The sequence below is a fragment of the Cherax quadricarinatus genome, chromosome 75 (assembly GCF_038502225.1).
Source record: "Cherax quadricarinatus isolate ZL_2023a chromosome 75, ASM3850222v1, whole genome shotgun sequence".
NCBI classification, from domain to species: domain Eukaryota; kingdom Metazoa; phylum Arthropoda; class Malacostraca; order Decapoda; family Parastacidae; genus Cherax; species Cherax quadricarinatus.
The window spans coordinates 3,853,518-3,925,606 of record NC_091366.1 but is presented as its reverse complement, the minus strand read 5'-3'; the positions used below and the strand labels follow the sequence as shown (position 1 = coordinate 3,925,606).

Below are 72,089 nucleotides of genomic sequence, written 5' to 3'. Positions count from 1 at the left end.
ACCTAGCAGTAGGTGCGAAGAGCACCATAGTCGTGGAGATTCTGAAGCAGAAACAAGGAGCCTGGCGCTTATATAGTAACGTCAGATTCTGATTCAGAATCTCCACGACTACGGTGCTCTTCGCACCAACTCCAAGGTTGAGGGACTGATTACCTCATCTTCTGTACATAGTTCTACTGTCTTCAAGTTATGTCCTGGAATTTGTATTGATAAAGCCACTGGATGGCGAAACGTCTACAATAAAGATACCCAGATGTTGCACATGTGTCTTAATCTCATCTTGTCGGTATTATATACCATTCGTACACAACTTGTCAGACACTGCAACATCATGGAATCTTAATTCTGAGGACATGCACATAACCTTCACGACTACGACAACTACTACTACAACTAACCCATCTCTTTGGGAAGGATCTACTTCCACTGGGGAATCCCGCCTACCAGTGAATATGCCCTCGTCTGCTACACCTGACGTTACTATATAAGCTCCAGGCTCCTTGCTTCTGCTTCAGAATCTCCACGACTACGGTGCTCTTCGCACCTACTGCTAGGTTGAGGGACTGATTACCTCATCTTCTGTACATAGTTCTACTGTCTTCAAGTTATGTCCTGGAATTTGTATTGATAAAGCCACTGGAGGGCGAAACGTCTACAATAAAGATACCCAGATGTTGCACATGTGTCTTATTTTCATCTTGTCGGTATTATATACCATTCTTGCACAGCAATAGCCTGGTTGACCAGGCAAGCACCAGTCGAGCCTAACCCATGGCCGGGCTCAGAGATTAGATAAACTCTCGAAACTCTTCAAAGGTAAAGGTATACCCCTCTTGGTTCTTCCCACCTTGCAGCAAAAGTACCGTAGCGACTTGTGTGGTAAGTCTCCTACTGTGGGCCGCACCAAGGTTTATTTTTAAGCGAATGTTTTACAAATTCCTTTTCTGCTGAAGTTACATCGTGAGTTAAATGACTGTGTAAGAAACTGCAGCCCTGTTGGAGATATTAAAGTGCTGGGTAAGACATCTGTACATTGATAAATTAGACACATGTGCAACTCCTGGGTATCTTTATTGAGGAAACGTTTCGCTACACAGTGGCTTCATCAGTCCATACAAAGGAGAATCTTGAAGAACAGGAGGAGAATGAGGTAATCAGTCCCTCAACCTTGAGTCGATGTGGTCAGTCCATCAATCATTCTATTCAAGATTGATGGACTGACCACATCGACTCAAAGTTGAGGGACTGATTACCTCATTCTCCTCCTGTTCTTCAAGATTCTCCTTTGTATGGACTGATGAAGCCACTGTGTGGCGAAACGTTTCCTCAATAAAGATACCCAAGAGTTGCACATGTGTCTAATTTATCAACATGTCGGTTCTCTGAACCATTCATCTACAAAGAAACTTGAAGTACATTGCTGTGTATCTTGTGTCTAGTAAAAAAAAATCGAGATTGACTTTAACACCAGCTGATCACCTCATCTTCCACTGTCTTGTATGTAAGGTTCGGCAAGACTGAGGGATTCCTTACCTCATACTGCATATACTGCTTTCGTACACACCTACATTGATTTGAAAAAAAAAATGGCTGGCGAAACGTCTTCAAATAATGATAACCAGCTGTTAGACATCTCTAATTCATAAAAAAACCAAGACTGACCAGACTATTGCAAGTGTCAGTATACATGTGTTGTTGAGCCACAGGTGGTGGGCGTGGTAGCCAGGTGTGACGCCCATCTCCAACACTAACAAGATGGTAATCTTCCTCTTCCAGTACCAGGATGATAATCTTACAACTAGGATGTCTGATTCATTAAAAAAAGTTTCCCCACACAGTCTTAAGATAAAAGAAAAAGAGAGAGAGAGAGAGAGAGAGAGAGAGAGAGAGAGAGAGAGAGAGAGAGAGAGAGAGAGAGAGAGAGAGAGAGAGAGAGAATAAAAGAGTGAGAGACCAGTACACCCGCCCACTCATCACTCCTTCCTTCACATAACCGTCTCCCTTCTTCACATTGTTTCTCCTCTCCTCCCTCCCTCTCTAAATACTCAAAATTCCTCCCTAACACCATCCCTCTCTCTCCAGCCCCACTCTTCCCCTCCCTAATCCGAGTGAGGCTTCGTTTCCTGTAAGACACAAGGGGCCACCTATTTACACGATCCCATCCCTACATTTCCACCCGTCCTTCCCACGCCCCTTCCTGTCATACATAAACCCCTTTCCCCTTGGTCGCCATATACACGTACGGTGGCTGTCGTATACACCCCTCTCAGGCTGTAGTACATTAACATACCTGGAGAGTGGGTGTTCTAGGGGTCAACGCCCCCCGCGGTTCAGTCCTTGACAAAACCTCCTTGTAAACTTTATTAATGAAATACGGAGGTGGGAATGGCTGGTTTTGAGGAGGACATGTGTTGTATGGTTTTTTTTTTTAGTTTAATATGTTTATTATGCACCCCATACCCATCCTGTGTCAAAAGATTACAGAGGTACATAATTGGTCCAGGGACTGGACTCCAAAGTTTTGATAGCTGAGCAAGTTACAGAGGTAATGAACTCACAATTTACAAAGGTAATGAACTCACAATTTACAAAGGTAATGAACTCACAATTTACAAAGGTAATGAACTCCAGGTAAGTCTGGTCACAATCATGACAAGTTACAAAGGTATTTACAGATTACAGAGGTACGTAATGGGTCCAGGGACTGGGCCCCCAAAGTTTTGATAGCTGAACTAGGTACAAAGGTAATGAGCTCACAAGTTACAAAGGTAATGAATTCTGTAGAATGGTTACTTACGTTTATACTTTGGCTACAATCATGAACAAATTGTATGGGTCAGTAGGCCTGCTGATGTGTTGCTAAATTATGTCCTTATGAAACCACCTGACATTAAGATCAAATTTTGTTCGGATTATCCTGGGTGGCTAACCAGGAGGGTTAGCCACCCAGGATAACCCAAGAAAGTCAGAGTTATCTAGGGCACTCTCTTACTTTCATTGGGGTCCTTCAAGCTTGTCCCCCAGGATGCGACCCACACCAAGCGACTAACACCCAGGTACCAACTTCCTTGCTAGGTGAACGGAGACAGCAGGTGTAAGGAAACACGCCCAATATTTCCACCCGGCCGGGAACTGTACCACGGACACTCAAGTGTTAGGTGAAAGCTTTGCCTAACGTGCCCCAGGACATAAGTATAATTATCATGCATAGTTTAAATTACCAAGGACAACCCAAACAAGTAAAACTGACTTATTTTCATTGGGGTCTTTGTCGCATGTCCCATTTAGTGTTGTTGGACCTATGACGCTGGTGGGGTAAGAACTTATACTGGCGTGCGCTAGGTTAGGTAAAGTTGAAATAAAGTTGGTAGAATTACCGACAATATGTAAAGTAAAAGGACACAAGTGCAACTAATGTGACATTTTATTGTGGCAACGTTTCGCTCTCCAGGAGCTTTATCAAGCCATTACAATGCCTTGATAAAGCTCCTGGAGAGCGAAACGTTGCCACAATAAAATGTCACATTAGTTGCACTTGTGTCCTTTTACTTTAGGTAAAGTTCCTCAGGAAACAGGACAAGTGCTTCCTGACGCGGGTCTTAGTCAGATGATGACCCGCCCTTGGAGCCTTAGGTCATCTGACCGAGGTCTTCCGCGAGCTTACCGGCCCACCCCTTTAAAAATTAAGGTTTTAAGTTTATGTGGCGTGCGCTACGACACACTTGCCGTGGGTTCAAGCCCTGCTCGTGGTATGCTTTGTGCGCTACTACAGATGTGTTAGTAACTGATGGTGGCGTCTCCTAGAGCAGTCAGCCACTGGGAGGCCTGGTCGTGGACCGGTCCGCGGGGGTGTTGATCACCGGAATACCCTCCAGGTAGGTAGGTAGTGGCTTCAACACGAACTAGAACTCACAGGTAAGGACTCACAAGGGATGAGAGGATAAGTGGAGACAGAGGAAAAAAAAAATACAGAAAAACACAGCCGGGGGTAAACCAAGCAGCAAAGGCCCTTCAACACTATGGAAGGCCACGGCAACACGACCGTTGGTTTACTGCTGACACTCCAACGGCACGGGCTAACTTTTCTTGCTTGTCCTATCAACAAGCTGAATTATGTGATGAATGTTGTTAGGTAAGACACATATGTTGCATATGTGTCTTACCTAACAACCTGTCGGTATTTTATACCATTTTAATGTTCAATCTATGTGACGAATGGTTTGAAAAACCGACAAGTTGAAGATTGAGACACTTATGCAGCATATGGGAATCTTTATTCTCCTGGAGTCGATGTGTTCAGTCCATCAATCTTGTAGAATGCATTCTACAAGATTGATGGACTGAACACATCGACTCCAGGTTGAGGGACTGATTACCTCATTCTCCTCCTCTCCTTACGCCTTCCTCTTTGTATTGGACTGATGAAGCCACTGTGTGGCGAAACGTTTCCTGAATAAAGATTCCCATATGCTGCATAAGTGTCTCAATCTTCAAGCTGAATTATCATGCAAATTGCACAGCTCCTCCCACTTAACTCTCACGCCTCTGCCATCTTCTACGTTCACCTCAGCAATTTGATCATTAATATGCACCGATAATCTTCATTATTGCCACATCTTAACTATCATGATCTGTTATTAACTCCCACAAATGGAAAAATTATACATAAATACAATATAATGTGATCCTTTATTGACAACGTTTCGCCCACACAGTGGTCTTTATCGTCACAAACAGATCTACCTGGGTAAACAGATACAGGTGGAAATATAAACACAAATGCAGTATAATGTGATCCTTTATTGACTACGTTTCGCCCACACAGTGGGCTTTTTCAAGTCACAAACTTGATACAGATACAGGTGGGTTCGCCAGAACATCTTGGCCTGAAACCATACCACGGGTGGGGTTAGAACCCGCGATCAGAGAGTCTCAAAACTTGCATTTGTGGTCACAGTGATGCCTATGCTAACTTTCCTATGGTGTAGAAATATACCTAATTGAATGAATCTTACTGACGCTAGCTGGTCCAGTGGCTAAAGCCACAGGCCCTGATCCACCGGGAGGACTGGTCATGGACCGGGCCGCGGGGGCGTTGATCCCCGGAATACCCTCCAGGTGATAAATTAGACACATGTGCAACTCTTGGGTATCTTTATTGAGGAAACGTTTCGCCACACAGTGGCTTCATCAGTCCATACATAGGAGAAACTTGAAGAACAGGAGGAGAATGAGGTAATCAGTCCCTCAACCTTGAGTCGATGTGGTCAGTCCATCAATCTTGAATCAATCTTGAATCAAGATTGATGGACTGACCACATCGACTCAAGGTTGAGGGACTGATTATCTCATTCTCCTCCTGTTCTTCAAGATTCTCCTTTGTATGGACTGATGAAGCCACTGTGTGGCGAAACGTTTCCTCAATAAAGATACCCAAGAGTTGCACATGTGTCTAATTTATTATCAGTGACGGTAGGTGTAAGGAAACATGCCCAACGTTTCCACCGAACCGGGAACTGAACCACAGACCCTCAGTATCTGAGGCGAGAGCGTTGCCAAGCAAGCCACGGCACACCTACCTCGAGTCCGGCACCCAAATTCTCCTATAAAGCCACCCGGCCGAATAAACTGAAATATATCCCGAGGATCTCAATTCTTCTAGCAATTCCAAGAATGTTTGAGTACTCTGGCTTGAACATAATGCGATCATCTGAGCAAAGAGCACACACACACACACACACACACACACACACACACACACACACACACACACACACACACACACACACTCTTATATACAACAGGCCAAGTGTCTAACTGACATGTGCCTAGGACAAAATGGTAACTAACACACACACACACACACACACACACACTCACTCTTATATACAACAGGCCAAGTGTCTAATCGACGTGCATAGGACAAAATGGTAACTAACACACACACACACACACACACTTATATACAACAGGCCAAGTGTCTAACTGACATGTGCCTAGGACAAAATGGTAACACACACACACACACACACACTGATGGCTATGCACACTATACAAATACCATGGCGTCTGGTATCACCGTAACCCAATGTGAAACTACCGAGGAAGATAATCAGACAGGACAGACAAGAGGCTAAAGGATCACTTGAACAGATGAACGTGGCCAAGAAAACGATTACCCGAAATTAAACCTCACAAGTGGACAGTGATGAAAGCAGATAAAAGCGAAAGACCAAAATGCAGACTAAATCAGTGGGAAGAAATATTTCAGAACCTATAAAGATCTGGGACTAAAGACTGTACAAATTATATTACCTCCTGGATACCTGGAGGTTATTCCGGGGATCAACGCCCCCGCGGTCCGGTCCATGACCAGGCCTCCCGATGGATCAGGGCCTGATCAACTAGGCTGTTACTGCTGGCCGCACGCAGTCCAACGTACGAGCCACAGCCCGGCTGATCCAGCACTGACTTTAGGTATCTGTCCAGCTCTCTCTTGAAGGCAGTCAGGGGTTTATTGGCAATTCCCCTGTTGAACAGTCTTGGGCCCCGGACACTTATGGTGTTTTCTCTTAGTGTACCAATGGCGCCCCTACTTTTAATTGGGGGCATTTTGCATCGCCTGCCCAGTCTTTTACTTTCGTAGGGAGTGATTTCTGTGTGCATATTTGGGACCATTCCTTCCAGGATTTTCCAAGTGTAGATTATGATATATCTCTCCCTTCTGCGTTCCAACGAGTACAAGTCAAGTGCTTCCAAGCGTTCCCAGTAGTTAAGGTGCTTGACAGAACTTATACGTGCAGTAAAGGATCTCTGTACACTCTCTAGATCTGCGATTTCACCTGCTTTGAATGGAGATGTTAATGTACAGCAGTATTCCAGCCTAGAGAGAACAAGTGATTTGAAAAGGATCATCATTGGCTTGGCATCTCTCGTTTTGAACGTTCTCATTATCCATCCTATCATTTTCTTTGCACGTGCGATCGTGGCACTGTTGTGATCCTTGAAGTGAGATCCTCAGACATTACTACTCTTAGGTCCCTTACATTATTTTTCCGCTCTATTGTATGGCCAGAGTCTGTAGTATACTCTGTTCTAGTTATTATCTCCTCCAGTTTTCCATAACGGAGTAGTTGGAATTTGTCCTCATTGAACATCATATTGTTTACCGTTGCCCATTGGAAAACTGTTTAAATCTTCTTGGAGGTTGACCGCGTCCTCAGCAGATGGCAGCCTCATGCAGATCCTAGTATCATTCGCAAAGGATGATACGGTGCTGTGATGTATATCTCTGTCTATGTCTGATATGAAGATGAGGAATAAGATGGGGGCGAGTACTGTGCCTTGTGGAACAGAGCTTTTCACTATGGCAGCCTCCGATTTAACTCTGTTGACCACTACTCTTTGTATTCGATTTGTTAGGAAGTTGAAAATCCATCTCCCCACTTATTCCTTTAGCACGTATTTTATGGGCTATTACGCCATGATCGCATTTGTCAAATGCTTTTGCAAAGTCTGTGTATATTACATCTGCATTCTGATGTTCTTCCAGTGCATCTAAGGCCATATCATAGTGATCCAGTAGTTGTGAGAGGCAGGAGCGACCTGCCATGAACCCATGTTGCCCTGGATTGTGCAGATTTTAGGAATCCAGGTGATTTGCAATCCTGCTTCTTAGCACTCTTTCTAAGATTTTTATGATGTGGAATTTCACCCATGTCCAAGCTCCTCCTCCATAGTGTACTTAGGGCACACGAGAGGGGTTTCTTGCAATTCTTAATGAAAACAGAGTTCCACGAGTCTGGGCCCGGGGCTGAGTGCATGGGCATGTTGTCAATGGCTTTTTCGAAATCTATGGGAGTTAGGGTAATGTCGGAAATCTGGCATACATTTATGGAGTTTTGAGGCTCATTCATGAAGAAATCATTTGGGTCGTCGATCCTCAAACCGATTAGTGGTTCACTAAACACAGAGTCGTACTGGGATTTCAATATTTCACTAATTTCCTTGTTGTCATCTGTGTAAGTCCCATCCTGTCTGAGTAAGTCCCATCCTGTCTGAGTAAGTCCCATCCTGTCTGAGTAAGGGCCCGATACTAGATGTGGTATTTGCCTTGTTTTTGGCACATGAAAAGAAATATTTTGATTATTATAATCAAAAAGAAGCGCTAAGCCACAAGGGCTATACAGCAGAAGTATTTTGAATTTCTTTCAATTTCACTAATAGCTTTAAGCTCCTCCTGTCTCTCCTGGTTCCTGTAAGAGTCATTAAACTTAAGTTCGATAGTTTCCACTTCCCTGGTCAGCGCCTTCTTTCGTGTATCAGATATTCTAGCACTCCTGAGGAGCTCAGTGACTCTTCGTCGTCTTCTGTAGAGGGAGCATCTTTCTCTCTCCAGTTTACTCCTGCTCCTCTTCTTTCTTAGGGGAATATGCCTAGAACATGCTTCAGCTGCCAGGAAATTGATCCTTTCAAGGCACTGGCTTGGATCCATGTCATTTAAGATATCTTCCCAACATGTTTCGTTTAGGACATGGTTTACCTGGTCCCAATTGATGTTCTTGTTGTTGAAGTTGTATTTTGTGAAGACACCTTCACAGGTACATGCATTCTGCTGATCAGGACTCCTATGCATGTACGTCTGGACTTCGATTAGGTTGTGATCGGAATTAGTTGTTTTTGATATTCTTATGTCTCTTATCAGGTCCTCATTATTTGTGAAGATAAGGTCAAGTGTGTTTTCTAGTCTTGTTGACTCCACTATCTGCTGGCTTAAGGTGTGTTTATCGCAGAGACTTTGTAGCTCATGTGTGTGTGACCTTTCATCTGTGCTACCTCCGGGGATTGTTTCAGCTATAACATTATTCACTACATTCTTCCATTTTGCATGCCTTAGGTTGAAATCATCAAGCAGTAAGATGTTTGGGGATGGAGCTGGAAGGCTTTCCAGACAGTAATCAATTTTCAGTAGCTGTTCCTTGAACTGTTGGGAGGTTGCATCTGGTGGTTACACAACTGTACCACTGGTATTACTTCCAGTAAAAATATGAAGCCTCAGTTACATTACTGTGCCTTCCCTGCATCACCACCTAAATGTATATAGTTTGATCTCTCTCTGCCCACGACCTCACTTGTTACCGCACTTTTAAACTCTGCGGAGCCTGACCTCAGGGCGATGAGTTCGCCAAAAATTGCCTTACAAGGCGGGGGAGGTGTGTGGGGGCGTGTACTCGCCCAATTGTGGTTGCAGGGATCCAGACTCAGCTCCTGGCCCCGCCTCTTCACTGATCGCTATTAGGTCCTCTCTCCCTGCTCCATGAGCTTATCATACCTCGTCTTAAAGCCATGTATGGTTCCTGCCTCCACTACATCACTTGCCAGACTGTTCCACTTCCTGACTATTCTATGACTGAAGAAATACTTCCTAACATCCCTGTAACTCGTCTGAGTCTTCAACTTCCAATTGTGACCCCTTATTTCTGTGTCCCATCTCTGGAACATCCTGTCTCTGTCCACCTTGTCTATTCCACGTAGTATTTTGTATGTCGTTATCATGTCTCCTCTGACCCTCCTGTCCTCCAGTGTCGTCAGGCCGATTTCCCTCAACCTTTCTTCGTAGGACATTCCCCTGAGCTGTGTGTGTGTGTGTGTGTGTGTGTGTGTGTGTGTGTGTGTGTGTGTGTGTGTGTGTGTGTGTGTGTGTGTGTGTGTGTGTGTGTGTGTGTGCGCGCGCGCGCGCAGTACTAGATAAAAAAAATTCAAGACATAGTGCCCTTCTAACAACCTGTTGGCCTAAACCATCATTTATCCACCTGTTGGCCTAAACCATCATTTATCCACCTGTTGGCCTAAACCATCATTTATCCATCTGTTGGCCTAAACCATCATTTATCCACCTGTTGGCCTAAACCATCATTTATCCACCTGTTGGCCTAAACCATCATTTATCCACCTGTTGGCCTAAACCATCATTTATCCACCTGTTGGCCTAAACCATCATTTATCCACCTGTTGGCCTAAACCATCATTTATCCACCTGTTGGCCTAAACCATCATTTATCCACCTGTTGGCCTAAACCATCATTTATCCACCTGTTGGCCTAAACCATCATTTATCCACCTGTTGGCCTAAACCATCATTTATCCACCTGTTGGCCTAAACCATCATTTATCCACCTGTTGGCCTAAACCATCATTTATCCACCTGTTGGCCTAAACCATCATTTATCCAATCTAAAACCGACAAGACAAATCAGATAGTAACTTGAACATTAAATTAGCCACTTAACTAGCATATATAACAAAAATATAAGTAATTTATTGCATACGGCGTCTTTCATATACGATTTAAATTATATATTTGCAGTGTAGGTTTATATGATAATTGGCAACCGTGTAGCAGCGATGATACTTGAAGTAACGGTAACTGGAGAACGGTCAGTACCCGTTTAAATCTTAAAAACAGATGTACGGTACTGTTCCACATTGTTCCAAAACGAAGGATGACGTACTGAGATAAAATCGGTTTATACACGAGGGGGGGGGGTGTACAATTTGCTATGGCTCACGCTATGTCAACAAAGATGTTAGAATGCTACTGTGCAAGTGACAGAAAAAAAAGGCACAATACCGTGACTGGAACGATACACAACCCGCACATAGAAGAGAGGAGCTTACGACGACGTTTCGGTCCGACTTGGACCATTTACAAAGTCACACTAATGAAAAGGAGAGGAGGGGTATATATAGGCAGGAAGTGGTAGTAGTAGTAATAGTGGAGGTAGAAGGTAGTAGTTCTCTTTTCTATGTGCGGGTTATTTGATTACTCTGCAAGTCTTTGGATGGTAAAAGTCGCCCTTATCCACCCACCTCTTTTATGATACCTGGACCGACTGAGTTTATTACGTTATGTCGTGTTGAATTTCTAGGCATTTGCTTGTATCAGCCGTGTGGGTGACGCACAAGGTTTTTTTGTTTTAGTCACACTGTAATTCGTTGTTCTAGCACTGTTAATACCTCGTAATATTGCCCCACAAGGTAAATATTAAATATTCTTGCACTGAACCTGCTGTAATATTCCCCCTCTTTTATCAATTCCCATTCACCGTAATAACTTCTGCATATATTAACAGCCGGGCTGTGGCTCGTACGTTGGACTGCGTGCGGCCAGCAGTAACAGCCTAGTTGATCAGGCCCTGATCCATCGGGAGGCCTGGTCATGGACCGGGCCGCGGGGGCGTTGATCCCCGGAATAACCTCCAGGTAACCTCCAGGTATGTCAAGCCAGCAACCAGACGGCATGAACTTTGGGCAGCAGGACGCTGGTATGACCACTCAAGAGAGTATACACGTAACTATGTATATATTATATGAAAATATTTTTAATCCCTAGTTACAGCTAAGTACAATATAGATTACCTAGTGAGGTTTCTCCCCCCACACGCGCCACAGAAAGGGTCCATTAGCAGGGGGCGTTGATCCCCGGAATACCCTCCAGGTAGAAGTTCCAAAGTCTGGAATAATATTTCATTTTGTTTGTGTGTGGGAGGGGGAAGCGAACAGGTTACTGGACACTATTACAGATGGTCCGCTGTATGTGTACCCTACACGCCGCATTACAGCCGTAACACGAGGATGAGATGACACTAGTTTTGTGTGAGACACGAACAATACAGGGAACTGAGAGAGCAATCATACATGACAACAATATGAGGGATACTACACAATACAAACAACATACTGAAGCTACAAAATACAACCACCTGGTGACGGTTCCAAGGATCATCACCCCCGCAGCTCCTTCTTACACCAGGTTTCCTTTTATGAAAGCCCGGTTAGGCAGACATAAGCGCTTACGGCACGCAGACGCACAGCCCAGCTGATATGGAACAGTCTGCAGAAACTGGTAAAAGTTTCCTACTGAGAGTTTAGGGCCTGATGGTAATTCCCATTAGATTTTCGAGGAGTGTTGACCAGCTTAATTTTTTTGTATGCTTATCTATTTATCTCGCACCTACTTTTCATCGGGGTGTTTAGCAACATCTGTCCCTGCCGCTGTGGCCATGGGATACCAGTGTGGATGTGTAAACTAGTCCCTCCGCTATAATGTGTACTAGTGGTGTATATAAATACTTGTTGCTACAGGAATAGAGCTATGCTTGTGGTGTTTCGTGCAGTGCAGTTAGTGTGTACTGGTAGTGCTGGTAATGCGTCCCAATAGATAAATTTCCCAAGTCTCACCCTTCCCCCAGTAATCCAGGTAACCCTCACTTCCGATAATGTAAGCTACATCAACTTCTACCTGTGGTAGGTTGTACCACGCATATACAAACACTCATTGAATAATCACGTTTTGTTAGTTTAACGTACAAGTACCCTACTATAGCTTTGTCTATGATACGCTAGGCTGGCATTGTCTAAACGAGGGATTATCTTTATCCTCATGTGTGTTTTTTCTGTCTCGATGCCGTCTGTAATACAGGATCCAGAACTGCGCAACATAATCTAGACGGTCTTGCCAACTACAATTTAGCGTTGCAGTGTAACCTTGGGAAGTTATTGTACTTACTTGCATAACGCCAAGCAGTGTTACCTTTATCAAAAACTTAAATATTTATGAACAAGTATCTCCATCAAATGCCAGATCAACCAGGCTGCCATGGGTACGTGGGCCAACGGGCCGCTAGCAGCAACAAACTGGCTAACCAAGCAATCACTGGACAATAGCCCAGGCTGGGCTTGTCAACACTTAGATGATGATACACTGTCAGCGTCTGGACAATTACACTTACCAACACTTTGATAGTTAAGTTGATACAGTACTTTCAAGAAGTGGCGCTCCTTAAACATTCACACTTACTAACTCTTGCCAAGCAGTAACACCAGGTTCAGTTTACTGCACTTCTGACTCCTTGACACACCCTTGAAAGCCTGAACAATTTTTTGCAGTTGATCATCACTTTACCATCTGTTTAAGCAATCAAAGAGGCGACACTGGGCTACTACCCCCGAGCTCCGCCATTTAAGCGAATCTTGCAATACGAGCTTTTAAAACACAAACCACAATAAAAATGGGGCGATTTTTATGACACTGTTGGGATATGCAAATATATCAATCATCCTTACGTATCCATAATGCCTATATTCAAAACTAGTTTAATCCTAAAAACTACGTACAATTGTACAAGAAAATATAAATCCAGAACTACCACAGTGTACGACATAGTTATATGATCAACACTTATTGTTTATCATCAGTCTTTTCAAGATTGATGGATTGATTACATCAACTCCAGGGTGAGGGGACGGATTACCTCAAACTCCTGATCTTCGCCATTCTTCTTTGTATGGACTGATGAAGTCACTGTGTGGCGAAACGTTTCCTCAATAATGATACCCAAGTGTTGCACATGTGTCTAATTTATCAAGACAATATAAATCAAGAACTTCCACAGTGTAAGACATATGTTATATGATAAACTAAGATACTTTATTAAGTTATTACCAAGCTGGAAGATGTGCAGCTTTACCACACATTACCAAGCTGGAAGATGTGCAGCTTTACCACACATTACCAAGCTGGAAGATGTGCAGCTTTACCACACATTACCAAGCTGGAAGATGTGCACCTTCACAACACATTACCAAGCTGGAAGATGTGCAGCTTTACCACACATTACCAAGCAGGAAGATGTGCACCTTCACCACACATTACCAAGCTGGAAAATGTGCACCTTCACCACACATTACCAAGCTGGAAGATGTGCACCTTCACCACACATTACCAAGCTGGAAGATGTACACCTTCACCACACATTACCAAGCTGGAAGATGTGCACCTTCACCACACATTACCAAGCTGGAAGATGTGCACCTTCACCACACATTACCAAGCTGGAAGATGTGCACCTTCACCGCACATTACCAAGCTGGAAGATGTGCACCTCCACCGCACATTACCAAACTGGAAGATGTGCACCTCCACCACACATTACCAAGCTGGAAGATGTGCACCTCCACCACACATTACCAAGCTGGAAGATGTGCACCTCTACCACACATTACCAAGCTGGAAGATGTGCACCTCTACCACACATTACCAAGCTGGAAGATGTGCACCTTCACCACACATTACCAAGCTGGAAGATGTGCACCTTCACCACACATTACCAAGCTGGAAGATGTGCACCTCTACCACACATTACCAAGCTGTTAGATGTGCACCTTCACCACACATTACCAAGCTGGAAGATGTGCACCTCCACCACACATTACCAAGCTGGAAGATGTGCACCTCCACCACACATTACCAAGCTGGAAGATGCGCACCTCCACCACACATTACCAAGCTGGAAGATGTGCACCTCCACCACACATTACCAAGCTGGAAGATGTGCACCTCCACCACACATTACCAAGCTGGAAGATGTGCACCTCCACCACACATTACCAAGCTGGAAGATGTGCTCCTTCACCACACATTACCAAGCTGGAAGATGTGCACCTTCACCACACATTACCAAGCTGGAAGATGTGCACCTCTACCACACATTACCAAGCTGGAAGATGTGCACCTCTACCACACATTACCAAGCTGGAAGATGTGCACCTTCACCACACATTACCAAGCTGGAAGATGTGCACCTCTACCACACATTACCAAGCTGGAAGATGTGCACCTCCACCACACATTACCAAGCTGGAAGATGTGCACCTTCACCACACATTACCAAGCTGGAAGATGTGCACCTTCACCACACATTACCAAGCTGGAAGATGTGCACCTTCACCACACATTAACAAGCTGGAAGATGTGCACCTCCCCCACACATTACCAAGCTGGAAGATGTGCACCTCCACCACACATTACCAAGCTGGAAGATGTGCACCTTCACCACACATTACCAAGCTGGAAGATGTGCACCTCTCCCACACATTACCAAGCTGGAAGATGTGCACCTCTACCACACATTACCAAGCTGGAAGATGTGCACCTCTACCACACATTACCAAGCTGTTAGATGTGCACCTTCACCACACATTACCAAGCTGGAAGATGTGCACCTTCACCACACATTACCAAGCTGGAAGATGTGCACCTTCACCACACATTACCAAGCTGGAAGATGTGCACCTTCACCACACATTACCAAGCTGGAAGATGTGGACCTTCACCACACATTACCAAGCTGGAAGATGTGCACCTTCACCACACATTACCAAGCTGGAAGATGTGCACCTTCACCACACATTACCAAGCTGGAAGATGTGCACCTTCACCACACATTACCAAGCTGGAAGATGTGCACCTTCACCACACATTACCAAGCTGGAAGATGTGCACCTTCACCACACATTACCAAGCTGGAAGATGTGCACCTCTACCACACATTACCAAGCTGGAAGATGTGCACCTTCACCACACATTACCAAGCTGGAAGATGTGCACCTCCACCACACATTACCAAGCTGGAAGATGTGCACCTTCACCACACATTACCAAGCTGGAAGATGTGCACCTTCACCACACATTACCAAGCTGGAAGATGTGCACCTTCACCACACATTACCAAGCTGGAAGATGTGCACCTTCACCACATTACCAAGCTGGAAGATGTGCACCTTCACCACACATTACCAAGCTGGAAGATGTGCAGCTTCACCACACATTACCAAGCTGGAAGATGTGCAGCTTCACCACACATTACCAAGCTGGAAGACGTGCAGCTTCACCACACATTACCAAGCTGGAAGACGTCCAGCTTCACCACACATTACCAAGCTGTTAGACGTCCAGCTTCACCACACATTACCAAGCTGTTAGACGTCCAGCTTCACCACACATTACCAAGCTGTTAGACGTCCAGCTTCACCACACATTACCAAGCTGGAAGACGTCCAGCTTCACCACACATTACCAAGCTGTTAGACGTCCAGCTTCACCACACATTACCAAGCTGGAAGACGTCCAGCTTCACCACACATTACCAAGCTGGAAGATGTGCACCTTCACCACACATTACCAAGCTGGAAGATGTGCAGCTTCACCACACATTACCAAGCTGGAAGATGTGGAGCTTCACCACACATTACCAAGCTGGAAGATGTGCAGCTTCACCACATTACCAAGCTGGAAGACGTCCACCTCACCACACATTACCAAGCTGGAAGACGTCCAGCTTCACCACACATTACCAAGCTGGAAGACGTCCACCTCACCACACATTACCAAGCTGGAAGACGTCCAGCTTCACCACACATTACCAAGCTGGAAGACGTCCACCTTCACCAAACATTACCAAGCTAGAAGACGTCCAGCTTCACCACACTACAAGTGGGTGAGTCTTGAGTAAGCTGGAAGGTGACTCCATCATTATAAACAGGTTCTGAGACATACAATGGAGAGACCATAGTGGTCATTCAACGAAGCTTGTAGACCAATCTGACCTAAGCTTATACAATAAGCTTACATTTAAAGAGCATCTTACCTTATGTATCAGCCGGCTTTAGGAGACAGCATTGAGGTAATCCACTGGCACTGACTTGCTATGTAAATTACAGTAGAGAGGTGTAAAATATGTGGTCAGGGATGGCAACGACTGGTTGCCCACTTCACACTACTGGCATCATCAGTCCTGATTCAAACTTACGTTCAATCCCATTCCCAAACCCCTTGATTATAGTCACTCTGGTTAACCATCACCCGGGGAGCACTAGCGACATCCTACCTTGTGTTACATATTGATAATGGCAAGTCCTAGTGACATTGTCTATTTACAATAGTGACAAGAGCACTCGGCACCGACATATCCCTCCCCTTCGAAGTCTGGGCTCATACTGACCCCCCCAAACTTGTCTTTGGTCGTGGTGGTTGTTGCCAGCGCCAGACGCACGATGAGTTGCGAAACGGTTGTAATTCATACCCATTCAAATTTCTGTGGATACCATCATATATTTAGTATGCACTAGTGATGTCAGCCGTGTATGTTGAGTACGAAATAGATATGGCAGCTGTGAAGTAGGCAGAGAGGAATTACGTAATGGTGTGATGCTCCACGTGGGAGAGCAGCATCCATGACGTGGGCGACATCAGCTGCTCAGGCAGCCTCAACCCACCATAACATACCACCTTTACCTGTCTCATATACACGGTGTATACACCCTGACACGGTGTACACACCCTGATACACTGTATATATACTCAGACACACTTCTCGGTGTATGGAAGACAAGCCACGGAAGGGGGGTAATCAAATCTTCAGCTCAAGATCTTTCACACGTCTCCGTGCGTCGTCAGGAGCTATGCAATGTTAAAAGAGTAGCCAGCCAGTTCCTTCTGAGAGGAACTGGTTGCCATTACCACGCTACCTTTGAGAAACCTTCCTCTCATTCCATCTGTTGCTACTCTTGAAACATTACATAGCTCCTGATGACGCACGGAGACGTGTGAAAGATCCCCCCGTCCCTTGTCTTGCACTGTTAAGATTCTCTCTCCGATTGTATTGCATCTCTGTGCATACACCGAAAGGCATAATGTGTATATGCACCGAAGTATACATCTCGGTGTATATACACCAAGAGATGTACATTTCAGTGTATATACACCGGGCCGCGGGGGCGTTGATCCCCGGAATAACCTCCAGGTAACCTCCAGGTATACACATTGATGTTTTTAATCGCATTTTGTGTATTAAAGTGTCCTTGACTTGTGGTGCACAGGTGACGTACTGCATTAATGACCCCCGTGTGGAAGATAGGATTGAAACCTAATAGTCAGAGATGGTAATCCCTGAGTAATAGTAGCTACTTAACCCTTATTGAACCATTTTATGAGGTTATAGTCCTATTGACGTCTACTAGCTCAGGTTGACATTGCTTAGTGTGTAAAGCCTAACAGATCACAGAATGGGTGGGGTTTGAATCCATGGTAAATGTATGTGTTATGCGTTCAAATCCCCGTAGCTCGATTGCTCACACAGTGAGGTCCGTGGTTCGATCCCCGGTACGAGTGGAAACATCAGGGCGTGTTTCCTTAAGTGACCTGCTGTCCCTGTTCACCTAGCAGTAAATAGGTAACCGGGCGTTAGCCGACTGGTGTGGATCTCATCATGGGGACAAAACTGACCTAATTTGCCCGAAATGCTCTGCATAATGAGGGGCTTTCTATATAGTACTAAGTCATTGATGTCAGCTATGATACGTATACTTTGTACATATAAAAACAAAGATTGTTATTTTGTGATGTGTATGCAGTCATCATTACAATTTCGTTATCCCTGAAGCCTCTCTGTGGTGGAGTATGACAGGGATACATAGTTACACTAAGCGAATAAAGGTAACTCTCACTCTGAATAGGGCAGCCACATCCTACGGGCGTTCCCACAGTATGTGATATTAAATAGGGCACAGAACACCACTGATGTACCTAATTTTGTACAGTAAACCGTACCTGTTGTTATGAATTTGTTGATCCACTAACCGTGATCCGTGGCCGCTAATTGCCTATTAGTATAGCGATTCACTTCCATAAACACATTCTGACAACCAACAAATGTTATTTTCTAGGCTATTGTTTCAAACAATGTATAAAGTCGACATGCTGGACATACAATGTATGGCTTTCTGACTTTTATTCAATTATTTGCTTATATATTAGTTAATTTCTACACGTACATAGAGGGAAAAACCGCGCATCACAATGATAATAATAATGGTATTTCGTAACCAAAGTATAATGAATACTTGTCAGTGTTCAGTAATAGTCCACATGGAGACAGAAACTTGTGATTAATTGATCTGTTTATTTCGATCCTCTTCATCTGCAGAAGAGGATCCCAGAATTATTATTATTATTATAATCAAGGGGGAAGCGCTAAACCCGGAGGATTATACAGCGCCTGGGGGGAGGGGGATGTGGAAGGCATTCAGGCTTAATTCGGGGAACTGGAGCACAGATCCAATTCCCTAAATCAAGAGCCCCTCACCAACATCAAGGATTTATTATTATAATCAAAAAGAAGCGCTAAGCCACAAAGGCTATACAGCCCAACATCAAGGAACCTTGTGATGAATGGTTTGAAAAACCGACAAGTTGAAGATTGAGACACTTATGCAGCATATGGGAATCTTTATTCAGGAAACGTTTCGCCACACATCAGTCCAATACAAAGAGGAAGGCGTAAGGAGAGGAGGAGTATGAGGTAATCAGTCCCTCAGCCTATAAGCCACGTCTACGGCCCTATGCTGTACATTCTACAAGATTGATGGACTGAACACATCGACTCCAGGCTGAGGGACTGATTACCTCATACTCCTCCTCTCCTTACGCCTTCCTCTTTGTATTGGACTGATGAAGCCACTGTGTGGCGAAACGTTTCCTGAATAAAGATTCCCATATGCTGCATAAGTGTCTCAATCTTCATCAAGGAACCTTCCTTGAGGGGAGGATCCCAGAAGGGGATCGAAATATACAGACTAATTAATCTTAAGTTTCTGTCTTCATGTGGGTTATTATTGAGCATAATGATGCTGCCGTTACTGTTTACCTCTTGCCACATCATTAATATTTCACCTGGGCAGGTGACCCACAAAAAAGAAAAACACATTCATCGTCACATTTAACTGCTGTCTTGCCAGAAGTGTAATATGAGAATTCGGACGATTTTCTGGGCGACATAATTTCCACCCTTTCTGTCGAGTGTAGGCGCTGTACTTTCAACCTTCAAGACTTGAGTCTAACCCATTTCCCCGAATCCCTTTATGCATTCATAAAGGGATTCAGGGTTTGGAGCTCACACTCCAAACCCTGAAAGCCACTTGTCTCCACTCCAGATTCTCCACAACTACGGTGATCTTCATACCAACTTCAAGGCTGAGGGACTCATTACCTCATCTTTTCTATATAGTTCTAGTGTCTTCCAATTATGTCCTAGAATTTGTATTGATAAAGCCACTGGATGGCGAAACGTCTACATTAAAGATACCCAGATGTTGCATATATCTATTTTCACGCTCACACACGCCTGCTGTATGCTGAAGCCTCTACCACTTAAAACCTCCTCCAACTCTTCTTGGGGTTATGCCTATCTCTCTTACCCTTTTCACCATTTATACATCCTCTTCCTCACCCTATTCTGCTCCATCCTTTCTAAATAGTAAAAAACACCTCAATACATCAATACTACACCATTCTTCAATTTCCACATTCCTGATTCTCTTTACAATGTTAATATTGTTAACAAAGATAACATCACTGCCTCAAGCCTCCTCTCGCGGGCCATTCTTATACAGTATGCCATTACACCCTGGTGCATTTTTCTTTCCACAGATGCCTCAACATGCACTTATCTTTTCCCCTCGTGTATTCTACAGTTTACCTCATTTTTCATGGGTCTAACCATGACACGTCCGCTTCCAGGTATCTCAATGCCGTGTCGGGCCGCAGGGGGCGATGACCCCCGAAATTATCTCCAGGTATTATACTCTCCAAGTATACACCTGCTGTCCCTGTTCACCTGGCAGTGGATAGGTACCTGGCTGCTAGTTGACTGGTGTAGGTGGCATCTTGGGGGTGGTAGTGTCCCTCAGATAGAGCTCGGCTTTGAAATGAGCTGAGGTAGGATAACAACTCAGATTGTAAAACTGATTTGTGTAAACAAAGATACAGTAATAATGGTAGAATTACCAACACATGCAACTATTGTGACATTTTATTGTCAGTTTAGCTGCAAGCTCCTTGGAGAGCGAAACATTGTCACAGTAAAATGTCATATCAGCTGCATCTGCGTCCATTTTCATAAGCCCTATAAACCCACATCTTGTTGTGGGTTTATAGGGCCGCTGACACATCACGCCGTACCGAGCCGTCTCTGACCCTTCATTACTCTTACTCCTACTGCTTCTCTCGTACAAGAAATCACAGCCTCCTCCTTTGTCTTCCTCTTTTTCTTTTTCTTATTCCTCTTTTCTTATTCTTCCTCGACCTCTTCATCTTTCTTCATACTTTCCTTATTCCTCTTTTTCTTATTCTCTTTCTTATTCCTCTTCTTCTCCCTCTTCATCTGACGGGCTGAACCCGTATGGGCCACCAAGGCAACGGAAAGCAGGTTAAATACGAGGAAAGATAGATCCAGTTCCTTGGATCAAGAACCTCTCACCTGTATCAGGACACCTCCCCTCATAGGACGAAAATACATCATGTGTGTGTAACCATGGCAACACAAGCAAACAGGTGAGGGGGAGGCGCTAGGCTGGACAGTGTGATACAAGCCGTGTGGATTACATGTAACTTACTCTCTTGTACACGCTGTTAACTGGATACAGGTCTATTGTTACCTGGATACAGGTCTATTGTTACCTGTATACAGGTCTATTGTTACCTGGATACAGGTCTATTGTTACCTGGATACAGGTCTATTGTTACCTGGATACAGGTCTATTGTTACCTGGATACAGGTCTATTGTTACCTGGATACAGGTCTAGTGTTACCTGGATACAGGTCTATTGTTACCTGGATACAGGTCTATTGTTACCTGAATACAGGTCTATTGTTACCTGAATACAGGTCTATTGTTAAGCGGATACAGCTCCACCGTGTTATATTACAGTAAAGTGCAATACAGCGTCACAATATGTGAACACATTTGAATATATAATTGCCCAAAGAATTGAAATTTTCGTTTTGTATAGGCTGTTGGCAGATAGTATACTCCCGGAGGTGTATTTCAGTGTACATGTATGTGCCGAGAGTGTATTGAAGTCCCTATTTTAGGGGTTAGGGTATTTTTGTCTGGTGGTTACAAGGTTACGTGCAGTCTTATTGATGACTAGTTGATAGACTTTAGAAAACCCTGTTAGTCCAGCAACTATGGAATTTGTCAGTTGGATTTAGCAGGTGATTTGGCGTCAGGTGAAGGGCGTTAGAGTACATGAAGTTAGTTAAAGTGCGTGAGAGTACATGGCGTCAGATGAAGTGCGTGAGAGTACATGGGGTCAGATGAAGTGCGTGAGAGTACATGGGGTCAGATAAAGTGCGTGAGACTACATGGCGCCAAGTGAAGCACTTGAGAGTACATTAGATAACAGAGGACTCGCAAGTCCACACGACTATATGCCGAGAACTATCTACTTCCATCCAGACTAAGGACTATCGTGTATTATTTATGTATACAAGACAGGGATAGATAAGCAGGTGATAGAATAAGTGAGGTTAGATATGATTCGTCAGGACACAGAAGTGTTTCCTGACGCAGGTCTTAGCTATCTGGTGATCCACAGCTGGGGCTTTTGGTCATCTGACTGAGGCCTTCCACTGGCTTACCCCTCCACCCCCTTTAAAAATTATGGTTATTAACTTTGTAATGATTAACTATCAATGAATAAAGAAGAATAGACGGGGCGAGGATCGATCCCCTACGTCCATTTTTCTCTTTAATCACCGTCGTTACGATTATAACCATCAGATACAATCAGTACAGGTGATAGTCGTGAAGTGTGAAGCATCAGATGACAGACGTGAACTGGGACAGACTACAACATGCCGTCCTTAGCAGAACAAAAGGAAAAAATCAACAGCCAGATACAAGAACTCCGGAAAAAAATTCAGCTTTCAGGTCAGCCTTGTTCCCTGTATCACTCGTACAATTAAGTAAATAAAAGATAAATACACATAATGGTGATTAACAGTGCTATTAATTCTAAGAGTATATATATATATTGCATGCCTCCTGCCCCAGCATGTCTTTAATCAATATATATTTTTCAGTCTAATAACGGTGCTACGTTCACTTTCATTCCTTCTCTTAGCTATGCTCTTGCTGTATAGCCCTTGTGGCTTATCTGGAGTTTATCTGGAGAGAGTTCCGGGGGTCAATGCCCCCGTGGCCCGGTCTGTGACCAGGCCTCCTTAGGTCAGTGTCCCAGGATGCGACCCACACCCAGGTACCCATTTTACTGATGGGGAACATAGACAACAGGTAGAAAGAAACACGTCCAATGTTTCTACTCTGGCTGGGAATCGAACCCAGGCCCTCACCGTGTGAAGCGAGAGCGTTAACCACCAGGCCACCAGAGCGCTTCTTTTTGATTATAATAATAATAATTAGCTTTGCTCTTGCCTACTCGGAGCATTATTGTTATTATTCAAAAACAATGTTTAACCAATGCTATATATATGTGGTTTATGGTATACACATGAAGCCAATGTTACACGTCTCGATATCGAGTTCTTTTGTTGATCATTGTCATATGTAGTCTTCAGTATTATCAAAGGGTGGTTGCTAAATGGGGAATGGAAGGTAATCAAGTTTTTGTCCCACTAAGAGGACGGATGGAAGTCCTGTGATCAAGAGCCCTTCCACAGCATCAAGGCGTCTTTCCCTTGAAGGGATTGAAGCTGTAATAGGCATGTGTGTACTGGTACAAGATAATGGGTTGCATATCAGGTAATGGGAAACTCTTACTGATTGGTCGAGATTACCTATGGTTCAGTGGAGGGAATCATTACTGGTTTTACTGGTGGACTTGCTCTGCCAAGGTCACTGGCAAGGTCAACCTGGCAAGGTCACCCTGCAAGGTCACACACTAACTCGTTTTGCTCACTCAACACTAACCTTAAAGACAGTACGTAGCGTAGCGTAGTATCTTCAATGTTGATGTTTAAGTCAAGCGAGTTACTTCAAGGCTGCTTGCCTGACCTCCTTCAAGGCTGGTTACTTGACCTTCAAGGCAGGCTGCTTGACCTCCTTCAAGGCAGGTTGCTTGACCTCCTTCAAGGCAGGTTGCCTGACCTCCTTCAAGGCAGGTTGCTTGACCTCCTTCAAGGTATGTTGCTTGACCACCTTCAAGGCAGGTTGCCTGACTGACTTCAAGGCAGGCTGCTCGACTCTGGTGAAGGGTTCTTGATTTAAGGCATTGAAGCTGATTTCGATCTCCTGGACCAAATGTCTGTCTCCCGTACCTATAGCTGCCTCATGACCACTAAGAGTTTACCGCTCCCCATCACTGCAATAATAATAATAATAATAATAATAATAATAATAATAATAATAATAATAATAATAATAATAATAATAATAATAATATACATATCCACAAGTACTGACGTCAAGGTTTTTCTCGTATTCAACAATAAGTTTTCTGACAGACTATTATAAACACAATAACCATTTTAACAAAACTCAGATTTTTCAGTTTTAAACAAACAATATACACAATACAAGTTGTAGACTTTGCATGGTATTAATAAAAGCTGGAATATGCAAAAAATACAACAGTATAACAATGGACTTTGAGGCCTGTATTTATGCTACAAGATTAACTACAATGCTGTTTTCGTTGTAGTATTGTTTGAGCAGACATGTGTTGGTTTGTACTGACAGTATATTGGTGGTTCAACAGAAGGAGAGAGTAAGGCCTTCTACGAGGAGAGTGAGGGCGAGAAGAGAGTAAATAAGGCAGCCATTACAGCACTAAGAACAGAGATTAAATTACTACACGTCAAGATTGAAGAGTCAAACCAGGTAGTTCACTAATATATATATGTATATATATATACAATATATATATATATATGTATGTATATATATATATAATATATATATATATAATATATATATATATATATTTTTTTTCAACAAGTTGGCCGTCTCCCACCGAGGCAGGGTGACCCAAAAAAGAAAGAAAATCCCCAAAAAGAAAATACTTTCATCATCATTCAACACTTTCACCACACTCACATAATCACTATTTTTGCAGAGGTGCTCAGAATACAACAGTTTAGAAGCATATACGTATAAAGATACACAACATATCCCTCCAAACTGCCAATATCCCAAACCCCTCCTTTAAAGTGCAGGCATTGTACTTCCCATTTCCAGGACTCAAGTTCGACTATATGAAAATAACCGGTTTCCCTGAATCCCTTCACTAAATATTACCCTGCTCACACTCCAACAGATCGTCAGGTCCCAAGTACCATTCGTCTCCATTCACTCCTATCTAACACGCTCACGCACGCTTGCTGGAAGTCCAAGCCCCTTGCCCACAAAACCTCCTTTACCCCCTCTCTCCAACCCTTTCGAGGACGACCCCTACCTCGCCTTCCTTCCCCTATAGATTTATATGCTTTCCATGTCATTCTACTTTGATCCATTCTCTCTAAATGACCAAACCACCTCAACAACCCCTCTTCTGCCCTCTGACTAATACTTTTATTAACTCCACACCTTTTCCTAATTTCCACACTCCGAATTTTCTGCATAATATTTACACCACACATTGCCCTTAAACAGGACATCTCCACTGCCTCCAACCGTCTCCTCGCTGCTGCATGTACCACCCAAGCTTCACACCCATATAAGAGTGTTGGTACTACTATACTTTCATACATTCCCTTCTTTGCCTCCATAGATAACGTTTTTTGACTCCACATATACCTCAACGCACCACTCACCTTTTTTCCCTCATCAATTCTATGATTAACCTCATCCTTCATAAATCCATCCGCCGACACGTCAACTCCCAAGTATCTGAAAACATTCACTTCTTCCATACTCCTCCTCCCCAATTTGATATCCAATTTTTCTTTATCTAAATCATTTGATACCCTCATCACCTTACTCTTTTCTATGTTCACTTTCAACTTTCTACCTTTACACACATTCCCAAACTCATCCACTAACCTTTGCAATTTTTCTTTAGAATCTCCCATAAGCACAGTATCATCAGCAAAAAGTAACTGTGTTAATTCTCATTTTGAATTTGATTCCCCATAATTTAATCCCACCGCTCTCCCGAACACCCTAGCATTTACTTCTTTTACAACCCCATCTATAAATATATTAAACAACCATGGTGACATTACACATCCCTGTCTAAGACCTACTTTTACCGGGAAGTAGTCTCCCTCTCTTTTACACACCCTAACCTGAGCCTCACTATCCTCATAAAAACTCTTTACAGCATTTAGTAACTTACCACCTATTCCATATACTTGCAACATCTGCCACATTGCTCCCCTATCCACTCTATCATATGCCTTTTCTAAATCCATAAATGCAATAAAAACTTCCCTACCTTTATCTAAATACTGTTCACATATATGCTTCAATGTAAACACTTGATCTACACATCCCCTACCCACTCTGAAACCTCCTTGCTCATCCGCAATCCTACATTCTGTCTTACCTCTAATTCTTTCAATTATAACCCTACCATACACTTTTCCTGGTATACTCAATAAACTTATTCCTCTATAATTTTTACAATCTCTTTTGTCCCCTTTCCCTTTATATAAAGGGACTATACATGCTCTCTGCCAATCCCTAGGTACCTTCCCCTCTTTCATACATTTATTAAACAAAAGTACCAACCACTCCAACACTATATCACCCCCTGCTTTTAACATTTCTGTCATGATCCCATCAGTTCCAGCTGCTTTACCCCCTTTCATTCTACGTAATGCCTCACGTACCTCCACCACACTTACATTCTGCTCTTCTTCACTCCTAAAAGATGGTATACCTCCCTGACCAGTGCATGAAATTACTGCCTCTGTTTCTTCCTCAACATTTAAAAGTTCCTCAAAATATTCTCGCCATCTACCTAATACCTCCATCTCCCCATCTACTAACTCCCCTACTCTGTTTTTAACTGACAAATCCATACTTTCCCTAGGCTTTCTTAACTTGTTTAACTCACTCCAAAATTTTTTCTTATTTTCATTAAAATTTCTTGACAGTGCCTCTCCCACTCTTTCATCTGCTCTCCTTTTGCACTCTCTCACCACTCTCTTTACCTTTCTTTTACTCTCCATATACTCTGCTCTTCTTATAACACTTCTGCTTTGTAAAAACCTCTCATAAGCTACCTTTTTCTCTTTTATCACACCCTTTACTTCATCATTCCACCAATCACTCCTCTTTCCTCCTGCCCCCACCCTCCTATAACCATAAACTTCTGCCCCACATTCTAATACTGCATTTTTAAAACTCAACCAACCCTCTTCAACCCCCCCACTACTCATCTTTGCACTAGCCCACCTTTCTGCCAATAGTCGCTTATATCTCGCCCGAACTTCCTCCTCCCTTAGTTTATACACTTTCACCTCCCTCTTACTTGTTGTTGCCACCTTCCTCTTTTCCCATATATATATATATATATATATATATATATATATATATATATATATATATATATATATATATATATATATATATATAGTGTCGAATATGTAAAACTGGTCAATTAGCAAGAAGTTATTTAAAATTAAGTCATTTCTAAAATTTTCTTTTATGCCTTTAAACTTATTTTTCTTTTTCATTTATTTTAATGCAAAAATTAATAATTTTGTACCAAAAGAATCTTAGAAAACTTACCTGACCTTATTATAACAAACGCAATTTAATTTAGCCTAATCTAACTAAATATATTTTAGATAAGTTTACAATTATTTAATAATAAACAAACACAATGAAATATATATCCTCGACACCCTAATTAAGTCTCCCAGCTCAGGTTTACAAGTTGCAATATATTAGGTTAGGTAATGTTTGTCAGGAAACAGGACAAGTGTTCCCTGACGCGGGTCTTAGTTAATTGATGATCCGTCACTGGAGTTTTTGGTCATCTGGCCGAGGCCTTCCACTGGCTTACCCCTCCACCGCTTTAAAAATTATGATTATAATTCTAACCACATTAGTTGTATATATGCAATACGTACTAAGCAGTAAATTTATTTAGCTACAATGCTGCAATTATACAATTCTTAGATGATTTCAGATGTCTTACATAGTAACATATTATGAGATAATCCATTTTGTGCGAACGCATATGACGAAATCCACTTAAGTGATAGGTGTATTAGGTAAACAGTTCTCGAAATGTTATAAAAAAACCATGGAACGCGTGATTTGAACCCATGACGAGCCCTACAACTCACAGGTCAGTGCGTTAACCACTTGGCCAGTTGGCTCTAAGATTGTGTTACATAAGAACATAAGAGTGAAGGAACACTGAAGCAGGCCTACTGGCCCATACAAGGCAAATCCTTATCAAAACCACCCATTCCCACACGCATGTCCATCCCTTCCCCAAAGGTACTTAAGAATTTGCTTCAGCATCTCAGATACTAACAAACTCAGCCCTTGTCCAATCTCTTTTTAAAATCACCCAAGGTCTTAGCCTCTATAACCCTACTCGGCAGATTGTTCCACGCATTTCATGACTCAAATTGTCATATAGATCAGGGAAATCCCACACCGAGGTTAATAAGCGTGAATAAACTGAGTGTTGTGTGGCGAGGCAGGGGAGTGAGAGGAGTGTTGAGAGAGTTCTCCAGCAACGGCGGCGAGCAGTCAGTGCCCCCGTCAGAGTGAAGAAAGCAGATGGTACCATCAGGGCAACAGAGTACAAGCTACATGACCTTGTCAAACGACTTGACTTCCTCCAACATACTTCGAAGCAGGTCAGTGCAGGTCGCCAAAGGCTTGTTTATATATATATATATATATATATATATATATATATATATATATATATATATATATATATATATATATATATATATATATATATATATATATATATATATATAAAAGTCTGGGTTGAAGGTGAAACTATTCATAATTATATTTAGGGGAGGTGCTAAACCCATACGGGTCATGCAATGCATAGGGAATAGAAAAATAGGTTCGATCAAAGAGAGAAGAGGACACTTCAATCCCTGGTACTACACATATTTCTTACATATATGGTTGTCTTCCTACAGCGGGAGACTCGGCTGGAGGCGCTGAAGAAACTACTAGGTGAAGCAGTGTCTGAAACTGCGCAAGACGAAGAGAGAACCATTCAGCAACTACAGCAAGTTAGATCTCTCCGCTAATTATAGTGACAACAATGATAAAAATTATAATGAAACAATATTGTAGTTCTTTACTATCGTAGCTTCTTACGCTGAAATCGTAGCCTCTTCCCGATACCAAATACCTTGCATCATCTGAAGCGGGTGGTACTTATCTCCTTGCGGGAGAATATTATTATTATTATTATTATTATTATTATTATTATTATTATTATTAGGACCTGATAGGGCTGGAGAACGAGCAGGACCGCGTCGGTGTGAGTGTGATGGAGGCTGAGGGCGTGAAGAGGAGGTACAAGGCCATGATCACGGCGTTGAAGGGGGAAGCTGCGTCCTACAGGACTACCCTGGACAACCTTCAGGCCAGACTCGTCGAGGAGAAAGAAGCTCTAAAGAATCTCAGAGTCGAGTATTTCCAAGAAAAGCTCTTACCTCTTTCACATAATCTACACACGCGCAAACACACGTATTCACATAAAAACATAAAAAAAAAACTCGCACCACACATTCACAAAAAGCACAAACATTTACTCAATACACACATATAATACTGGACAATCTATTGCATCTGTGCAATATATATGTATGTAACTTCACAGTCTCTTAGGCCCAGTGCCTGTACTTCAGCTTGGCAGCAATGTGTTGAGTGTGCTCGGCTGGCTGTGCCTATCGGATCATTGATTATATTCTCGTTACGGCACAGATGTGCTGACTGTGCACCCCAGCAAAAACATTGGTTGAATTTTGATGTATAGTAGTGGTAATTGTTGTAGCTTCAGAGTTGTACTAATAGTAGCAATAGTTACTAGCAAATAATGTAACAGTATTATATTTACACAGCGCTTGGGAAGTAGTCGGTCACGTTAACGTCACTGAAGGCTCCTCAAGGTTCCTTGATGCTGGTGAGGAGCTCTTGATCTAGGGAATTAGATGTGCTTCAGTTCCCTGAATTGAGTCTGAATACCCTCCACCCCCCTCCCCACAGATGCTGCATAATCCTCCGGGTTTTGCGCTCCCCTATGATTATAATAATTCACAGAAGGGGAGATAAGTTTAGTGCCCTGAATCATCACCAGCATCAAGGAACTTCCCTAGAGTAGCGTAGTAGTCAATAATAACAGTATTATTATGATTAATTATATTTATGTAAACCTGGAAAAACCATGGGGTCACAGTGTTTGGAGAATATGGAGAAATCGGGTTTGATTCAAGGAAGGGAAGGGCAGGTTCATTTTAATGGATGACGAGCCTCGCATCGACACCAAGAGGCCTTCCTTGAGGGCCATTAGTAAATAAGAAATACTGGACCATGTAGCAGTAAAGAAACCGTGTCAAGAGCATCAGTGACTAAAATCATTAGGTAACGTTTCAGGTGTAGAAGCAGCAGAAGTTGTAATTATATTAATTTATCACTGACAGGATAGCCGCAGGAACGCAGAGAGGACACGAGATTCCTTAAGAAGTAGGCTTCATGACGAGGAAGAGTCAGCTTACGAGACCAAGAGAGAGAGGGAGAAGAAACTGTTTGAATACAGGTGAAGTCTATAGTCTTTTATTATACTGAATACAGGTGAAGTCTATAGTCTCTTATTATACTGAATACAGGTGAAGTCTATAGCCAAGATCTTTGTATATTGTGCAGATGATGAACCTAGGGCTTCAACTCCTTCCTTCTTCTGTACCCATGGCAATATCCTGTTTGTCCCATGGCTTTCAATGTGTCCATTTCTTTTTGAACGTAGAAATAATCACATTGTGCCGTACCTTTACCCTATGCTCGTGGTTCTTCATTTGCACATACAAGGCGGCGAGCCGAGGAGCGTCGTGTGCAGGACCTGGGCGCCGCAGCTGACCGTCGCCTTTCTCTCATGAGGACACCCACCAGGAGGGACTCTCCTACCACTGCCCTCACACAAGACACTCATGAACAGATTGAAGCAGAGCTTGAGAAGTACCAGCAGGTGTTCACCAAACTCAAGGTGAGGTATTTCCATCGCTAGAAATGATTTTATCCAATATTTGAGTGAATATATATGTTGAGTAACCACACACTAATTTTTAAGTCCACCCCCCCCTTTTAAAACAGTTGTCAGAACTGATATAAAGTATCATTTTGAAAGATAGGGATGTTGATCTACTTTAAAAAAAATCCTAAAAAGAAGCTAGAATTTGGCTTTTAATTTCTTTCGGTAAGTTAAGTCACTTACCAAGCCGAGGCTCATTTTTTTTTTTTAATTCAGAATTTTCCATAAGATTTAGACTTGACAAGTAGCAAATCATCGACACCATGCCTAACCCTTCTAGGGTAGGGTAGGTGCCTGATCCCGAGCCTTTAGCTCAGTGGTTCCCAAACTTTTTCAGCTTGCTACCCAATTTAACATGCCACATAAAGCATGTTACCCCTTTCACAAAATGTTGTTATTATTGATATATATGGCTAAATTAAAACAATTGAGATATTTTCTTTTATTTATTGTATTTGAACATTGTGCATCTCTAATGACTATTACCAAAGATGTCAAGAACATCAGTGGGATGGACGGAGTTGCATACTTGAAGCTAGTTTAGGAATTCTTGGCTTCATACCAGCTTATGTCTACCTCGGCTGATGCTCACAGATAAACTGACAGTGTGAAATAGAGGCAGCCTCAGGAAGTGAGTGACGCGTACTGGACAGGTCGATCTGGGCTACTGAGTGACTTTTGTCCTGAAGCATACTTGTCAAAATACTTTTGGGTTTCCACACACTTAGCTATATATTTCTTCTTTTCTAATACTGTATATTAGTTTTTGATGTTTATTGTTATTTGGTTTAACTTTATTACTTACTTATAATAGGTTTACTTTACAACTTTATATACTAAGATAAAGTTAACAATAATCCTTATACCGGGTACCGCATTGTTTTCTTGATTTTCAGAATTCATAACTTTTTTTCTGTCACCCCTCCATTACCCCCAAAAAATGGTTAAATTACCCCCAGGGGGTAATTTACCCCCAGTTTGGGAACCACTGCTTTAGCTCATAAGACTGTCATTCCCATTTGCCCCCTTGGGGCGGGGATGACAGACCAGAGAGACCTAGCTTGTGGCTAGGCCTGGGGACAGTTGGTCCCAAAGATGAGGAGGTATTTGTGCCTTCTCCCATGGGAGACTTAGGTCTCAGACACTCCCTAAAGTGGGAGCCAAGGCCGGGCCACCACTTGGAAAAGGCCCGGGCCGGGAGAATACCGGCCCGGGCCGGTATTCTAATAAGTAGTAAATAAAAACCAGGTATCTTGCCAAAAGACATGCTGCTCGCTATAAATGCTTAAATGCAACATTAAAAGCTCCTAATTAGCAACAAAAGCAAATAACTATCAATTAAGTTATTTGCTGGATAAATTTTGATGCAGCCAAACTATACCACAAGCGAAGCTAAATAGCCAGTTGTTAAAACTTTTAGGATGTGTAGATAATCCTTTCATAACTTGCCCTCAAATCGGAAATAGAAACTAGACATTTTGGTCCATCAACTTTCCACTTATTCTTTTTGAAAATTATTGTGGAAATAAATGGTATAAAATAGTGACACAATGGCAAAGACAAATCTATTATAAATGCGTTCCTCTACTGACTACGTCATATATAACTAAACGGTTATAACTGACCATAATTTTTAAGGGGGATGTAGGGGTAAGCCAACTGAAGGCCTCGGTCAGATGATCAAAAGCTCCAATGGCGGGTCATCATCTAAGACCCGCGTCAGGAAACACTTGTCCTGTTTCCCGACGAACCTTTCTGACTACGTCACAAACTCTGTTACAGGAAGTGTTGGGTGTAACGAGTGTTGAGGAGGTTGTGGAGAGGCTTACAACACAAGGCAACACCAGGGAACACCTTCGTCAACTTAGATCAGTCACACTCGAGGAAGTCACCAGGCTGAAGCAGGAGAAGGAACATATGCATGAGGAACTACACAGGGTGAAATATGCTACTACTGAAGATGCTGCTAGGCTAGTTAATTTTCCATTTTATTTTAATCAGGGGAGAATAAGACCAGTTACTTGGATTAAGAGCCCCTCGCCAGGCTGGTTGAACGTTAATACCATATTTTATATCATTCACCCTTTTAAGATGGTTCCTTGATGCTACTGAAGGGCTCTTGATCCAAGGACCGTTCACTGGGGTGCCATGCTGTATGACCCTTATGGGTCTGATTGCAATGGTAATATTAATGGAGAGCCTTAATACTATTGAAGGGTTCTTTACCCGAAAAAAAATGAAGGTGTCCTTCCCTTCCTTGGATCAAACCTGATTATCCTATCCCTGGCTTTATGATTATGGGTTTCGCGCTTCCTCATACTAGAGTAGATCACTTTCTTTTGTGCATTTAGCTACTGCATTTCCAAAACTTATCAACTATCTCCAGCTTTCATTTTAAAGGTCTCGCTTTCTCACCGGTGCACCCCTCAAGGGAGGTTCCTTGATGCTGGTCAGGGGCACTTGATCTAGGGAATTGGATCTGTGCTCCAGTTCCCTGAATTAAGCCTGAATACCTTCCATCCCCCCACATGCACTGTATAATCCTACGGGTTTAGCGCTCCCCCATGATTATAATTATAATAATCACCGGCGCAGGAGGGACATTATCAGTATTTTCAAGGGATGGACTGCTAAGCCAAGACAAACGACTGTAGTAGGTTCGTCGGTCTTGTCCCGACCCGGGTCTTCTCCAGGTGGTAACCCGGCGAAGACAAGAGTTTAGGTAAGACCCTGTGGGGTGAACGGGGAAGATGGAACAGGCGAAGAATAGCGCTGGAGAGTGTCTACAGTCGTAGGGAAAGTGCCAGGGGTTAACCAAGTAGCTAGGCTCTCGCGGGGCGGACTGGAGAAACAGGAGGGGTAGTCTAAGAACGAGAATGCATCGTCGTTAATTGATGGAAGTCTTGCTTCTTGGGTAGCTTACAGCAGGCTTTGTTGCAGCTGGTGACAACAGAGGTAACACAGTTGTAGGTGGAGCAAAGTCAGTGGAAGATCTCCCGGGCCGGAAGCACCGGCGAATCAACAAGAAGTGGAAGATCTAGTCATTGTATGACTAAAACCCGTGCCAGGAAACACTTGTCACGTTACCTTCATTGTATGGTAGACACAGCATCAATTTTTGGTATTAGTCACCCACCCTGTGCCGTCACAAGTTGCCTCTGCTCTGTTATACCATTTCCAGTCTTTTAATTACCCCATCTCATGTCTGGACACTAATTATGGCATCAAAAAAGGAGATTACTAGTGCCACTGGACAACGCTGTATGACCCTTGTGGGTTTGACGTTAAGTTTTCATTGTAATAATAATACTAGTGACATTGAAGTTTAGCGGAAAACAACGCCGCTACTAGTAACATTGAAGTTTAGCGGAAAACAACGCCGCTACTAGTAACACTGAAGTTTAGCGGAAAACAACGCCGCTACTACTAACATTGAAGTTTAGCGGAAAACAACGCCGCTACTAGTAACATTGAAGTTTAGCGGAAAACAACGCCGCTACTAGTAACATTGAAGTTTAGCGGAAAACAACGCCGCTACTAGTAACATTGAAGTTTAGCAGAAAACAACGCCGCTACTAGTAACATTGAAGTTTAGCGGAAAACAACGCCGCTACTAGTAACATTGAAGTTTAGCAGAAAACAACGCCGCTACTAGTAACACTGAAGTTTAGCGGAAAACAACGCCGCTACTACTAACATTGAAGTTTAGCGGAAAACAACGCCGCTACTACTAACATTGAAGTTTAGCGGAAAACAACGCCGCTACTAGTAACATTGAAGTTTAGCGGAAAACAACGCCGCTACTAGTAACATTGAAGTTTAGCGGAAAACAACGCCGCTACTAGTAACATTGAAGTTTAGCAGAAAACAACGCCGCTACTAAAGAAAACTGAGGTGACAGGCTCAAGGTGGCGCACGAATCAATTTAAAAAACTAGTTTGCCTCTTTTCCAGTGTCATGTTACATAACTGTTATTCCTGTAAATTGTTCACTACATCTATAACATACACATTCAAGGACCTAATGGAAATAGGTCACTGAATTCTGTGGGTTACCCTAAGTAATTTACACGTTACTAGGTACGATAATTGTACTTAAGTTTATTCAGGTATAGACAAATAGTTACATAGATTATTATACATAGCAACATATGTGTGGAGAACCTGGGATAACCCAAAAAAGTCAGTGACTTATTTCCACTGGGGTACCTGTACCTAAATAAACTTAATTATAATTATACACGCACAATGTAGCTTAAATCTGAGGCATGTATTCTGCTCGAAAGGGGGGAGGGGGTCTATCGTAGTTCAGTTTCAGGAATGTAATCTGCATGAAAGGTGGGGGTCTATCGTAGTTCAGTTTCAGGAATGTAATCTGCATGAAAGGAGGGGGTCTATCGTAGTTCAGTTTCAGGAATGTAATCTGCATGAAAGGTGGGGGTCTATCGTAGTTCAGTTTCAGGAATGTAATCTGCATGAAAGGTGGGGGTCTATCGTAGTTCAGTTTCAGGAATGTAATCTGCATGAAAGGAGGGGGTCTATCGCAGTTCAGTTTCAGGAATGTAATCTGCATGAAAGGTGGGGGGTCTATCGTAGTTCAGTTTCAGGAATGTAATCTGCATGAAAGGTGGGGGTCTATCGTAGTTCAGTTTCAGGAATGTAATCTGCATGAAAGGTGGGGGTCTATCGTAGTTCAGTTTCAGGAATGTAATCTGCATGAAAGGAGGGGGTCTATCGTAGTTCAGTTTCAGGAATGTAATCTGCATGAAAGGTGGGGGGTCTATCGTAGTTCAGTTTCAGGAATGTAATCTGCATGAAAGGTGGGGGTCTATCGTAGTTCAGTTTCAGGAATGTAATCTGCATGAAAGGTGGGGGTCTATCGTAGTTCAGTTTCAGGAATGTAATCTGCATGAAAGGAGGGGGTCTATCGTAGTTCAGTTTCAGGAATGTAATCTGCATGAAAGGTGGGGGGTCTATCGTAGTTCAGTTTCAGGAATGTAATCTGCATGAAAGGTGGGGGGTCTATCGTAGTTCAGTTTCAGGAATGTAATCTGCATGAAAGGTGGGGGTCTATCGTAGTTCAGTTTCAGGAATGTAATCTGCATGAAAGGTGGGGGTCTATCGTAGTTCAGTTTCAGGAATGTAATCTGCATGAAAGGTGGGGGTCTATCGTAGTTCAGTTTCAGGAATGTAATCTGCATGAAAGGAGGGGGTCTATCGTAGTTCAGTTTCAGGAATGTAATCTGCATGAAAGGTGGGGGTCTATCGTAGTTCAGTTTCAGGAATGTAATCTGCATGAAAGGTGGGGGTCTATCGTAGTTCAGTTTCAGGAATGTAATCTGCATGAAAGGAGGGGGTCTATCGTAGTTCAGTTTCAGGAATGTAATCTGCATGAAAGGTGGGGGGTCTATCGTAGTTCAGTTTCAGGAATGTAATCTGCATGAAAGGTGGGGGTCTATCGTAGTTCAGTTTCAGGAATGTAATCTGCATGAAAGGTGGGGGTCTATCGTAGTTCAGTTTCAGGAATGTAATCTGCATGAAAGGAGGGGGTCTATCGTAGTTCAGTTTCAGGAATGTAATCTGCATGAAAGGTGGGGGGTCTATCGTAGTTCAGTTTCAGGAATGTAATCTGCATGAAAGGTGGGGGGTCTATCGTAGTTCAGTTTCAGGAATGTAATCTGCATGAAAGGTGGGGGTCTATCGTAGTTCAGTTTCAGGAATGTAATCTGCATGAAAGGTGGGGGTCTATCGTAGTTCAGTTTCAGGAATGTAATCTGCATGAAAGGTGGGGGTCTATCGTAGTTCAGTTTCAGGAATGTAATCTGCATGAAAGGAGGGGGTCTATCGTAGTTCAGTTTCAGGAATGTAATCTGCATGAAAGGTGGGGGTCTATCGTAGTTCAGTTTCAGGAATGTAATCTGCATGAAAGGTGGGGGTCTATCGTAGTTCAGTTTCAGGAATGTAATCTGCATGAAAGGAGGGGGTCTATCGTAGTTCAGTTTCAGGAATGTAATCTGCATGAAAGGTGGGGGTCTATCGTAGTTCAGTTTCAGGAATGTAATCTGCATGAAAGGTGGGGGTCTATCGTAGTTCAGTTTCAGGAATGTAATCTGCATGAAAGGTGGGGGTCTATCGTAGTTCAGTTTCAGGAATGTAATCTGCATGAAAGGAGGGGGTCTATCGTAGTTCAGTTTCAGGAATGTAATCTGCATGAAAGGTGGGGGTCTATCGTAGTTCAGTTTCAGGAATGTAATCTGCATGAAAGGTGGGGGGTCTATCGTAGTTCAGTTTCAGGAATGTAATCTGCATGAAAGGTGGGGGTCTATCGTAGTTCAGTTTCAGGAATGTAATCTGCATGAAAGGTGGGGGGTCTATCGTAGTTCAGTTTCAGGAATGTAATCTGCATGAAAGGTGGGGGTCTATCGTAGTTCAGTTTCAGGAATGTAATCTGCATGAAAGGTGGGGGGTCTATCGTAGTTCAGTTTCAGGAATGTAATCTGCATGAAAGGTGGGGGTCTATCGTAGTTCAGTTTCAGGCTACTCATTTTCTTAACATTGTCGTCATTCAAATAAGAAAAATTCTGCCAGTTTTAATAAATACAGAACTGTTTATTGTATTGTTATTACATTTATAGAGAAGCCATAAACACAAGGGACATACAAAACCTGGGAAAATGGGAAGTAATCAATTTTGATGTGAGGAAAGGAAGGGGTAACTATTATAATCATGGGGAGAGCTAAACCCGTAAAGATTATACAACGCCTGTGGGAGGGGGGGATGGAAGGTACTCAGGCTTAATTCAGGGAACTGGAGCACAGATCCAATTCCCTAGATCAAGAACCCCTCACCAGCGTCGAGCTTCCCTTGAAGGGGCCCTAGATCAAGAACCCCTCACCAGCGTCAAGGAACCTCCTTTGAGGAGCCTTAGATCAAGAGCCCCTCACCAGCCTCAAGGAACCTCCCTTGAGGGAGGGGGAGATAACTCTCAATCATTGTTATATTCACAGGGGTAACGATAATAAAATCGTAGGAGCCATAAGCAATCAAACATTGTTTTTTCAGGATGGTTGGTGTTATAGGCGAGCTCAAGAAAGAAGTTGAAGAAAAGGAATCAACTCGAGAAGACTTATCCAGTCGTCTTGATGGGACCCTGAAGGTGCTGGCAGGTGTTCGGGCGGGTCTAGAACATGTTGCTGAGAAGCTGGAGGTCAGGATATGTCTTACTGGAAAAGAACAGAGGCATAATACATTAACCCGCAAATAGGAAAGATAGAAGCTTATGACGATGTTTCGGTCAGAATTGGACAATTTAGTTACAGTGTAAGCTTATTCAGGTATACACAAATAGTTATCATACATAGAAGAATATGTGTGGACAACCTAGAATAGCCCAAAAAGAGTCAAAGTGATTCACTTCCATTGGGGTCCTTTGTAAATGGTCAATTATTATAATAAAAAAGAAGCGCTAAGCCACAAGGGCTATACAGCATGTAAATAGTCAGTTAGACCGAAACGTCGTCGTAAGCTTTTCTCTTCTATCTTGGGGCTATTTATGTGTGTCTCGTTAGGTTTTCATCCTTTCTAAATGGCTAGCTTAGATGATTTACTTATATCCATTATGATTTTTGACTAATTTTGATTTGAACCCTGTGAGAAATTTTGGGTGAATTTCACAGGTACAATCCCGAATATTTCACACACACACATAACTGGGAAAAACTCTGGCGTACATAAAACAGATTATACTTACTGTTAAAGTTGTACCTGACAGACAAGTGGGACTTTAAGAACAGTGGGTCACTGCACTGTCACTCCTTCGATGCCCACTTCACCTCGTCAAACTCACACATCTGGACCTTAAATTTGAACGTATAGTTTTTGAACTTATTTAATAACATATTCCAAGCCAGTAACACTGGCTGTATTAAATTTGGTTAACACTAATAACATATATATATATATATATATATATATATATATATATATATATATATATATATATATATATATATATATATATATATATATATATATATATATGTATGAAAAATTTATTGTACTCAGACGGTCTAAAGTAATTTGTTGGTCCATTGGTTTAATTAATTATACACACGACTATTATATTACATAAAATTAATACAATTATAAGCGAGTGTACATAAAACACCCTACTGTTCCTTGGGCTTTATATTCTAACGCCTCCTCATAGGCAGGCAACTAATATTGGCTAATAGTTACATTACCTGTTGTGTGAGAATTAAAACAGTGGGAGGCGAGAAGACATTATTACAATCCATGTGGTGCGCAATTTCTTCGTTACCACCGCCTCTCATTTTCTATTAAACATTAATCTGATAGTTGCATTGAACATCTGTATTATTCCAGATGCTCTCCACATTAACTTATTTCATAGCACCAAATTTATGTTGATGCTATTTCTATCGGCGTCGATTATGTCCGATTAATTACAACACTAAATCCAACGTACGCATTACGCCATATTTCAGCTTCCTCCTCCAGAACGTTTTCCTATACATCTTCTCATTTAATTTAGTAACACTTCTAGGTTTGTAATACATTGCCATTATTCTAATATTATTTTATTTTTAACATTATAATAAGTATACCAGGAAAAGTGTACGGTAGGGTTATAATTGAAAGAATTAGAGGTAAGACAGAATGTAAGATTGAGGATGAGCAAGGAGGTTTTAGAGTGGGTAGGGGATGTGTAGATCAAGTGTTTACGTTGAAGCATATATGTGAACAGTATTTAGATAAAGATAGGGAAGTTTTTATTGCATTTATGGATTTAGAAAAGGCATATGATAGAGTGGATAGAGGAGCAATGTGGCAGATGTTGCAAGTATATGGAATAGGTGGTAAGTTATTAAATGCTGTAAAGAGTTTTTATGAGGATAGTGAGGCTCAGGTTAGGGTGTGTAGAAGAGAGGGAGACTACTTCCCGGTAAAAGTAGGTCTTAGACAGGGATGTGTAATGTCACCATGGTTGTTTAATATATTTATAGATGGGGTTGTAAAGGAAGTAAATGCTAGGGTGTTTGGGAGAGGGGTGGGATTAAATTATGGGGAATCAAATTCAAAATGGGAATTGACACAGTTACTTTTTGCTGATGATACTGTGCTTATGGGAGATTCTAAAGAAAAATTGCAAAGGTTAGTGGATGAGTTTGGGAATGTGTGTAAAGGTAGAAAGTTGAAAGTGAACATAGAAAAGAGTAAGGTGATGAGGGTGTCAAATGATTTAGATAAAGAAAAATTGGATATCAAATTGGGGAGGAGGAGTATGGAAGAAGTGAATGTTTTCAGATACTTGGGAGTTGACGTGTCGGCGGATGGATTTATGAAGGATGAGGTTAATCATAGAATTGATGAGGGAAAAAAGGTGAGTGGTGCGTTGAGGTATATGTGGAGTCAAAAAACGTTATCTATGGAGGCAAAGAAGGGAATGTATGAAAGTATAGTAGTACCAACACTCTTATATGGGTGTGAAGCTTGGGTGGTAAATACAGCAGCGAGGAGACGGTTGGAGGCAGCGGAGATGTCCTGTTTAAGGGCAATGTGTGGTGTAAATATTATGCAGAAAATTCGGAGTGTGGAAATTAGGAGAAGGTGTGGAGTTAATAAAAGTATTAGTCAGAGGGCAGAAGAGGGGTTGTTGAGGTGGTTTGGTCATTTAGAGAGAATGGATCACAGTAGAATGACATGGAAAGCATATAAATCTATAGGGGAAGGAAGGCGGGGTAGGGGTCGTCCTCGAAAGGGTTGGAGAGAGGGGGTAAAGGAGGTTTTGTGGGTAAGGGGCTTGGACTTCCAGCAAGCGTGCGTGAGCGTGTTAGATAGGAGTGAATGGAGACGAATGGTACTTGGGACCTGACGATCTGTTGGAGTGTGAGCAGGGTAATATTTAGTGAAGGGATTCAGGGAAACCGGTTATTTTCATATAGTCGGACTTGAGTCCTGGAAATGGGAAGTACAATGCCTGCACTTTAAAGGAGGGGTTTGGGATATTGGCAGTTTGGAGGGATATGTTGTGTATCTTTATATGTTTATGCTTCTAGACTGTTGTATTCTGAGCACCTCTGCAAAAACAGTGATAATGTGCGAGTGTGGTGAAAGTGTTGAATGATGATGAAAGTATTTTCTTTTTGGGGATTTTCTTTCTTTTTTGGGTCACCCTGCCTCGGTGGGAGACGGCCGACTTGTTGAAAAAAAAAAAAAAAAAAAAAAAAAAATTATAATAAGTACGTTTTACTTGATTAAAATAAAAAAAATTAGTAAATTATAAGGGATGTTGGTGCCTCTGCGGCTTAACATCTTTTAAAAGTCACATGAACACTATAATCCCCAGCAGTTTTTGTACACAAATTACGGGAAAATTATTTAAAATTTTCACTGACCCTTCAGGTTTCATGCACTTACCAAGCATTAGATTATTATTATATTATTATTATTATAATCAAGGGGGAAGCGCTAAACCCGGAGGATTATACAGCGCCTGGGGGGGGGGGATGTGGAAGGCATTCAGGCTTAATTCGGGGAACTGGAGCACAGATCCAATTCCCTAAATCAAGAGCCCCTCACCAGCATCAAGGAACCTCCTCTGAGGGGTTCCTGACCCCAGATACTGTTATATGGGTTACTGCACTATTTCCAACATTCCCAAATTTATCAGCTTGCTACTCTCATGGCCATTTCACTCTCATATTACATAAATCAGTCACAAGGGAAGTATAGTAAAACTATTATTGTCTATGTTCACATTTTGTAGTCTATAATTCATTTTTCCATAATTCATTGTCATTGGAAATGCTATCAAATATATACGCCAGCAAATTTCATCTATATAGTAGTATATCACTGATGTCAGCTCTAGTCTGTATAACTTGTATCATTTACTTGTAGTAAAACAATAATTATTAACAGACATCAGAGCAGGAACGACCCCCTAGGGCCGAGTCTCCACTCGAGTACCTCTTGGTACTCATGGAGTACTGTAAAGAGCGAGCACAGGATCTTATGGAAGAAGTCACACCAGCACAGATTGAACACAAGGTAAAGTAAAATCTCTCTGAATACACTATTGTTATTCTTACTATATTATTATAGTCAGAGAAGGGAAAGTGTTAAATCCGTGAAGGTCATAAAGCACCTGGGGAATGGGAGACTGATCCAAGGGAAGAGCAGGTTCAGTTCATTGGATCAAGAGCCCTTCAACATTAAGGAACCTCCTTTGAGGGGTTGATTGTTACAATTAAAACTAAGCGCTAAACCCACAAGGGTCATACAGCGTTGCAGGGTAGGGTGTACTAAAGATGAAATATACCAGATTATAATAAAAAAGCGCTAAGCCACAAGGGCTATACAGCTGAAATATACCAGAACAGTGACCAGCGAGGATGAGAAGGTAACTGGAGGTGTTGCTAGACCATCACCTCTGATTGTCAGTCTATCACAGCAAGTCTTATTTTTATGAGAGGTGGGGGTAGCATTAAACCCATACGGGTTATACAGCATCAGGGAAGGTGTGAAGTAATGACGTTCATTCAAAGGAAGAAGACAGGTCCATATCCTTCAACTGTATCAGAGAAGATACAATTTAATGTCAGGTACCCTCCCTTTGCCTGCTCTCCTTTCGTCAATACCGACTTTTTAGCTGAAACTACTTATGTCAACTCTGATTTTCCTTATTAGCTCATAAAATTACCCTTCACACTATACAGTCCTTGGACAATAGCGCCCTCGTTGTTATAGGAGTACAGCCCATAATTGTTATACAGCACCTAATAGACTGGAGAACATTCAGGTTAAATCTAAACGGGAAGACATATCCCATTCCCTGGACTAGGAGCCCCTCACCAACTTCGAAGGAATATTATTATTATAAACAAAAAGAAGCGCTAAGCCATTCGAAGGAATAACTACCCTCAACTCTGCCTTGCTTTACAATCTTTACATGTGAATATAATAGTAATATACAATCTAAGTTTGATTAAAAAGGTTCAGTTGACTGTATATCTTAGATGACATATTTTAGAAGGTTACACTGTGCATACATAATAATTTATTTTTATATTTTAAAGCTGGCCGAGATGGCAGAAGAGGAAAAAGAAAATGGAGGAATGATGACATCACCAGAGAACATTAGAGTATCTTTCCCTGGATCAGGAGCTACAACCAAAGCAGCCCAGCAACAGGTTAGACCAGAATTGTTATATTATTGGAGAAGCACTGAATCCATAAGGAATATTACATTGCCTGAGAAATGGAAAGCAGTCAGTCAGGCTTTATTCTGGATTAGCCTAGGAATGTAATGGAACTGGTGAAACATTATTAGATATATTCCTGAGTAAACAAGTGTTTCTACTTCTAAATTCTACTCTTACTTCATACTGTTGTTATATTATTACTTTAACTAACAAAATAGCTCTGTATCAATATGTCAGGTTTTGACATAATTAAAAATATACTACATTACAAATGGGGTTCTTAAGATGATTTATATTCCCCAGGTGGAAGAGGGTGGAGACAGTGGAGAAGAGGAAGAGAGTTTGACAAGGAAGTTCATCAAGAGACAAGCACAGATGATTGTAGAAGCAAAAGCCCGCAAGAGAAACCGTCCAGTATCTACCTTCAAGTCTTAAACTAAGGAAAGTTTAAAATATCAAACTAGAGTATTACTTGTGAAGGTCATAGATGTGCAACATGCAAAACTTTTTACCTGCATACCTTGAGATGTAGCAGCTTGTCACAGGTGAGCAAATCCTACTAGTGTTAGTAGATTGGTTTACTACCTTGTAATCTAGCTGCTTCCCCTCGAAGGTTGCTTAATGGAAATTATAACTAGGTGCTAAACCCACAAGAGTCACAGTGCTCTCTTGATTCAAGGAGTTGGACTAGTCCTCTTTCTTGGATTGAACCCGTTGCCTCCCATTACCCAAGTCCTTTATGACCCCTACAGGGGTTGTGCTTTTCCCTAAAAATAATCTGCAGTTGCTATACCTTGCTCCAATGTGCAAGTCTCTGGCTTCATGCCTTTGCTTTAGGCGAAGGGACTGATCTCAAAATAATTCCTCCACTTCTTGTCTTTGGAGACAAGTGGAGGAATTATTCTGAGACCAGTCCCTTGGCCTAAAGCAAAAGCCAAGGGAATGGAGCATTTCAGTTGCCTGTATTTGAAGAATTATTATTATTATAATCAAAAGGAAGTGCTAAACTGCATTTGAAAAAGCTTGCCACAAGTGCAATATTTCAAAGATTGATATACCTGGGTGGTGGAAGTGTCTCAGTCTTTTTTATACATTGTATATCAAAAGAGGTCAGAGCACAAAAGGAATGGGGTTTGGTACAAGGGTAGTTCCTTGGATCAAAAGTCTTTCAGTACCAAGGAACCTTGAAGTATCTACTGTATTGATAGGAGTTATACATAAATGGTGAACTTTAGTTATCTGAAAATAGTGTGTACTTCAGGGATTTTTAAAATACTAATTGAGAATGTTATCATGGATATATTAATGTATGTAAATTCGTCAATGAAATACACTTTGTAAATGTGCTCTTTTCAAATTGGTGCATTTAAATTTTTCAGTTTAATCATTGTATACTGTATACAGTATTAATTTATTCCTTTTCTATTATGTATAGTATAAGGGAAAGCTAAACTGCAGGGGTCATGTAAAGCCTGGGGATTGGGAGGCAAGGGAGATTCTCTCTAATACTTTGAATCAAGGCACTGCCCTTCAAGGAAATGAAATGTTACATTCGTGGGGGAGGGAGGGAATACACACTCGGGTTATAGTCAGTACCTCGGGGAATGGGGAAACAAATCAGGTTTGATTCAAGAAAAGGGAGGATAATACAATTCCTTGAATATATTCCTCACTGGCATCAAGACAAGGGGGAACTATGAGGATACTAAGCATAACAATGTTTCTACAAGAGATTACCATACTAAACTTATGAAAAGGTATTTTATTACAGATGCTTACATTTAACTCAGCAAGAAAATAATAACTTAACATAGAAATTTAACTTACTCGAAATGTGAAAATTAATAAACAAGCTCTAAAATCTTTTATCAGTGTTTGTTAATGTGAATGTCAAAATTTTTTGTAGTTAACTGAGATAATTACAAGTTTAGTCAAATAAGGTAAAGTAGAAATTATTTGAGGTGCTAAACTCACTAGTCAAAAGTTTGATTCAAGAAAGTAAATAAAATTCCATTGACCAGAATTTCATAAGCATCAAGACACTCATTAAGGGTGAAATAAGGAACTGATTTGCCATCTTGAAGGGCTGTTCTACCCTTTCTTCCCCCTGCAGCCCATTTGGATGCCATGTCATTTTTTTGCTGATTGGACACAACCATCATAACCCAGCTAATCTGTAACTAATGATGATGTCCAACATGAAAAGTACATCTAGTGTCAGTCAAGTTAAGAGGGATTTAAACTTACGTGGGACTTGCAGAATGTGCAGCTAAAGATGCTCACCATATGGTGAACCAGCTTTAACAATAATCACAGGGGTCAAATTGTTTTGCACAGAGCTTCAAAGCTTCTGCTGAAAACTCAGGAACTAATTGCCAATGAACCTATAAGTACAGTATATTAAAAAACTAAACATGTACAAATCCTTCAATGCAGGGCTCACTTAATAAAAATATTCTGCTAGCTACATGCACATAAAACCAATCCACATGAATGAAAATACAATTTGAAGTATTGTTTAACCAAATGAGAATAACTGTCTGAGCAATATGGCAATACATATGTATATATATCTATGTACCTTTGCAACCAAAACATGTACTGTATTTTAAATAATGTAATAGTAATTTTAATTAAACTCCTTCCCTAACACCTGAAAATTTTAATGAATTGAAGAATGTTTATAAAATCAAGAAAAGAAAGGTTTAGTAAAACTATGACTTCCTTCACTTTTTTTATTTATATACATTTTACTTTTTGCCAGTGACAGCTGCATCTTCTGCTGCCTCCTTTGCCTTCTTAGCACGCATACCCCAGTTACGAGCATTAGAACGTTCCTGCAGAAAAGAAAGAAAGAAAAAAAAAATTACCTCAAGATTCCAACACTTTTTTTCTGGAGCTGATGAACTGGGAGAGTTGACCTGGTAGGCACTAAATATAAACAGGTGGTATTCTCAAAATCTGCACTGCTATACAACAAATCTTCCTAAAATGTGGAAAAAAGCATAAAGCCAAAAGATTTCTAATCTTAACTCGTCTAACAATGGCAATTTATAACAAATGCACCTGAAATACTAAGATAAATTTATTAACTGGCTGATTACTCCCCTCCCCCCCAAAAAAATTAAGCCTTACCCTTCGGAGTGCATCAAAGCAGCTGTATTTCTTTGATTTCTTGGTCACTTTCCTTGCCGTATCTTTCCTGGATTTCAGTTTGAAGGGCATAACATCTCCCACCAGCTGCTGGGCCAAAGTCAACTCCTGAGGCTGTTAAAAAAAAAAAAATATCTTAATGCAACAGTACAAATTAAATTTTAAATGTTCACAAATTTAAATGGTAACCACTCATAACTGTTTATACAAATATTGTATGCATAATCAATTAGCCTACATAAGTTTGGAGGGATATGTTGTGTATCTTTTTAGGTATATGCTTCTAAGCTGTTTTGGTCTGAGCACCTCTGCAAAAACAGTGATAATGTGTGAATGAAGTGAAAGTGTTGAATGATGATGAAAGCATTTTCTTTTTGGGGATTTTTTCTTTTTTGGGTCACCCTGCCTCAGTGGAAGATGGCTGACTTGTTAAAAAAAAATTGTTCTCCATAAAGAACAGAGCAAAAAAGTGAATGGGGATGAGGAAAAGGATTCTAACCAACTCCTCACTGAACTTGAGAAAAAAAAAAAAACACTAAAAGGATAAGAATTAAGCAATCTGATGTGTATACATGCACACCTGTACATATATGATCCATACTAGATGTAAGAAGCAATTGCAACATATACCTGTCAAATTATACTTTACCTTTGATGGATTTCAAGTTTTGTTTTTAAATATATATTACTCAATTTTTTATCAACTCAACTCACTCAGTAATAGCAAAGCTGCCCACTTACAATCCAGGAGCCTGAATAAATCTGAAGCCAATCCACCCACAGGATCTAGTCACTACCATAGACAATACTGTTATAGGAAAGTATACATCCCCCCTCTGGCTGGATATTCACCAATAATTGGGTTTTTATAAGCAGAAGATGTAATTGCACTACAGCATATTAAAAACTTACAGTAGAATCTGTCTTCTTAGGTTTGTTGGCCTTCAAGGGGAAGAGAATGAGTTTGCTCTTATATTCCTTAAGGCGCTGAACATTCAACTGCAACGACTCCATGGATTTGTTTGTACGGCGATAGTCCACAGAGATGCCAATGGTATGAGCATACCTCTTCCCAAATCCTGCAGCCTGAAGTTTAGTACTAGTTACTAGAAATCACACAACTTAAACTGCATTCATACTAAAAAATACACTAAAAATTGCAAAACTGCAGTTTTTATAGAAAACAAAACTGAAGAATTTAAAAAACAAAAACAAAAAAACACAGCTAACATTACATTTTACAAGAGAAATACCAAGAACTTACAATTAACTTTGTACGATGACACTCTCCTGGTGTGATTAGAAAGTACGGTACACTTAACTGTCAAGTTTTATATTAATATTCTTTAACCCTTTTGGGGTTGGTGCCATAGAAATTCATAGTGAGCTTAGCGCACTCAAATGAGCTATAAGCGGTAAATCTGAGGCCCAGATATGAGAGACTGGGTCTATGCAGTAAGTGTCCATTGTATTAAAAAAAACCTGCCCCACGCAGTGCATATGGAAAAAAAATGTGACTGTGATTTATGGTGAATGTATTTCATTGACATGCTGTTGGAATGTGCACAAAATAACATTTATGAAGGGATTCAGGAAAACTGATTAGCCAGACTCAAGTTCTGAAGATGGGAAATATAATGCCTGCCTGCACTCAGAACGGTGGGAATATTTGCAGTTTGGAAGTGCATCTGAGCTGTAGTACTGGTGCAAGAGTTTCTTTTTCGGGTCACCCTACCTTGATGGGAGATGGCTGGCATGTTTTTTTATTTTTTTTTTTATTATCACACTGGTTGATTCCCACCAAGGCAGGGTGGCCCAAAAAAGAAAAACTTTCACCATCATTCACTCCATCACTGTCTTGCCAGAAGGGTGCTTTACACTAGTTTTTAAACTGCAACATTAACACCCCTCCTTCAGAGTGCAGGCACTGTACTTCCCATCTCCAGGACTCAAGTCCGGCCTGCCGGTTTCCCTGAACCCCTTCATAAATGTTACTTTGCTCACACTCCAACAGCATGTCAAGTATTAAAAACCACTTGTCTCCATTTACTCCTATTAAACACGCTCATGCATGCCTGCTGGAAGTCCAAGCCCCTCGCACACAAAACCTCCTTTAACCCCTCCCTCCAACCTTTCCTAGGCCGACCCCTACCCTGCCTTCCTTCCACTACAGACTGATACACTCTTGAAGTCACTCTGTTTCGCTCCATTCTCTCTACATGTCCGAACCACCTCAACAACCCTTCCTCAGCCCTCTGGACAACAGTTTTGGTAATCCCGCACCTCCTCCTAACTTCCAAACTACGAATTCTCTGCATTATATTCACACCACGCATTGCCCTCAGACATGACATCTCCACTGCCTCCAGCCTTCTCCTCGCTGCAACATTCATCACCCATGCTTCACACCCATGGCATGTTAAAAAGAAAAAATTACTTTTGTTGAGTCAGAGACCATCTCTCTCTGTAATACCTTTCTATTTCTTTTCAACATATCAGTTGTTCCCCCACAGAGGCAGGGTAACCCAACAAAGAGGAAAATACATTCACCCTCATTCACTCACCGTCTTGTCCAAAGTGCACCGACTTATAGTTTGGGTGATCTTCCAAACTGCTACATCTACACTGCTCCTTCAGAGTGCAAGTACTGTACTTCCCACCTCCAGGACTCAAGCCGGGCTAATCAGTTTCCATGAATCTATTCATGTTACCCTGCTTTCACTCTAGCAACATCTACACTTATCCTTCAGGGTGCAAGTACTGTACTTCCCACATTCAGGACTCGAGCCAGGATAATCAGTTTCCTTGAATCTCTTCATAAATGTTACCCTACTTTCACTCTAACAGCATGTCAAATTATAAAAATCACTTGCCTACACACACAAGCCTATTGGATGTTCAAGCCACTAGCATACAAAACCTACCTCCAATATATCTCCATTGAGTATAATGTGAACAAAATATTAAGAGCAACAAGACTTAAATAAATTATATAACAGGTTGCTCATCAAGAAAAACATTGGACAGCTGAAATCTGCAAATAACAAAACCCATGGATTTGTAGAGACAAGTACATATATTAAGAACCTCAAAATTTAATCATCTAATTTAATTAGAGAAAATACTAAGCTCACAGAGAGTCATATACTGCATGGAAGCTAGTCAGATTCAAGGAAGAGGAGGACAAGTCCAGTTCCTTGGATCAGGAGACCTTCACTGGCATTAATCAATCATCTACAGGATGTAGGGTTATCCCAGAAATTTTTATTTCAAGAAACATGCATAAAGCAATTACATGATTTGAGAGCTATGAGCATAATAGCATGTATCCTCAATTTCGTCCATCTATTTTATATATATATATATATATATATATATATATATATATATATATATATATATATATATATATATATATATATATATATATATATATATATATATATATATATATATATATATATATATATATATATATATATATATATATATATATATATATATATATATATATATATATATATATATATTATATATATATATATATATATATATATATATATATATATATATATATATATATATATATATATATATATATATATATAAATATATATAAATATAAATATATATAAATATATATGCCTGCACTTTAAAGGAGGGGTTTGGGATATTGGCAGTTTGGAGGGATATGTTGTGTATCTCTATACGTATATGCTTCTAAACTGTTATATTCTGAGCACCTCTGCAAAAGCAGTGATAATGTGTGAGTGTCGTGAAAGTGTTGAATGATGATGAAAGTATTTTCTTTTTGGGGATTTTCTTTCTTTTTTTTTTTTGGGTCACCCTGCCTCGGTGGTAGACGAAAGACATTTTAAAAAAAAAAAAAAAAAAATATATATATATATATATATATATATATATATATATATATATATATATATATATATATATATATATATATATATATATATATACAGTGGACCCCCGCATAGCGAACTTAATCCGTGCAAGAGGGCTGGTGTAGGGTTGGCACTAGAAGCTTTCTTGGGGCCCATGGTCACTTATTTTCCAGAAACAGCACCGAAAACACTGTAATAATACGAAATATTCCGAGTGTATGCTTGAATGTTACCGCGGAGGCTGGCTGGTAAACAATGGCACGGGCGGCACATGTGAGGCTGGCTGAGGGCGCACATTGGACGCGTCTCGGACGAAGGCCGCTGAGCGGGTTTTTGTCCACTATGCGGGGCAAAATTTTAGCGAACAAAGCGTCCGCTATGCGGATTGTTCGCTATGCAAGGCGTTCGCTATGCGGGGGTCCACTGTATATATTTTTTTTTTTTTTTTTTTTTCAACAAGTCGGCCGTCTCCCACCTATATACAGGTATATAGGTAGTAGGTTGGTAGACAGCAACCACCCAGGGAAGTACTACCATCCTGCCAGATGACTGTGAAACAGAAACCTGTAACTGTTTTGCATGATGGTAGGATTGCTGGTTTCTTTTTCTGTCTCATAAACATGCTAGATAACAGGGATATCTTGCTACTCCTACTTACACTTTGGTCACACTTCACAGACACACACATGCATATATATATACATACATCTAGGTTTTTCTCCTTTTTCTAAATAGCTCTTGTTCTTCTTTATTTCTTCTATTGTCCATGGGGAAGTGGAAAAGAATCTTTCCTCCGTAAGCCATGCGTGTCGTATGAGGCGACTAAAATGCCGGGAGCAATGGGCTAGTAACCCCTTCTCCTGTAGACACTTACTAAAAAAGAGAAGAAGAAAAACTTAATAAAACTGGGATGCTTAAATGTGCGTGGATATAGTGCGGATGACAAGAAACAGATGATTGCTGATGTTATGAATGAAAAGAAGTTGGATGTCCTGGCCCTAAGCGAAACAAAGCTGAAGGGGGTAAGAGAGTTTCAGTGGGGGGAAATAAATGGGATTAAATCTGGAGTATCTGAGAGAGTTAGAGCAAAGGAAGGGGTAGCAGTAATGTTAAATGATCAGTTATGGAAGGAGAAAAGAGAATATGAATGTGTAAATTCAAGAATTATGTGGATTAAAGTAAAGGTTGGATGCGAGAAGTGGGTCATAATAAGCGTGTATGCACCTGGAGAAGAGAGGAATGCAGAGGAGAGAGAGAGATTTTGGGAGATGTTAAGTGAATGTATAGGAGCCTTTGAACCAAGTGAGAGAGTAATTGTGGTAGGGGACCTGAATGCTAAAGTAGGAGAAACTTTTAGAGAGGGTGTGGTAGGTAAGTTTGGGGTGCCAGGTGTAAATGATAATGGGAGCCCTTTGATTGAACTTTGTATAGAAAGGGGTTTAGTTATAGGTAATACATATTTTAAGAAAAAGAGGATAAATAAGTATACAAGATATGATGTAGGGCGAAATGACAGTAGTTTGTTGGATTATGTATTGGTAGATAAAAGACTGTTGAGTAGACTTCAGGATGTACATGTTTATAGAGGGGCCACAGATATATCAGATCACTTTCTAGTTGTAGCTGCACTGAGAGTAAAAGGTAGATGGGATACAAGGAGAATAGAAGCATCAGGGAAGAGAGAGGTGAAGGTTTATAAACTAAAAGAGGAGGCAGTTAGGGTAAGATATAAACAGCTATTGGAGGATAGATGGGCTAATGAGAGCATAGGCAATGGGGTCGAAGAGGTATGGGGTAGGTTTAAAAATGTAGTGTTAGAGTGTTCAGCAGAAGTTTGTGGTTACAGGAAAGTGGGTGTGGGAGGGAAGAGGAGCGATTGGTGGAATGATGATGTAAAGAGAGTAGTAAGGGAGAAAAAGTTAGCATATGAGAAGTTTTTACAAAGTAGAAGTGATGCAAGGAGGGAAGAGTATATGGAGAAAAAGAGAGAGGTTAAGAGAGTGGTGAAGCAATGTAAAAAGAGAGCAAATGAGAGAGTGGGTGAGATGTTATCAACAAATTTTGTTGAAAATAAGAAAAAGTTTTGGAGTGAGATTAACAAGTTAAGAAAGCCTAGAGAACAAATGGATTTGTCAGTTAAAAATAGGAGAGGAGAGTTATTAAATGGAGAGTTAGAGGTATTGGGAAGATGGAGGGAATATTTTGAGGAATTGTTAAATGTTGATGAAGATAGGGAAGCTGTGATTTCGTGTATAGGACAAGGAGGAATAACATCTTGTAGGAGTGAGGAAGAGCCAGTTGTGAGTGTGGGGGAAGTTCGTGAGGCAGTAGGTAAAATGAAAGGGGGTAAGGCAGCCGGGATTGATGGGATAAAGATAGTAATGTTAAAAGCAGATGGGGATATAGTTTTGGAGTGGTTGGTGCAATTATTTAATAAATGTATGGAAGAGGGTAAGGTACCTAGGGATTGGCAGAGAGCATGCATAGTTCCTTTGTATAAAGGCAAAGGGGATAAAAGAGAGTGCAAAAGTTATAGGGGGATAAGTCTGCTGAGTATACCTGGTAAAGTGTATGGTAGAGTTATTATTGAAAGAATTAAGAGTAAGACGGAGAATAGGATAGCAGATGAACAAGGAGGCTTTAGGAAAGGTAGGGGGTGTGTGGACCAGGTGTTTACAGTGAAACATATAAGTGAACAGTATTTAGATAAGGCTAAAGAGGTCTTTGTGGCATTTATGGATTTGGAAAAGGCGTATGACAGGGTGGATAGGGGGGCAATTTGGCAAATGTTGCATGTGTATGGTGTAGGAGGTAGGTTACTGAAAGCAGTGAAGAGTTTTTACGAGGATAGTGAGGCTCAAGTTAGAATATGTAGAAAAGAGGGAAATTATTTCCCAGTAAAAGTAGGCCTTAGACAAGGATGTGTGATGTCACCGTGGATGTTTAATATATTTATAGATGGGGTTGTAAGAGAAGTAAATGCGAGGGTCTTGCCAAGAGATGTGGAGTTAAAAGATAAAGAATCACACACAAAGTGGGAGTTGTCACAGCTGCTCTTTGCTGATGACACTGTGCTCTTGGGAGATTCTGAAGAGAAGTTGCAGAGATTGGTGGATGAATTTGGTAGGGTGTGCAAAAGAAGAAAATTAAAGGTGAATAGAGGAAAGAGTAAGGTTATGAGGATAACAAAAAGATTAGGTGATGAAAGATTGAATATCAGATTGGAGGGAGAGAGTATGGAGGAGGTGAATGTATTCAGATATTTGGGAGTGGACGTTTCAGCGGATGGGTCTATGAAAGATGAGGTGAATCATAGAATTGATGAGGGAAAAAGAGTGAGTGGTGCACTTAGGAGTCTGTGGAGACAAAGAACTTTGTCCTTGGAGGCAAAGAGGGGAATGTATGAGAGTATAGTTTTACCAACGCTCTTATATGGGTGTGAAGCATGGGTGATGAATGTTGCAGCGAGGAGAAGGCTGGAGGCAGTGGAGATGTCATGTCTGAGGGCAATGTGTGGTGTGAATATAATGCAGAGAATTCATAGTTTGGAAGTTAGGAGGAGGTGCGGGATTACCAAAACTGTTGTCCAGAGGGCTGAGGAAGGGTTGTTGAGGTGGTTCGGACATGTAGAGAGAATGGAGTGAAACAGAATGACTTCAAGAGTGTATCAGTCTGTAGTGGAAGGAAGGCGGGGTAGGGGTCGGCCTAGGAAAGGTTGGAGAGAGGGGGTAAAGGAGGTTTTGTGTGTGAGGGGCTTGGACTTCCAGCAGGTATGTGTGAGCGTGTTTGATAGGAGTGAATGGAGACAAATGGTTTTTAATACTTGACGTGCTGTTGGAGTGTGAGCAAAGTAACATTTATGAAGGCGTTCAGGGAAACCGGCAGACCGGACTTGAGTCCTGGAGATGGGAAGTACAGTGCCTGCACTCTGAAGGAGGGGTGTTAATGTTGCAGTTTAAAAACTGTAGTGTAAAGCACCCTTCTGGCAAGACAGTGATGGAGTGAATGATGGTGAAAGGTTTTCTTTTTCGGGCCACCCTGCCTTGGTGGGAATAGGCCAGTGTGATAATAAATAAATAAAATATATATATATATATATACTACTTTATTTCTTATTTTATAGTGCAAATGTGATAACTGTAAATATATGTAAATTGACATGCTAACTAGGTATGAAAAAAAGCTTCAAAGTACAGTATGATCCATTATATTAAATCTCTACCCTACAGTAAACTAAAAACCTTAAAGAAATGCACAAAATAAGCATATTCGACTGAAGCTGCCACCGATTCAAATAGAGAAAATTGAAACTTAAAATATTTAAGTACAGTACAATATTTAGAAAAAAAGGGGGTATATCTGATGGTGGATATGGGGAGGCAAAATACAAATCCATAAGAGTCCTCGAGGTATGAAGTACAATTCGTGCATTCTGAAGCAAGGGAGCTGTATAGCCCTTGTGGCTTAGCGCTTCTTTTTGATTATAATAATAATGAAGCAAGGGTGGGGATGCTGTAGTTTGAAGGGTAATTTGAATTGTAATGCTTGAACTCTTTATTGCAAGACAGCTACTTAAAGAATGATTATGAATGCTTCTTGTTATGGGCTGCCCTACCTTAGTGAGAGACAAGTGTGGCAAGATTTTAGCAATTTTGAAAAATTCTACAATATTTAATATTTTTGTTTCATCAAAAGTAAACAATAGCCCACAGCAGGTGCAGCGAAATAAAAAATATACTGAACAGTAGGTAGTAGGTTGGTAGACAGCAACCACCCAGGGAAGTACTACCGTCCTGCCAGATGACTGTGAAACAGAAACCTGTAACTGTTTTGCATGATGGTAGGATTGCTGGTTTCTTTTTGTCTCATAAACACGATAGATAACAGGGATATCTTGCTACTCCTACTTACACTTTGGTCACACTTCACAGACATGCACATGCATATATATATACATACATCTAGGGTTTTCTCCTTTTTCTAAATAGCTCTTGTTCTTCTTTATTTCTTCTATTGTCCATGGGGAAGCGAAAAAGAATCTTTCCCCCGTAAGCCATGCGTGCGTATGAGGCGACTAAAATGTGGGGAGCAATGGGCTAGTAACCCCTTCTCCTGTAGACATTTACTAAAAAAGAGAAGAAAAACTTTATAAAACTGGGATGCTTGAATGTGCGTGGATGTAGTGCGGATGACAAGAAACAGAAGATTGCTGATGTTATGAATGAAAAGAAGTTGGATGTCCTGGCCCTAAGTGAAACAAAGCTGAAGGGGGTAGGGGAGTTTCGGTGGGGGGAAATAAATAGGATTAAATCTGGAGTATCTGAGAGTGTTAGAGCAAAGGAAGGGGTAGCAGTAATGTTGAAGGATCAGTTATGGAAGGAGAAAAGAGAATATGAATGTGTAAATTCAAGAATTATGTGGATTAAAGTAAAGGTTGGATGCGAAAAGTGGGTCATAATAAGCGTGTATGCACCTAGAGAAGAGAGGAATGTAGAGGAGAGAGAGATTTTGGGAGATGTTAAGTGAATGTATAGGAGCCTTTGAACCAAGTGAGAGAGTAATTGTGGTAGGGGACCTGAATGCTAAAGTAGGAGAAACTTTTAGAGAGGGTGTGGTAGGTAAGTTTGGGGTGCCAGGTGTAAATGATAATGGGAGCTCTTTGATTGAACTTTGTATAGAAAGGGGTTTAGTTATAGGTAATACATATTTTAAGAAAAAGAGGATAAATAAGTATACAAGATATGATGTAGGGCAAAATGACAGTAGTTTGTTGGATTATGTATTGGTAGATAAAAGACTGTTGAGTAGACTTCAGGATGTACATGTTTATAGAGGGGCCACAGATATATCAGATCACTTTCTAGTTGTAGCAACACTGAGAGTAAAAGGTAGATGGGATACAAGGAGAATAGAAGCATCAGGGAAGAGAAAGGTGAAGGTTTATAACTAAAAGAGGAGGCAGTTAGGTTAAGATATAAACAGCTATTGGAGGATAGATGGGCTAATGAGAGCATAGGCAATGGGGTCGAAGAGGTATGGGGTAGGTTTAAAAATGTAGTGTTAGAGTGTTCAGCAGAAGTTTGTGGTTACAGGAAAGTGGGTGCGGGAGGGAAGAGGAGCGATTGGTGGAATGATGATGTAAACATAAGAACGAAGGAACACTGCAGAAGGCCTACTGGCCCATGCGAGGCAGGTCCAAGTCTCCTACCGGCTTAAGCCAATGCACCCAACCTAGTCAGGTCAGGTCACATTGACTTAAGGGAGGAACACGGCAACCGACCTGGTAGCACAAGCTATCAGGTCTAACTCACACCCACCCACATCTACTCATGTATTTATCCAACCTATTTTTAAAGCTACACAACGTTCTGGCCTCTATAACGGTACTTGGGAGTTTGTTCCACTCATCCACAACTCTATTACCAAACCAGTACTTTCCTATATCCTTCCTGAATCTGAATTTTTCCAACTTAAAACCATTGCTGCGAGTCCTGTCTAGGCTAGATATTTTCAGAACACTATTTACATCCCCTTTATTTATTCCTGTCTTCCATTTATACACCTCAATCATATCCCCCCTAATTCTACGTCTTTCTAGAGAGTGCAGATTCAGGGCCCTTAGTCTATCCTCATAGGGAAGGTTTCTGATACATGGGATCAACTTTGTCATCCTCCTTTGTACATTTTCCAGAGAATTTATATCCATTCTGTAATACGGTGACCAAAACTGTGCAGCATAATCTAAATGAGGCCTAACCAAGGATGTATAGAGTTGAAGAACAACCTGAGGACTCCTATTATTTATGCTTCTTGATATGAAGCCAAGGATTCTATTAGCTTTATTGCGAACACTTATGCACTGTTGTCTTGGTTTCAGATTACTGCTAACCAGAACTCCTAAATCTTTTTCGCAATCCGTAATATTAAGATCTACATTATTTAGTTTATATGTGGCATGGTTATTGTCCTGTCCAACATTTAGAACTTTGCATTTGTCTATATTAAACTGCATCTGCCACTTCTCCGACCACTGCATCAGTCTATTCAAATCTTCCTGGAGTGCTCGAATGTCCTCGTCAGAATGAATTCGACGGCCTATTTTGGTGTCATCGGCAAACTTGCCGATGTCGCTCTTTATGCCCTCATCTATGTCGTTTATGTAGATTGTGAACAGCAGGGGGCCCAACACTGACCCCTGTGGAACACCGCTCATGACGCTTCCCCAATCTGATTTCTCCCCATTTATGCAAACTCTCTGCTGCCTATTTGTCAACCATGCCTCTATCCAGGAAAAAATTTCTCCTCCTATTCCATGTGCTTTAATTTTCCTCAATAGTCTCTGATGTGGGACCCTGTCAAAAGCCTTACTGAAGTCCATATACACAATATCATATTCATTACCATGATCTACCTCCTCAAATACCTTAGTGAAAAAAGTTAATAAATTCGTAAGGCAGGAACGCCCCTTTGTAAAACCATGCTGAGATTCGTTGATTAATTTATGCTTTTCAAGGTGGCTACGAACTGCCTCGGCAATTATTGATTCCATAAATTTTCCCACTATGGAGGTTAGGCTTATTGGTCTATAGTTCGAAGCTAAGGACCTGTCACCTGTTTTGAAAATAGGTATCACATTTGCCATTTTCCACTTATCTGGCACCATGCCAGTTTGTAGTGATATGTTGAAAAGATTAGCCAAAGGTGTGCTACGCTCCTCTTTACATTCCTTTAGAACCCTTGCATACAGTTCATCAGGGCCTGGGGATTTGTTAGGTTTTAATTTATCTATTTGCCTAAGGACCATGACACTTGTGACCCTAATAGTGCACAGTTTATTATCGTCCTGTTCTACATAATTTATCATTACTGGAATATCGCTGGTATCCTCCTGTGTAAAAACTGAGAGGAAGTATGTGTTAAAAATTCTACACATTTCCTTATCACTGTCAGTGAGCTGACCCGAGGAATTTTTGAGTGGGCCTATCTTGTCCCTGATCTTACTTCTGTATACCTGAAAGAATCCTTTTGGGTTAGTCTTCGATTCTCTTGCAACTTTAACCTCATAATCTCTTTTTGCTTTTCTAATTCCCTTTTTTATTTCTCTCTTTAACTGAATATATCGATTTCTCAATTGCCCCTCTCCTCTTTTGATTTGCCTATATATGCCTCTCTTTTGACCAATCAGATATTTTAATCTATTGTTCATCCATTTAGGATCATTTTTGTTTGATCTGATTTCCCTATTTGGAACATAATTTGACTGAGCAGCTAGAACTATGCCCTGGAAAGCATCATATCGGCAACCATCACCACCTACCTGACCCTTAGTCAGGTCATTCCAGTTCAGCCCACCTAAGTAATTTTTCAGTCCTATGAAATCAGCCAAGCGAAAGTCAGGGACGGAGACTTGATTGCCATTTTTAGGGGAATTCCATGATATATTAAAACTGAGTGATTTGTGATCACTTTCCCCAAGCTCATCATTAACCTCAAGATTATTAATTAGTGTTTCCCTACTGGCAAGAACCAAGTCAAGGAGGTTATTTCCCCTAGTAGGCTCTGTCACAAACTGTTTTAAAAAACAATCCTGGATCGTATCAAGAAAGTCACCTGACTCTAAATTTCCTGTCAAATTGCTCCAGTCAATCTGTCTATAGTTGAAATCTCCCATTAGCACAACATTTTCGTATGTAGATGCCTTACGAATTTCGTCCCATAGAAGTTTACTGCACTCCCTATCAAGATTTGGGGCCCTGTAAATCACACCCAAAATTAGTTTTTCTCGGCCCTCGAGAAGCTGTAACCAAACAGATTCAGTGGCTGACGCTTCTAGTTTAATATCTTGTCTAACACAACAATTTAAATTGTCTCTGACATGCATCGCTACTCCACCACCTTTCCTGTTGACCCTGTCAGTGTGGAATAATTTATAGCCTTGTATGTGACATTCAGAGGGCATCTCTCTATCTTTCAGATTGAGCCAGGTCTCTGTTATAGCAATAATATCTATGTTTCCTGCACTTGCAATTAATCTTAGCTCATCTATCTTATTTCTTACACTCCTGCTATTAGTATAGTAAACCTTAAAGGAGCTAGTCCCTTGCTGCCCTCTGCTGTCCCCCTTTGTTTGCTGACCTGATCTATTGTCTTTATTTATAACTTCATGCTGAATGCCTTTTATACATTTACTGTTTCCAACCCAAGTGTTGCAACCTGCTTGTTTCCCACACACACATATGAGAAGTTTTTACAAAGTAGAAGTGATGCAAGGAGGGAAGAGTATATGGAGAAAAAGAGAGAGGTTAAGAGAGTGGTGAAGCAATGTAAAAAGAGAGCAAATGAGAGAGTGGGTGAGATGTTATCAACAAATTTTGTTGAAAATAAGAAAAAGTTTTGGAGTGAGATTAACAAGTTAACGAAGCCTAGAGAACAAATGGATTTGTCAGTTAAAAATAGGAGAGGAGAGTTATTAAATGGAGAGTTAGAGGTATTGGGAAGATGGAGGGAATATTCTGAGGAATTGTTAAATGTTGATGAAGATAGGGAAGCTGTGATTTCGTGTATAGAGCAAGGAGGAATAACATCTTGTAGGAGTGAGGAAGAGCCAGTTGTGAGTGTGAGGGAAGTTTGTGAGGCAGTAGGTAAAATGAAAGGGGGTAAGGCAGCCAGGATTGATGGGATAAAGATAGAAATGTTAAAAGCAGGTGGGGATATAGTTTTGGAGTGGTTGGTGCAATTATTTAATAAATGTATGGAAGAGGGTAAGGTACCTAGGGATTGGCAGAGAGCATGCATAGTTCCTTTGTATAAAGGCAAAGGGGACAAAAGAGTGCAAAAATTATAGGGGGATAAGTCTGTTGAGTATACCTGGTAAAGTGTATGGTAGAGTTATTATTGAAAGAATTAAGAGTACGACGGAGAATAGGATAGCAGATGAACAAGGAGGCTTCAGGAAAGGTAGGGGGTGTGTGGACCAGGTGTTTACAGTGAAACATATAAGTGAACAGTATTTAGATAAGGCTAAAGAGGTCTCTGTGGCATTTATGGATTTGGAAAAGGTGTATGACAGGGTGGATAGGGGGGCAATGTGGCAGATGTTGCAGGTGTATGGTGTAGGAGGTAGGTTACTGAAAGCAGTGAAGAGTTTTTACGAGGATAGTGAGCTCAAGTTAGAGTATGTAGGAAAGAGGGAAATTATTTCCCAGTAAAAGTAGGCCTTAGACAAGGATGTGTGATGTCACCGTGGTTGTTTAATATATTTATAGATGGGGTTGTAAGAGAAGTAAATGCGAGGGTCTTGGCAAGAGGTGTGGAGTTAAAAGATAAAGAATCACACATAAAGTGGGAGTTGTCACAGTTGCTCTTTGCTGATGACACTGCTCTTGGGAGATTCTGAAGAGAAGTTGCAGAGATTGGTGGATGAATTTGGTAGGGTGTGCAAAAGAAGAAAATTAAAAGTGAATACAGGAAAGAGTAAGGTTATGAGGATAACAAAAAGATTAGGTGATCCAACGCTCTTATATGGGTGTGAAGCATGGGTGATGAATGATGCAGCGAGGAGAAGGCTGGAGGCAGTGGAGATGTCATGTCTGAGGGCAATGTGTGGTGTGAATATAATGCAGAGAATTCGTAGTTTGGAAGTTAGGAGGAGGTGCGGGATTACCAAAACTGTTGCCCAGAGGGCTGAGGAAGGGTTGTTGAGGTGGTTCGGACATGTAGAGAGAATGGAGCGAAACAGAGTGACTTCAAGAGTGTATCAGTCTGTAGTGGAAGGAAGGCGGGGTAGGGGTCAGCCTAGGAAAGGTTGGAGGGAGGGGGTAAAGGAGGTTTTGTGTGCGAGGGGCTTGGACTTTCAGCAGGCATGCGTAAGCGTGTTTGATAGTGAATGGAGACAAACGGTTTTTAATACTTGACGTGCTGTTGGAGTGTGAGCAAAGTAACATTTATGAAGGGGTTCAGGGAAACCGGCAGGCCGAACTTGAGTCCTGGAGATGGGAAGTACAGTGCCTGCACTCTGAAGGAGGGGTGTTAATGTTGCAGTTTAAAAACTGTAGTGTAAAGCACCCTTCTGGCAAGACAGTGATGGAGTGAATGATGGTGAAAGTTTTTCTTTTTCGGGCCACCCTGCCTTGGTGGGAATCGGCCAGTGTGATAATAAAAAAATACTAAAAAATAAGAACCTACTTAAAGGTTGGGCACCGGACTATAGGCCTTATCCTGCCTAGGGGCCGTGGTGCAACACGACGGGCTTTAGCCTGCCTCTTGTTGCGACGTCTCTGTTTGCGGGCAGGTTGGTTGAACCATGTACGCACATAACGTTGCCAGTCTTTATGGAAATGACCATTTGGTATAACATTGTTTCTTTTTGGAGCCATGATGGAACTGAAAAATTAAAAAATCTTGTTACTATATAAAAATCTATTAAAACACTTCCATTAGCTATTATATATCAAAAGTGCACTTAACACACAATTTACTGATCACAAAAATAGGCAAACAAGTCACTATTTTTTTTGTGGGTTATCATAGGTAATTTACACCATGCAGTAGAACCCGCTATCCATGGTTTACTGAGGCCCAAAAATACCTCTAATTTTGCATAATAATGGCCCCAAAGTGTCAAAGTAGAGAAGCTGGCAGTTCTTCAAAGCCAAAGAGAAGCTGTGAAGTGCTTCACATCAGTTAAAGTGTTAATTCTCCACTTATCATGCATAATTTATCAATTAAACTTTATAATAGGTATATATAGGGTTTTCTATTATCCGTGGTTTCAGTATCCACGGCAAGTCCTTGGAACGTATCCCCCATGGATAAGGGGGTCCTACTGTATGTGATAACTGTATCTATGTATACCTGTGCCTTAATAAATTTAATATGTCATCCATGTTCCACATCATCAATCATAAGTATTCAAGATTTTTCTAAAGGCAGGGTCCTGCATTATAAAAATTTATTAAAAATGTCAGCAAGCATCAACCTAACATAACTTAAACCTAAATTATGTTACTGGTTAACTTGTGGTTATACACGAACAAGTACCAAACTTGGTGCCTCGATAACTGACCGATGTTAGTTAAGAAGCGCGTGATTTCACCGAACACCAGAATGATTCAAAAATTAAGTTTATTAAGGTAAAGGTAGACACGAGTACAATTATCTAAGACTAGTAAATTATCAAACAAAGACTAGTAAATTACCTGGGATAACCCCCAAAAAAGTCTGATTAAGCAACTAATTTCCACTGGGGTCCTTGTAGGCTGATGTGAGCAGAAAACTGGCATGTAACCTCACAAATTATCATGGGGGAGCGCTAAACCCGTGTAACCTCTCAAAAATGTAACTATATGATTGCAAACAAATCATACCACAGGCGGGTTCTATCCCCGCCCGTGGTATGGCTTTTCTGGAGTGTAAATAATTAAGTCGATTTAGGTATAGGTACACAGAAGTACAATTATCATACGTAGAGTGAGATCACCAGGTTTTTAGCGAACATCGGTGAGTTATTGAGGCTGTAAATCTGGTACTTGTTAAAATATAACCACACTTGGAAGGTCCTGGAGGGATTAGTACCGAACTTGCACACGAAAACCACTGCCTATGAAAGCAAAAGACTCGGCAGGAGATGCAACATTACCCCGATGAGAAGCAGCAGCGCCACGAGTACACAGAGACAACACAATAAGTGTCAGGGGCCCAAGACTGTTCAACTGCCTCCCAGCATACATAAGGGGGATTACCAATAGACCCCTGGCAGTCTTCAAGCTGGCACTTGAAAAGCACCTAAAATCAGTACCTGACCAGCCAGGCTGTGGTTCGTACGTCAGCTTGCGTGCGGCCAGCAGCAACAACCTGTTTGATCAGACCCTGATCCACCATGAAGCCTGGTCACAGACCGGGCCGCGGGGGCGTTGACCCCCGGAACTCTCTCCAGGTAATTTAACCAGTGACATAGTTTGGATTATATTAAAATTTGCTGACAGTTTTAATAAAAGAAATTATTATTATAATGAAAAAGAAGCGCTAACCCACAAGGGCTATACAGCAAGAAATTATTAAAAACAAAAGTAACCACTAAACCCACAAGGGTCATACAGCGGCCTAAATGAAAAACAAGAGTTTAAACCTCAAAATAACTTAATTCATTTTCAGGTTTACTCTTACATCAGAACTGACTTATAAAGTAATTTATTTTTAATATAAAACCCAATTAACTCCCATATATTAAAATTATATTGTTTGGCCGCCATATAAGGTTGTAAATAGCAATTTAAGTGTGGATAAACCTAGGATAACCCAGTCAAGTTATAGCAGATTTATTTCCTGTAATAGTAATATAATCATACTAAGCGCTAAACCCGGACTTACACCCTGGGAAGTTATATTTGTTTAATTATATTCACGTCAACACAGCGTGGATGTCCCTGTTGTGTACACACAAGATATTTGCCTCATCAATATCTATATTTATCTGGTACATCATGGCACTCACACACACCATAACCTCACCCATAAATTGTACACTTAACGCACTTGACAATGGTGATACTTGACACAGCCTGAGAGCCACAATAAAAGGAATATTAAACATAATATGAGAACATCCCAGCACTGACCTCCTCGGCTCCTCTCACTGATGTAAAGGAACAGACAACAACAAACCAGCAACTGTTTTCTTGGTTCTTATTATTTCTTCATTTTAATCTCAAACTTTATACTTCTCTCTTTTTATTGTATTCTTTAATATACAAATCAGTATTTTGTTTTGTGTATTGGGATATAAGTGTGATTAACTAATTTAAGAATGAGCTAATTTAGAATTGCATTATAGAAAATTTAACTTTTCAATGGTTAACTACAATAATTTTTCGTTTTTATATTATTATTATTATAATAAAAAAGAAGCGCTAAGTTCGTTTTTATAGAGAAATTACCTTGACGTGTTATTATATTCATAAGAGAACACTAAATACTATTATTCAATATTGTACTCAATATGGAATTTATGTCTTGTTCAACATTTATGAGTTAAAGGACAACAATGGAAATATGTCACTCTGTCTGACTTTTTTGGGTTATCCCAGGTTCTCTACACATATGCTGGTATATATGATAATCTATGTAACTGTATTTGTGTATACCTGAATAAACTTACTATATTGTGTTTGCATGTCATTATTTCATGCTCAAGGACCCCAATGGACATAAATCAATTTGTCAGACTTTTTTTTGGGGGTTATCCTAGGTAATTTACACTACGTATGATATTATTATTGTTATTATTAAAATCAAGGGGGAAGCACTAAACCCGGAGGATTATACAGCGCCTGGGGGGGGGATGTGGAAGGCATTCAGGTTTAATTTGGGGAACTGGATTATTATTATTATTATAATCAAGGGGGAAGCGCTAAACCCGGAGGATTATACAGCGCCTGGGGGGGATGTGGAAGGCATTCAGGCTTAATTCGGGGAACTGGAGCACAGATCCAATTCCCTAAATCAAGAGCCCCTCACCAACATCAAGGAACCTTCCTTGAGGGGATACTACTGTATAGAAAGTCGCTTGTTATATAGAGCATTTCCTGGAAATAAGGTCAGTTTTGTCCAGGATGCGACCCACCAGTCCACTAACACCCAGGTACCTATTTTATACTGATCGGTGAACATGGACAGCAGATGTCTTATGGAAACATGTCCCTAGTGTTTTCCAGCTGTACCGGGGATTCGAACTCTGGACCTCGGTGTGTGAGCCGAGTGCGCTAATGATCCAGCTACAGTTAATTAAGTAAATAATTAAGTTAATTCAGGTATACACAAATAGTTACATAGATTAATTATCATACATAGCAGCATATATGTAGAGAACGTAGGATAACCCAGAAAGTTAAACAAAGTGACTTCTTTCCATTGGGATCCTTTTCTTATATAAGTATATTCCATTGCTGAGGTGGGAAAATGTCACTTTTGACTTCATTTAAGGATTATAAAGTTGAAGGAGAAGTGTTTTATCCATATTATTACAATAAAAATTAAGCACTAAGCCCACAAGGGTCATACACTGCTGCTTTATCCATAGGGGTTGTGTGGCACCCAAGGTATGGGAGATATAGTAACCATTTTATCCTAAGAGGACAGCTGCAATTCCATGAATCAAGAGCCCTCCATCAGCATTCAAGAACCTCCTCTGATAGATCTTATGTATTATTAACAGTGTTGTTTTATTTACTAATAAAAGTTACTAATCATTTAAGCGAGTGCCAAATCCAGAGGTCATATACTGCCTGGGAATTTGAAAAGGAATAAGGTTAAATCCAAGGAATGGGAGGTTAAATTCCTAGTTTCAAGCAGTCAGTAAAACAGTCTGATTATACAACACTTAAATAATTTCTAACATCAAATCCATGATTTCATATACTTTTTAAAAATACCTGAATATTGAAAAAATCGAAAAATATGCTAAAAACGTGTTTTTACTGCATATTTCGACGATTTAGAGCATTTAGAACACTTGTCATAACAAATTCGATCTCATATTATACGTACAATTATTACAAAACTTTGTCAAGCTGTAATGGCTTGACAAAGCTCCTGGAGAGCAAACCACTGCCACAAGAAAACATTGCATTAGTTTCACTTGTATCCTCTTACTTAACGTATTATCAGTAATTCTACCAACATTACTATAATCATAACTAAGCGCTAAACCCAAAAGGGTCATACAACGCATTAGGTTAGGGCATACTAAAGGTGTTCGCGAAAATCTAAATTATTTCATATTTTGGCTTCCATGGTGGTTGGAGGCATTTTTTGACATTCCTCATTTAGCTAAAATATGCCAATTACACTTAATTGAAAGTGACGATAATTTAAGATTGTTTTTTTAACATGCTTGATCAAAGACTAACACAGGAGGAAAGTATAAGAGGTAGATTAGTAACTTTGGTGACAAGTGCTAAAGGAAGTATAAAGTTTGTGCAATAAATCTGTTGCTATCAAAAAGTCAAATAGAAAGCCTATGTCAAAGGTGGTCATATTATAGAAATCATGATTACAAAGCAAGTAATATGCCATTCTGATTTATATTTCTGAAGTTTAATCAGTATATTATTTCAGTATATTAGTTGTGAAGCATGGGTTGTAAATGCTTCAGCGAGAAGGCAGCTAGAGGCAGTGGAGATGTCCTAAGGGCAATGTGTGTAAATATTATGTAGCAAATTCATGGTGTGGAAATTAGGTGGTGGTGTGGGGTTATTAAAAGTATTAGTCAGAGGGCTGAAGAGGGGTTGTTGAGGTGGTTTGGTCATTTAGAGTAAATAGAACAAAGTAGAATGACTTGGAGAGCGTATAAATCTGCAGGGGAAGGAAGGCAGGGGAGGGGTCAGCCCCGAAAAGGTTGGAGGAAGGGAGTAAAGGTGGTTTTGTGGGCAAGGGGCTTGGACTTCCAGCGCGCGCACGTACGTACGTGTGCGTGTGTGTGTGTGTGTGTGTGTGTGTTAGATAGGAGTGAATGAAGATTAATGGTTTTTGGGACCTGACGAGCTGTTGGAGTGTGAGCAGGGTAATGTTTTGTGAAGGGATTCAGAAACCGGTTAGCCGGACTTGAGACCTGGAAATGGGAATTAAAGTGCCTGCACTTTACAGGAGGGGTTTGGGATATTGGCAGTTTGGAGGAACATCTGAACGGTCATATCTGGGCACCTCTGCAAAGACAGCGATTATGTATGAGTGATGGTGAAAGGTGTTGAATGAGGAAAGTTTTTTTTTATCTTTCTTTTTGGGTCACCCTGTCTTGGTGGGAAACAACCGAAACGTTAAAAAAATTAGTCCCCTTCTTCTCTTTCTTTAAACTATAGTTGGCAAATGTAACCAGTGCAAGGGGACTTTTAATGCTTAGCTGGGTCAAGGTTTCTCTCATCCTTTAGAGCTTTACAGAGGTTATAATATGCTGGAGTTTTTGAACTGTACTCTCCACATGCCTCTGGCAAGACAGTGATGGAATGAACAATGGTTGTGTTCATTCTTTTTCAGGTCATCCTGCCCTGGTGGGAAATGGCCGATGTGTTAATAAATAAAATTAAGCCTACTTCCCATTGGTCAACCATATGTTGTGGGAATTCCCATTATTTTAATATTTGAAAACAAATCCACACCTATGGTGGGACTACCCAGCCAGTGCAGGCCAAAGCAATGATGAAGACTATTATTATCTAGTCTTCATAAAGGCTAAATATGCAAGGTTCACACACCACCTGGAATGTTATGTAATCGGGCTTCATTAATGGGGAGAGTAGCTCCAATCCTTAGGATCAAGAGCCCTTAACTAGTATAACCTCCCATTATTGCCAACCATTGAGGAAATTACAAAAAACTTCCCATAACAGAACACGATACCGAGAGTACACAAGAAAAAAGGAACACTGCAGCAGACCTACTGGGCCATGTGAGACAGGTCCAAGTGTCCTACTGGTTTAAGCCAATGACCCAACCTAGTCTGGTCAGGTCACATCCACTTAAGAAGCACAGCATCATATCTTCTAGCACAAGCTAGTCAGGTCCAAACCCACTCGTGTATTTAACCACAAACAGAACACACTGATTCTATTCTCTTCTCTTGCCTGGAAAGTAGTATTGAACCTTAAAATGCAATATCCTAAAGGCAAATTAGACAAAACAAGAACTTGTACAATTACATTTTATTTCGATTTATTAACCACACCACAGCAGTCTTGACACATTCACTCAGTGGTCTCATAGTATGCATTTATCACTCAAACATAGCTTATGCAGACAAAAATATAGCCACTTCTTATGTTTGCAAGTATCTTATCTGTTGTCTGATGAATTATTCCTAAATGTTCATATAAATAGTTTTACACTCCTCAAACTTTAAATGTACAGCTAACATTAAAAAATTTAATAAGATCCTTATGAAATACAGCACTAGAAGTGAAAATAATGGATACCCAAATCATATTTGCTGCAAGTAATGAATTTAACATCCCATTCTCCATCACTCAAATTAAGCATTTTCTGGTTTGGATGTTCATGAAAAAATGTGTGACATTGATTTTGTTTACGACATTAGTGTTAATTTTTTTTACCACATACTGACCTTAGGTAGAATACTGGTGCTGTTGCTAACCCTAGAAACTTTAAAGAGTATTATAAAACAGTTCAACATTTCTCCTGGCTACACTCATTACCATTTTACTCTAATGACCTTTGCTTTCCTACACATTGCAAAAATTTTGGTTTTCACAAGTCTTGCTATCTTCATTCTTTTATGTACAGTATTGTAATTGATTTTCTAAACAGCTCGAAAGTCGTGTTTAAAAACTAGTATCATACCAACAGACTTCATCCAAATCATGGAATGGGTGGGGACTTGAACCCATGCTAAGTGTTCTAAACCCCACAGGCCAGTGTATTCAAGCTCACCCGTTCCCTGATTTAATTGCGATCATGTTATTGTGATTTTGTGAGTCAGACTTAATCCAAGGTACCAAACTGTGAATTCCAAATGGATTTAAATGCATATTTTATTTAGTACATGGATTCTAAATGCAGCAAAAGTGCAAAATAGTGATATATTTTCCTTATAAATTAATAATCCTCAAGCTGTGAAATACAAGGTGAAGGAGAATTTATGCCATGTATTATCCTAATAATAAACAATACATTTCCAAAAAAGATTATCACAGAATGAGCTTTGCAAAGAAAATAATACGCATGAAATTTCAGGTCAAGTGCTAATGCTGTAACGGGAGCCAATCAGCACCGACTGTATTAAATACATACCTATAAATCTTAAAACTATATATGATCTTTCTGGCTACCCAGAATCTTAAATTATTTTGTTTTGAAGAAGTGTGGTCATAAAGACATTAAGATGATATACAGTTACAGTGTGGGATTTGTCACAAATGTTTGCAGACAACAGTGCTATAAGATTATCATCATTAAAAAAAAAAAACCGTACCATGGGCGGGGATGAGTCTCAAAACACGATGGTCTGGAGTTTTGACTCTCTGATTGCGGGTTCTATCCCCGCCCATGGTATAGTTTGTTTGCAATCGTGTCATTACAATTTCGTGAGTCATTATTATCATTATTACAATCAGTTTATGCACTAACCCTAAAACATCAGTGCTATTAAGATATTCTGAAAAGTTGCTGCTAAGATTAGCAGAATCATTTTAAAGGGTGAGTAAAAGTTTAAGTTAAAAAAGCATGACGATGAGAATTAGAAGTAAGAAAAGAAAAAAAAAGTCAAATTGGAAGGAAGCGTATAAAGGATGTTCATAAATCTGGGAGTGAATGTATCAGCAGAAGGGTCTGTGAATGATAAGGTTAATTTTTTTCAAAGAAAATTATGTCAATGGAAGCAAAATAGGAAAATTTATCTGAGCATAATAGCTATAGTGCTACTATATACAAAAATCTGGGGCAATGGTTAGAGGCAGTATGTATGTAATGTTCAAGTTGTGGAGTAAATATTATGCAGAAAATAAGAAAGGAGAGGTTAGAGATATGCATTTGCTGTTTGGAGTGACATCTGAACTGTTGTATCTGTGTACCTCCGGCAAGACAGTGATAGTGTGAATGATGGTGAAAGTTTCCTCTTCGGGTCACCTTACCTTGGTGGGAGACAGCCAGTGTTCAAAAATAAAAAAATAAATACAGAAATTTGAAGTTTAATGGTATAATAAAGTACAGCTATTTCAACGAGTTGGAGAGAGTTATTGAGATAGTAGTACGAGATGTATAAAGATAGGATAGGATGGAAGGCACAAGGGATGACCAAGCAAGGGTTGGAAGGGCAAGAGGTACTTAGGGCATTAACATCTGGCAAGCACTTGCATGTGTATTAGATCAGAGCAGAAGAGTGGTTTTTCATGTTAGACTTGCCTTTGGAGTGGGTATGTATAGTGGCCTCATTTGGAAAGTCAAGTGTCGTTGCAATTAAGTGGCTCAACAATGGATTGTGATATTTGATTACAAATTTAAATTAAAATTATATATGCTCTATAGTTTTGTTTTGTAGGGAGAAGAAACAATTGTACGTGTTGGCAGTGGAAGAAAGCAAATTTTAAATAGAGTAAAACCAGTAAAAAAAATTGCCTAATAGATAATCCTTTGTTTTTCACTATGACCATAATAGTATAGTAGTAGTATAATAAAGTATGCATATTTTTATTTTATGATTATTGAATTTCTTGCAAAGTAGATTTGACTATTAACCCAAGACAATTTATCGTTTCTCTGTCCCATTCTTAAAATGCATCAAATTACCGCATGTAGTATAACCCATTAATAGCAACATTTTGCTAACGAAATTAGCAAGTGTCACCACAAAAAAAAAAAAGTTCCAATCAACTAAATTGTGACTCTGTTTTAACCAATCACACAATACAGAAATCCTTAGAACACAGCAAAAACTGTACCTACATTAATTATACCCCACATCACTACAAATAGAACACGGCAAAATGAAACTAGTTTCCCTTTTGTAAAAAAAACAGGAGCTAGGAAAAAAAATTTATTTCTATTACTGAAAAGAAATAGGTCACAGTTTCATTGAACCATATGTTCATTTGATAGTGGTTTTTAAGGAATATTACAAAAAAAATCTCGACTCTTTAAAGAGGTAAAAGGTAAACCAAACTTACCATGCCACAGGCAGGGATTGAACTCGTGGCGAGCGACTCATTTGTCATGTGTTCAATCCGCCCATGATATGGTTTGTTTGCAATTGTGTCATTACAATTTCATGATTCATGCATATAGGAAACTTATGACCTTCTGGTTGTGCACACATGTCTATGAGAACCATTGTCAAACTTTTATTTTATATTCACCTGAGATTTTACTGTAACAGTCTATTCATGGTACAAATACATTTTTTGTACCACATTAATATTTACAACCATGTTATTTTTTCAAAGCACGAAAGAAATTTTTTTTTTTGTCGATTTTCAGTTATACACAATCAAGGGATGTCTTTTTCACTTTCATTTTGTAAAATTCCTACAAAAGGAGGAAAACATCTTGTATAAGACTGAAGTAATCATCCATTCTCCACTGCATTAATAAATCCACACACAAATATAACAATCTGTACAAAACATCTAATTTTATATATAAATTAGTAGCCCCTTAAACCATTGTAGACTTTTCCTATGGAATCTTGTTTTAAAATCTTCTTTAGAGCTGAAAAGAAAGATTAATAAATTAATGAAGTAAATTTTATAACCATTTCTTTTTATATAGAAGACCCTCAGCTTACAAATGAGCTGCATTCCTAAGGTTTTAATCTACAGGTTATTTTAAATCATTAATACATGTACTGTGCAAATAATAGTTACGTTTCACATGTTTGTACTGCATATCAACAGAAGTGAAAATGTAATTGGTGGTTAAGAGTCTTGTTCATAAATGCAGATGCTTGTAACTGGGGATGTTTCTAAGCTGAGCAACTCCTGCATTCTGCATATTATCCAAAATATTAATGTCATTCATGCTGCTTTCAAATACTGTACAGCATTCAATTATGTTTGCAAGCTTATCTGTTAACCCTTTCAGGGTTTCAGACATACGTACTAGTACGGCTTACGCACCAGGGTTTTTGGCGTACTAGTACGCCTAAATTCTAGCACCCTCAAATCTAGTGAGAGAAAGCTGGTAGGCCTACATATGAAAGAATGGGTCTATGTGGTCAGTGTGCGCAGTATAAAAAAAATCCTGCAGCAAATGCGTAATGAGAAAAAAAAAAGCCGACTTTTTGGATTAAAACAGCGACTTTGCACTGTATTTTCGTATGGTATTTATTATTGTACTCTAGTTTTCCTGGTCTCATTTAATAGAATGGAAGACATATTACAGAAATTGAGATGATTTTGACTGGTTTTACAATGAAAAGTTGAT

General features: G+C 40.5%; 4 protein-coding genes across 8 annotated transcripts in view; 1 reads left to right on the top strand and 3 right to left on the bottom strand.

The window, feature by feature from the left end:
- Nucleotides 1-16,832, bottom strand: part of LOC128691902 (uncharacterized) — a 343,852-nt gene extending 327,020 nt beyond the window's left edge. For 3 of the 5 annotated variants that reach the window (XM_053780875.2, XM_053780876.2, XM_053780874.2), the window contains exon 1: nt 16,488-16,832. The gene's annotated coding sequence lies outside the window, so the exon portion shown is untranslated. The remainder of the gene's footprint in view (nt 1-16,487) is intronic. The other 2 variants (XM_053780878.2, XM_053780877.2) reach the window with 1 other exon arrangement.
- A 5,642-nt stretch (nt 16,833-22,474) lies between these two features.
- On the top strand, nt 22,475-44,714 carry CCDC151 (Coiled-coil domain containing protein 151). Its single transcript, XM_053780880.2, has 12 exons — nt 22,475-22,611; nt 24,398-24,519; nt 28,305-28,463; nt 28,767-28,862; nt 29,078-29,263; nt 30,279-30,394; nt 30,664-30,838; nt 32,666-32,853; nt 37,946-38,090; nt 41,828-41,956; nt 42,985-43,098; nt 43,414-44,714. Exons 1-12 carry the CDS (start codon nt 22,536-22,538, stop codon nt 43,543-43,545), a joined length of 1,638 nt encoding a protein of 545 aa, XP_053636855.1. The 5' UTR covers nt 22,475-22,535; the 3' UTR covers nt 43,546-44,714.
- A 1,117-nt stretch (nt 44,715-45,831) lies between these two features.
- On the bottom strand, nt 45,832-63,906 carry RpL13 (ribosomal protein L13). Its single transcript, XM_070100928.1, is given in 7 exon segments — nt 45,832-45,947; nt 46,246-46,377; nt 47,176-47,369; nt 56,692-56,696; nt 57,284-57,306; nt 61,346-61,547; nt 63,782-63,906. Coding segments are annotated over 6 exon segments (636 nt in total). The 5' UTR covers nt 61,541-61,547; nt 63,782-63,906; the 3' UTR covers nt 45,832-45,860.
- Nucleotides 63,907-69,851: 5,945 nt separating this feature from the next.
- Nucleotides 69,852-72,089, bottom strand: part of shv (DnaJ homolog shv) — a 12,633-nt gene continuing 10,395 nt past the window's right edge. Inside the window, exon 8 of the mRNA XM_053780881.2 lies at nt 69,852-71,375. Coding sequence (XP_053636856.1) covers nt 71,311-71,375 — 65 coding nt within the window. The 3' untranslated portion in view covers nt 69,852-71,310. The remainder of the gene's footprint in view (nt 71,376-72,089) is intronic.

Coding starts and splice junctions, on each gene's coding strand:
- CCDC151 (XM_053780880.2), top strand. CDS start 22,536: ATGCCGTCCTTAGCAGAACAAAAGGAAAAAATCAACAGCCAGATACAA. Junction 24,520..28,304: donor AGATTGAAGAGTCAAACCAG/GTAGTTCACTAA, acceptor GTGGCGAGGCAG/GGGAGTGAGAGGAGTGTTGA. Junction 43,099..43,413: donor CCAAAGCAGCCCAGCAACAG/GTTAGACCAGAA, acceptor TATATTCCCCAG/GTGGAAGAGGGTGGAGACAG.